Below are 72,089 nucleotides of genomic sequence, written 5' to 3'. Positions count from 1 at the left end.
TTTCTTTCAAATCACTCAGCGTGAAAAATTTGCTCTGAGCATGACCCTCAGTAACTTTGTTCAGTGCTCAGTGAGTCCCCAAGATCTGCCTCAGTCCTGAGACCTCTGTGGGGGTCTCCAGAGAAAACCAAGCAAAATTAAGCCAAAGGGAGAAATGGATCACGCTTAACAACTTCTGGTGTCCAGATCCCATGAGACTGGCACGCTCCAGGTGTGGGGACAGAAAATACAGTCTGAAACTCACTTTTGTCAAAAGTGGGGGGTTTTGCCTTTGGATAAGTTGCTTGATCCCTCTGAGACTCAGTTTACCTATCTGTGAAGTCAGATAACGATGTCATCACCAAACAGACACACACACACACACACACACATACACATGCTCACACAGGGTTGTTTTGATGATTAAATGAGAAGATATTTGTGATCATACCGGAGAGCAAAAAAAATGCAATCACATGTCATTCTTTACTATTATACAGACGGGTTGTCTTCGGGGTCTGTCTAAATGGACAGGGCCTGGACAGCAGTGACCCACATGGCCTTGAACTCCAGCTGTCAGACGCTCTCCGAGTCCTGCCACTTTAGGATTTCTGAACATCAAACCATCTCCTGGAATAACATTTTGATGTTTTTAGTATCCACAGATGAGGAACAAGTGGATTCAACGTCATTGCCTCTAGGGCTGCAAAAAATGTCCTGGTGGGGCAGAATGTGATGCTGGGGAGAACCCTACAATAATTCAGAAGAAAGGAAAACTAGTATTAATGAGTGCACGGTCTGACTAGACATCTATACTCATCACCCCCGACCCTCAACACCCCCACAGAACACGGACTGCTTGCCCTGTTTATAGAGAAGGCAATGGCGCTCAGAGAGGGCGAGTTACTTGCAGGAAGTCACAGAGTGCACCCAAGCTCAGACTCAGATGAGCCCCAGTCTGACTGATGCCTCTGGATTCTCCTTCACCACGTCTCTCTCTGCCACAACTCTCAGCTCAGAAAGCGGTCACCACAGCCTCTTGGCACACAAAACGTCACCTTTCTCGGGAAACGCAGACTGTCCTCCACAGGCTCTGTGGACCTTAAAAAATCTGTAGGTTGATAAACTTCCTCAGGCCCTGCTGGGAAGAATCCAGAAAATGGCCTTCCTCTGAGAGTTAACGCCCACAGCTGCTGCGCTGGTGCTACTTCAGAAACACGTCCCCAAATGTATTTGCTTATTTGGTAAACATTTACATGCTCAGCCACTTGGCCACATTCCATCCTGGCTCGTGAAAATACCATATTTGGGAGCTTTACACTGAAGCAGAGAATCTTTGATAAACGGTGTGGAAATGACCATGAAATCAACTAGGACTTCTTGGCTTTCCTGGAGGAATCTGGCAAATTCTCCCAGTCTGTTTCCAGGAGGGCTCGGCCTGGACGTCTTCCCATGGGAGCCAGAGACACCGGTCCCTGGTCCAGTCAAACAGGACAACACCCCCGGCAGGGTCAGAGAGGCGCACGGCGAAGGCTGCCCACAGCCTGTCCCCCGGCCACTCGACTCGTCAGGTCCACAGCCAGAGCGGACGCCCGACCTCTCAGAGTCCCCAGCAGACTTTCAGAGTCCCCAGCAGACTGAGCAGGGGAAGTCAGGCCCGGTATCATTGCTAGCACTCGTAGGGATGTTCTCTTTTATCTCTTTCCCACTTATAACATCTCTTACCCTCTGGGCTTCCAGGAAACCAAGCAAAACGTCTTCAGTGCCTTGAGCATCCTGGGTTCCCGAACCATGTTTACATGCTACCTACATATAAATGTCCTGCTCTTAATAAACACTTGTTGAATTCGACCAAGGAGGACTACACCCAGCACAGAGAATGTGCTTTTGCATGGACCCTAACAACTAAACCATTCGAAATTAAAATATTTTGAATTTAAAATGTTTTAATGCTTTTTTTTTTCCTAGTTCAATTAATTAAAACACACAGGTTTGGTTTCAAACTGATACACTGGGGTTTAGAATTAGAGATTTTGTTCTCCTCCTTGGTAGGATTTTTTTTTTTTAATGACATTGGTTCCATTCATGGTTGGGGAAACAATGAATATTTAATTTCAATAAAATGTTCAATAAATGAGCACAGCCCACTCCCATTCTCACTGCCCAACCCTTTACATGCCTGGATCCTGAGAAAAATCGTGATTCCCAGGCCAGGAACTGGATACCTTGGAGCGTCACAGCCCTTTTAGGGAAAACCACCAGCCAAGATGGAGCTCATACTCCTGGCAAACTTCATTTCTATGTCATCTTTTCCCATCGTGTATTAGCATATTTAATGGATGTTCATTGAGCACCAACCATGTACTAGGCACTATGCTAAGCACCATGGGGGTACGAAGGTGAAATAAAACGTGGATCGTCCTAAAGCTCCTGCAGGACAACTATGCATAAAAGGGAACTGTTACAGTCACAGGATTGACATGGGAAGTATATATATATTTTAATATTAACAAGGATGAAGACAGAACCTTGAGAAAGACCTGTGTGTGGAGGGAGGAGGAGGAAAAAGAGGAAGAGGTAATGGGGAGACCGCTCTCCACCCCCGGGTGCAGACTTCTTCCTACCCACATAGTACGGGCCTCTCACTCAAGGCTCGGGAACACCCACAGATGAAGCAGGGCCGGGGCAAGGACCAGTGCCCAGCTTGGCACCCAACAGTCAGTGTGGGAAAGAGGAGCCAGGTCAACAGGGAAGCCGCTGCCCAGGACTGGCCCCGAGGGGACAAACCGAGGTCAGAAACCTGCCTGGCGTCAGGTGGCTGGAGCTGGCTGGCTTGGAAACGGCAGTCCAGGTTAGCCACTCGGTCAAGCGGTTGACCCTATGATAGCTGAAGGCCAGGCTATGTTCAATATGTGTCCGATTTGTAACCCTGGACTCTAAGGTGTGGATCATAGCTGACAAAATCCTCAGCAGCCCCGAATGTGCTTTCCAAGCAGCTTCTTCTGACTCTCAAGCTTCAGTGGAAAGAAAGGTCAGCCCCTCCTTCCCAATGACAAGCACGGGTCTAGACTGATCGAGCACGCAGGGCAGATGGCGCAGGAGGTGCGGCTTGTCCATGGCCTGGCCCAGCCCACAGCCACTCCCACCCTTTCTAGGATGGCTTCCTGCCCGGGTGTCGCCATTCAGTGAGAAGTGAAAGAGTGAATGAGACCAGCGAGATGTGACGACAGAGGCTGGAACTGCGGTGGCATCGTCAAGAGAGAAGTCAGAACCTACCGTCCTGAAACACCGCCAAATGGCCATGAACCTCCCTCCCAGTGATCATGAGCCTTCATGCCAAGCGTTTTTGCTCATTTCTAAACCATGGGCAGGAATTTTAACAAGGACTGTCCACCCTGTTTAACTGCCTTCCAGGGAAGCGGCTGGAGGCTTCCTGGTGGCTCACTCCTGGGTTTCACATGTTTAAAGCACATCATGTGTTTAAAGCACGTCACATGTGTTCATACATTACATGTGCTCATTCATCACGTATGTTCATCTCAGGCGGGAATTCTCAGCAGGACTTTCTTCACTTTACATCATGTCAAAATGTAAACATTTATAGGGAAAGGAAAACTCACTGAAGACCAACAAATGCTGGTGACACTGCAGGTCAGGAGGCGACTGGCAGGGAGAGGATCAAAGTTCCCGTGGGTGACCTGAGAGTCAAATCACATGCCCTGGGCACTGAGTGGACCCCAGGGTCCCTGGGCGCTGGGAGGCTCCAGCCAAGAGCCCCGTGAGTCACCGCAGGCCCTCGGGATTCCTAAAGGCGGGCAAATAGAGGAATATTCTTCCGCCTGTTTTTGTTGGACACTCAAGTGTCTCCGAAAACGGACACGTATCTCAGAGCAGATTAACGCGAAGAAAAAGTCGGGATTGGGGAGAAAAAACAGAGAGGCTGTGTAGCTGATGCACTGCGGCCACTCCAGGGCTCAGCCTGACAAGCTCCCGGGAACCCAGGATTCCAAGGCCAAGGTTGCCAGGCTCTGGAGGGAGCGGAGGGGGACCCAAGGAGACCCCAGGACAGCCAGCACAGCTGCCAAAGCCACATGGAGGCCTGGGACCCAGTGCTGACCGCCCAGCCCTGCCCCTCCCAGCGCTGCTCCGCCGTCCAGCCTGTTCCAGTTTCTTCTCTGAAGGAGGCTCTTTGATGGAGCCTCATTCTGTGCTCAGTGACATGAAAGAGATGCTGGAGCTGATTATCAAAGGCTCCACACGCCGGCGGTGGGGCCTGGGGCGTGTAACCTTATCTCTTCCTCCACGTCTGCATCCTCCCGCCAGGCCAGCAGACGCACAGCTTTTCCCTCCTGAGTCCCCATCAGATGTTCCTCTGAGTGGGGACGTGAATTCATACTTTAAGCTTGTAGGGCACGTTCAGGTGAACAAGCCCCACAGAGCTAAAGGCACGGAGCTGAGCGGAAGCTTACCATGACCCCAGGTCTGGCTGTAGGATCCTCTCTGCCTATGGTGGCCACGTGGCGTCCAGACCTCCTTCTCTGCCAGCCCCTCCCCCAGAAAAAGCCCCTACCTGGTCTCCAGGAAACCCAGTCCCCGGGAAACCCGCTCCATCCAGACACCGGAGAAGGCAGGGTATAGCAGCAAGGGGTGACACAAACCAGCACAGTGACAGTGCAATTGGGTGCAGCCGTGAAAGTCATCTTCGGTGTCACTTCCGTGGAAACAGTGCAATTGGGTGCAGCCGTGAAAGTCATCTTCGGTGTCACTTCCGTGGAAAACGCTCATCCCGTAGTCCTGAGGAAACGCCGGGGAGCTTAACAGCACGGGTGGAGTGACTGAAGTTTTGTAAAAATAAAACAAGTTGAGTCCACAGAGGAAGTCTGAGACTAGTGATTCCAGCCACAGCTGTGGTCATGACGAGAAAAGGGCCTGGATGGACTTTCCTTCCGTCTTCCTTTGCTTATGCGTATCCCCTAACTTGTCCATAAAATGCATCATTTCCTAAAGTTATCAAAGTTCAGGATTCAACCCTATAAACCTGCCGAGTCCAGGACCGCCCTCTCCCCTCTCCCCCCTCTCCTTCCCCTGCATGGGGCCACCCCTGCCCCCCTCACACATACCATCCAGGTTCCCCAGAGGCCCCCCTGGGCCCGTAGCATCCACTGGACACTGGGTAGCACTGTCCGGCTCCTCTGCGCCAAGGGGGTCAGGTCAAAGCAGAGATGCCCCCATCGTGGGCCCAGGGCTCTGCATTCGTCCACTAGACCCCCCCAGCTCTCTGAGTCCTTCAGAGGCTCACAGGCCTGCCCTGCTGCCTGGAACCATCCAGGCACCCATGGGGTCAGGGTGGGGACACCCCACCCCTCACTCAGAGGCCTGAGGGCACCCCACCTCTCACTCAGAGGCCAGGCATCCGTTGCTCTCTGCTGCCCCCAGGCGGCCGACAGCAGAGCCCTGGAGTGCAGGCCCCCACCTGCCCCTGAGCTGTCCACATCCCTTTAGATGGTCAGCCATGCCTGGATAGGCCACAGGCCTAGCTCACAACCGCACACCATGCAGCCAAGGCTTGGTCCTTTGATTGCTTCTCCCCAGGAAGCTCCCCGTGAAGGAGAGCAGGAGGCCGGGACTGGTGCTGCCCTCCCACGGTGGGCAGGCCCTGCCAGGAACTGAGCTTCATGAGGAAGACAGAGATACACACGGTCCTACCTGCCAGGGTGTGGCGAGAGATGTGCCTGGCAGTGTGGGGCTCTTTCACAGACCGAGTCTGCCCTGCTCCCCACCAAACAGGGCCACCAGATGGGATGCAGACACCCACAGGAGTGGAGCTCAGGTTCACAACCAACAATGCTTTGGTTTAAGCACATCTCAAATGTTTCATGGGATATACTTATCCTAAAAACTTCTCATCATTCATCTGAAATCAATGTATCTGGGCATTTGGTCTGGGAGAGTTTTGTTTGTCTTTATTGGTTTGGGGAGTTTGTTTCTTTGTTTCTAAATCTGGTAGCCCTCTCCCCACGCCAGCATCCCCACCTTAACAGGACTCACGCCCTGAAATGCCCGCCCCTGAGTCTGTCCCCCAGCAGCACGATCATGTAGTGACGCGTGACGGGCCTGTCCTGACAAGGGAAGCCAAGCGAGTTCAGAACCTCCGGCTGGAGGTGGCCGCTCCCAGGGCTCCTTCTGCTCAAGCGGTCACCTTAGGACAAGGGCACTAGCTGCCTTGGGAGTGGCCACTTCTCTCATCCCAGCTGATAATTTTTTCAAAGTCAGAGATGAAAAGCACTTTTAAGGCCTCAGCATCTCCCGAATGTCTGTTACTCATTCTCTTTGACCTTGATTTGTCTTAATCTCGTAGAAGGGCTCAGGCATGCCTGTGACTATCTGATTTGTATTCTAAGCTGATTACACTGTGGAGCTGGCATTTCCCTCTAGATAAGAGCGAGAACACCCACATTTGTTTCCAAAGGCCTCTGCCATGCATCCCGTCATGTTATCTTTCTTCACTGGAAGACAAACAAAGCAGCAGCCCCCATGCCCCAGGGAGACCTGTTGGAATTACCTGGAGGTGCTGGCGTGGATAGGGCTTCCCAGGTGGTGCTGGTGGTAAAGAAGCTGGCTGCCAATGCAGGAGGTGTAAGAGACGTAGGTTCGATTCCTGGGTTGGGAAGATCCCCTGGAGGAGGGCATGGCAACCCACTCCAGTATTCTTGCCTGGAGAATCCCATGGACAGAGCCTGGTGGGCTACAGTCTGTAGGGTCGCAAAGAGTCAGACACGACTGAAACAAGTGAGCACAGCACCGCACAGCAATCTCATCATGTTCTTCCTTTAATTCAACTAAGCACCTCTGGGGTACCATATACATGGTTAGGAAGACAGTGAGTAGGTGAATAAGAAGATAGGTAGGTAAATAAGTAGGTTGGCAGGTAGTTAAGTAGGAAGGCAGGTGGGTAGGTAAGTAGGAAAAAGAACACATGCACACAAAGCCATGAACATTTGAGACAACTTAGAAAATTAACCACAATATGTTGTTTGTCGTTTAGTCATTAAGACATGTTGTTGAGTTATGTCCGACTCTTTGCAACTCCGTGGACTATAGCCCACCAGGCTCCTCTGTCCATGGGATTCTCCAGGCAATCTGAGACAGGAAATCAAGCCAGTCAGCAAACCCATCTGCCTCTCTGCACTGAGGTTCTGCGACAGAGGAGTGACTGGAAAGGCTCGCTGGCTGCAGAGGAGGAGTAATGATGCAGAAGGACGGGACTGCCCACCCCAGCGTCCCACACTTCAGTTCCCGGCTGAGTTAGTCTTCTGTGTATTTATAGGAATTCATATTCTACAAAAGGTTACTTCACTCAGTACACTGAAACATGTGATCAGCCTGAACTTCCCTTCTGGTCTCTAGGTTGAGCATTAGGCTGATTGAAGCATCTTATGATCGCATCAACTGTATAATATCACCCTTTCCCATCTTTTCATTCCACACTGCAAAAGTCTTAATGGCCTTATTTGCTCATCTTGGGCCCTTTGCCCATCCAAAAGTCTAAAATACATCATAAACACTGTGAGACATCTTAAATATTTTAAGTCATAGTTGATATTTTCAAGATGACTCGGCCTTTAGATACTTTTATTTCAGGGACTTTTTTCATCTTTGGCCACATCCTCTTGAGATGCAAGCATGTAACTAACTATAGCTCATTATCATAAGAAGGGCAAGCTTCAAAGAAACATCTAATCATTCACATCAAGTTCTCAGTTTTTCCTTGACAGACTTATCTATCGATGCCAGACTTAACTAAGCCCTAGTGTCTCCCAAGCTCAAGGAGATCTTGCCTGGAGGAATCTCCCAGAACACAGCCACTTTCAAGTATTTCTGGGATGTTTTAGAGGTGAAGACAGTCTTGCATTAAATCAGCAGCAGGCAAACTTTTTATCACAGCCAGGCAAAAGCTTCTGACTCCACAGCCAGACGGATGTTTCTGACTGCTGTTTCATAGCATAATCTCTGTTTCTGTAGCTCTTCCCAGAGATCAGAAACCAAAAACCGTACCATGCTTTTGTTACTGTCACCTCTGCAGAAGTTCTTTGCGTCTTTCTCCTGCAGAGGCCCTGACCTACCAGGTGAGAAGTTCCAGGGTCTCTCTTCATCGCTGGGCCGAGCGCTCGCATCTTCGCACGCAGTGATCCGACTGTCTTCCTGGCAATCAGGAATGGGTCTACCTCGGCTACCCCAGCCTTCTTCATCAGGGAGCATTTATGGAGGAATTCCCACAGACAAAGCTGCACTGATCCCGGTGTACATGTTGGTCAAAGCAAACCCTAGAACAAGACACACAGAGGGTGGCAGTAGCCCATGGGCTCAGTGACCACCAGGGGCCAGATGCCAGGACACCGAGGAGGCGGCGACCACTCTATCCTGAGGACTTGGCAGGAGCCTCAGAGATGGTGACCTTTGAACAGGACTTAAAAGGTCAATAGTCATTCCCCAAACAGAAGAGAAAGGGCCTGAGGCGTTCCAGATGGGAAATGTCATGTGTTCATGTGCCAGCTAGAAAAATACAGATGGAGAAACACGATCCTTTCTGTTGTAGACGTAATAAGGATGAGCGTGTGCAGGGCCTGGAGGTGGGAGCATCCAGAGAGGAGTCTGAAACTGGAGGCCGGAGCTCAGGAAAGGTGCTGAAGCCACGGCGAGGCTGCTCTCAGCCAGGTCGGGGGAGTAGACAAAGAAAAGGAGGTGGCTCGAGGCAATAAGCATAGAGCCGGGGGTATTTCTCTTTTCTGAAAAAACTACAGAGAGCTGGACAAGAGCCTCGCCAGCAGAGCCCAGAACACAATGCCACCCTCCCGTTGTCCATGCCCGCCGAGGGCTGCTGCCTCGGACTCTCCCATCAAGGGGACAGATGTGGACCCTTTCCTGGCTTCAGTAGCCCGAACTCCATCCTCTATTTTCCATTCATTCTGCCTCCCTCGACTGCTTTTTCTTCTGCACTGTCCCATGTTTATAAATGGATGCAAAATAATTTGCAGAATAAGAAAGTTTATAAATAAAACCCCTCTATAGCCTCCCAATAAATTCTTTTTTTTTTTTTTTTTTTTTGGCTGAAGTTAGCCAAAACTGGTTTGTGTTGCTTGCTACCAAAGAACACTTAATCACCCTGCATCTGATCACACTGTCCTGGCCACCCCACAGATTGTCCTGAGGACAAATAGACCACCGAGTGTAAGAGTGTTTTGCTGGCCATAAAGCTCTGGAGGGGGTTTGGCATCTTCACCACGTGGATTCAAAGTCACAGAGAGAACAGGCCAGGAACACAAGTCCTAGAGGCTGGGAAATTCCCACTGCATTGGTCTCATGGAGTTTAGAATCCATCATGCCAAGGTAGCCCAACGCCCAGAGAGAATGATGTGCATGGTGCACTGCAGAGTGTTTTCCACGGGCCTCGAGCACCTGGCCAGCAGCACCAGCCCTGCCCACTGCAAGCAGGCATCACAGGCTGGGCTTGTGGTTCACAGATTCGGTGGGATAAATCCTCCGTGCCTCAGAAACCAGCTAAACAAACAAGGGAGCGCATGACGTCAGTGCCTGCTTTGCCTTCTGAAGACCAGGAATGGGCAGAATGATGCTGGGGTTATAATTAGCTCCATTGAGATGCTTTGTAAAATGCCCAGCGGTTTTGATGCAAACCATCCAGCCTGCCGTTTCCTTGGTTTCCTATTGTGGCTCTTTCCAGCCATAACACATGAGCCCAGAACACTGTTTGTTCTCTTAAAAGAAAGGGCTTGCCTTTAGAGTAGGGCTTCCCTCGTAGCTCCAGTCGGTAAAAAATCTGCTTGCAGTGCAGGAAACCAGGATTCCTGGGTCAGAAAGATCCCCTGGATCCTGGAAATGGCGATACATCCATCAAGGAAATGGGAACCCACTCCAGTATTCTTGCCTGGAGAATCCCATTGACAGAGGAGCCTGGCAGGCTACAGTCCATGGTGTCTCAAAGAGAGTCGGACACGACTTAGTGACTAAACCACCACCATGGTGAGAGCTCAGGGTGGGCTCTGTCTGCTCAGCCAGTTGATGACTTCTAAATACCCAGTCAGGAGGTAAGTGCTTATCCCACTGGTCTCTGTTGTACACTGTCAAGAGGAATTTTAAATCCTAAAGCGAACAGAAATGAAATACACAAGCCAGCCTCGCCCCTCAGTTTTCAGTGCAGAAGAAGCACAGCTTTCCTTGACTTGGTGTCCAGTGTGTGCAAGATACTATGCACGGACCTCCCTGGTACCTCAGTGGTTAAGAATCCACCTGCCAATGCAGGAGATGCAGGTGTGATCCCTGGTTCGGGAAGATCCCACATACTGTGGAGTAACTAAGCCCTCAAGCTGCAACTACTGAGCCTGTGCTCTGGAACCCGGGAGCCGTAACCACTGCGCCCACGTGCCACAACTTCCAAAGGGTTGTCCATGGAAACCAAGGCCTCCCTGCAGAGTTTGGGAGGAAGAGCTATGGTGACTATGGAGCGCCAGGCACTGGAAGCTGCAGCCTAGCCCTGGAGATGGTCCTTGTGCGGCCTCTACCCAGGGAAACCTCAGGGAGGGCACTGCACACGGGGTCATGTGGCAGTAGGGGTTTGCCGGCCCCCCGAGGGGCAGTCATCATTCACCCAGGACGGGTCTGCTCTGCACCTGCCATCCTGCTGCTGGTGGGGGGGAGGTGAGAACCCTGGGTGCACCCCGCCATCCGAGAGCAGTGCCCAGGAGACAGGCAAATGTGGTCTGAGCTGCAGAGCAGCACAAAGGGGACCCCGGGCCCTCAGACCTCCGGGGTTAGCAGACCCACTCGTATGGTGCTGGTGAAACTCATTTTAATCTCCGCAGCGTGATCACTGCAGTGCCTTAGATGCAATGACACATCTCAGAACCTCACTCAGAAGAGTCTCAGAGCCTCTCCCTCCATTTGCCTGCTACACCTTAACAGATGGTCGATTAGGTATCCACCCAGGTCAACTTTACTCTAACCTGGGCAGGACGTGCGGGAGGCTCTGAGCTGCACCCTCCATGGGCTGAGACATCACAGAACCTCCCCAAAGAAAGCTCCGGATGACACAGAGCAGCCATAGAGCAGCCAAGGGGCAGAAGGAAAAAGACACCACTCAAGAAAGAACCTTTCTTGTTGACTCAGGACCAGAGCAATTCGTTTGTTCGAGGACTTCATTTTTCATGAGTTAAATCAGTCACGATTTCCGAGCACACAGTGTGTGCCCACGCGTGTCAGAACCACGATGTGCTTGCAGATGGGACCAGAGAGAGCACTATGTGGGCTTTGGACACCCCAGTTTTGAGGAACAGTGGCCATACTGATGCTCCAACCCAGGGAACAGCCCCAGGCCCCAATTCCTTTTAATTCCCTTTTCAGTCCAGTGTTCAAGGCCCTGTGGTCACCAGTGCTCTTGGAAGTTCTGCCTTGGAGGCTCTGGGAGCAAGAGCCAAAGCCCATCCAGCCCCCACTCCCCCAAGCTGGCAGGATCACCCGCTGTGGTCTCAAACCACATTTGCATAAACCATCATTTTCTTGGATTTCTAGGTTCTGTTCTCATGCACAGGCCAGGCTTGGGAAGTTGTGCAAAGCTCAGGAAGTGAATTCCTCATAAGAAAATGATTTATAACATGACCGCTCTAGGGCTACACGCGGTCAGAATAAGTCCAGCTCAACTTCTCCCCAAGTTCATCAATTATTTCTCCCTCAGCCCCTCCTTGTCTGCCCCACCACACACATGCGCACATTCATGCACACACAGCACACACACTGCCCTCAGCTCACTTGGGTCATGCCCCTGTTTTCACGTCTGTGTCTCCCTCACCGGCCAGCCATGCCCCGGGACAGTGACCCAGCTGGGAACCCTGGTCTCAAATGTCAGCCTGGAGAGTGACCCCCACTGAGAGTCTTCAGACACCTGTTGTCCCTTAGTTGGCAGCTCATCCACACCAGCCAGAGTCTCAGAGCCTTTCTAGAAGGTCCTGCCCACCCCAAGGGGATGGTGAACGATAAGAAAGGCAAGTACCAAGCAGGCTCATATGTCGTCTTCACCCTCAGACCAGAACAGCATCCTTTGGGCGTCCCAGTGCCCACCAAGAGCCCAGTGGGACCCAGTGAGGCAGCTGACATCCAGCCTCAGGAGTGTGGGCGCCATGATCCTCAGAGCAGCTGCGGGGTGGTGTGAGGAGGCCCCTGGGTGTCTGATACTCTTTCCCTCCAAGCGGCCCGGAGACCTGTTTTAAGCAGGTGGGGGAAGGTGGGGTGGGGGTGGTGATCTATAGTTTCCCTGTCACCCCTTCTTCTCTGGGGACCTTCAGAAACATGGCCTTAACACACGGCCTTCAGGGACATTTCTAACTGGTTGCCCTGGGGCCCACCAGGGTGACTGGCACTGACCCTCCGTTTCTCTTGAAGAAGCAAAAGCAGGAGGACTTGCCTTCAGGGTTTGAAAGCCTGAGTTCTGGCCCCAGATCGGAAACTTGGAATGACTGGGCTGTCACTTTGCTCCTGTGTGTTGGGTTCCTTGGAGGTGGCCTGGACCTGTCTCCTCGTTGTCAGCCCGGACAGAGGGCTGGCTCAGCCTCTCCCAGAACACGCATGGGTTTGCACGGCAGCATCAGAGGAGGGAAACGAATCCTGTGTTCTGTGGTCCCTGCCAACTTCTTGATGATCAGCAAAAGTCATGGACAATTAACCATCCGCTCCCAGGGACACGCTTGACATGGACAGGGGCGTGGACAGGGTCGCCAAGGCAGGCATGCCTCCAGGGCATCAAACCACAGGGAGAATCCAGGGTCATACAGGGTGTGGGCTCTGGGCACAGATGGAGCCAAGTCCTGCTCCAGTTGTTCCCAGTGGCTCTTACGGGTCACCCAGGAGCTTGACTCCTCCTGACACACTTACCAAATTTCACTCAAACTCATGAAGAATACAGATTTGTCCATTTGAAAATCATAAAAGTCTCCCAGCTGGAGAAGACTTTAAAGTCACTTATTTCAACCTTTTTTGTGACCCTCGCACCACAGGTAGGTATGCAATCTCCCCATCAGGGGGCCCTCGCCCCCTAGGGGCTCGACTGGAGGGTCCCTTCATGCTGAGCCCCGCTCCCCCACAGCGTGTCCTGGCCCAGCCTCATGGGAACAGCGCCTACGCCGTCCAGGGGCTCGTCAGCTCTCTTAGTCAGGTGTGTGTCCCCTCCCCCATTTCTCATACAGCATGGGTGCGGGCCCACGAGGCCCCAGCTCTCCTCTTGGCAAAGCTCCCCATCCGATGTGCCCCTGATGTGGAGAGAGGCGCCCCTTGCAGGACCAGTCGCACTGCTCGGTGGCCCAGCAAAGCCTGAGTGGGATGAGCCCTCGTGCCTTCAACATTGCCCTTCTATTAGCGCAGTGGCAGCTCAGATTCCCTGCAGGCACGACCTTCCAGGACTGAGGATTAGCTTCATCCTCAACCAGCTTGCAGCCCGTCCCAGCCCATCTCAGCCCGTCTCAGCCTGTGCGCACTGGCTCCCATCACCCCTCCCCAAGCTTCTACAATTCACTTCCTGGACCCAAGAGCCAGGCCTTTTGTTTGCTGGGCATTTTAATTTAGAAGTAGACAGCTAAACCACAAATCAAAATTAGGGCACACCCACCCACATCCTTCGAAAGTTGCCAGAGAACATCCAACAAACAAGATCCAACAGGAGAGCAAGAATGTTTGAGCTGACCTGAAGCCCAGCCCTCATCTCCTCTGGACACTTGATGCCCTATCCATTTTAGCCGGTGATTCATTCGAGCCCTGCAGGGTCCAGTGGCCTCAAGGGATGAAGGCATCTATTAAAGCAAATGTTCTGATGTCGAGAGCCACAGGGCCTTTCCCTCTCTTCGGCCCGTGGAACACAGCCGGGGGCTGGGGCCAGCAGAGGGGCCCAGCGAAGTTGAGCCTCCTGGTCCCAGAAGGGCTGCCAGAGAGCCAAGCAAACCAGTGCTCTCCCACCTGGCCCGCCATGCCGCCTACCTGGCACCCAGGGCTGGGTGCCCCCAGCAGACTCCGCCCACAGCAAGCACCAGTGCCACCTCTGGGGCCCCACCACAGTAGTGGGGTGTGCCAGCTTCCTTCTTGTTTTCCTTGAGTCTCAGTCTCTGAACAGCACTGGTAGAAGGAAAGGAAGAGAAGGGAGGATGAAGAAGGCAAAGATGGAGAGACACAAGATGAGTCCTGGGCCTCTTTGAAAACCTGGACAGAACTCTGCACTCTGATGTTTTGCAGGAAAGCAGACTCTAAGAGGAACAGCGTGCACTGACCTCCGTGCTTGGAGAGAAAAGAAATTTGTCCTTCCAGCCTGCATGGAGAAAGGGGGCTTCCCCAGTGCACCCAAGCCACCAGCCAGGGTCACACCCTGGACACAGAGTCCAGCAGGAGGGCTGGCCTCGAATTCCCTAACAGCAGTGACCCTGGGCGAAGGCCCTTCCCGCTGGGGATGTGGGGTCTTGTCCACTGAGGGGTGACCCCGAGCGCTCGCCGGCTACCCCAGGGCCTAGAGACTGAGCACAGAGGATCACCCTCCACGCAGGCGGTCTTTGCTCCTCCTGGCTCATAAATCACGTTTCGTTACCAGCCCACGAGTTCTCCTGGGGACCGACTTCTTTGACTCCGCTTTTGGTTGAAAGGAAAACAGAGTGCAGCAAGAAGCACGACTCAAGCTTTTCCCCAAATGTTTCCAAGATGCTGTTGGTGTGGTTCCTCTTATGTGGGGGCTGTGCTGGCCAGAGGCACCCACTCCGCTCACACGCAGCTAGGGAGCAGAAACACTACTGGAGCATCTCTGTTATTCGGCAGGCCTTTCTGTGGTGTCTCAGTTTTTAACTGCAGTTTCCTTTGGAAATGCTCAGAGCAAAGACATCTGTTTCCTTTCATTGGGATTTTTATGTTCTTCCAGCCAAAAAAGGAGAGGACAGAGTTCATTAATTCAGCCTAGTAATAATTACAGTGTCCACATAAATTCTGTTGAGTTTGGTGCTTTCAAATATTGAAGCCTCCACCCCCTCCTCCCCTCCTGCTTTCTCAGTTGAGAGGTGAAGATGACAAGAAAACCAGGACGACCCTGGAGGTCTTGCCAACCATAAGGAACTTGCCACCAGCTCTCCAGGAGAACGGTGACATCCCCAAGACCCCCAGACAGCACAAGGACACGGTGGGCCCAATTCCGTGGACACAGGGAGATTCAGACCGCCCCACATTTTATTTGTTGAAAAAGTAAAAATCTGCCCCAGAGAAGAGAGGGCAGAAGGAGGCGGGGCCGGGACGTGAAAGCCCACATAAGAAACTTGGACTTCTTCCTTAAAGCATGGGCTCTCAACTCCTCAGAGGTCAGGACTGTGTCATACATAGCTCCTGTTGTCCAGGTTCTAAGCCTGGTGTGGAGCCCACAGTCTAAGCTCTGCACATCCCGATGAGTTGAGGTGATTGATGGATTTTAATTCAGCACCACTGCCCCTCAGGAAAAAATGAAAACTGATGGTGCTCGATAATGACACCAGGAAGCCTGATTCTCTGGGACCTCAGAAGCTTCACAAACTCTTGACATGTGCAGCTTTTGTACCAAACAACCTAATTAGTTTTTTCACAAAATCATCTGGGTATGTATTCTGCATGCTTCTTAGGAGAGCTCCTGCAGACTCTATAGGAGGCAGGTTCATTGACCATCATGGTTAGGCAAAGCCAGCAGCAGTCTGGCCCTTGAGGTCAGCAGGCAGGCATCAGCTGCAGCCTCCCTGCCTGCCCTCCTCCAGCAGCCACGGCGGAGCCAGAACAAGGTTCCTTATTTCGTTCCTGTCGCTCATGACGTCCAAGCTCCTATGTTCATGTGCTGTGCCCCCACCTAACTGGATGCGTGCAGAGGGCAGTCTGCACACCCAACTGCCGAGCTCCCCTGTTAACCAACTGACTGCGAGAGCCCCTGTGCTCATCTAAAACACGCAAAAATGATCACGTGGGGTCAAACTAAAAAGCTTCTGCACAGCAAAGAAAGCCATCAACAAAAAGAAAAGGCAACCTATGGAATAAGAGAAAATGTCTGCACATCATATATATGATAAGGGGTTAATATCCAAAAAATATTTAAAAACTCAAACAACTGGAAAGCGAACAAACAGGGAGCTCCCTGGCGGCCTAGTGGCCAGGATTCAGAGCCTTCACTGCTGCAGGCCGGGCTCAACCAGGGTTAGGGAACCGAGATCCCACAGGCCACGAGGTGTGGCCAAATATATGTGCATGGACATATGTATCTCTATATATGCATATATATTTTCATATTGTTGTTCAGTCACTCAGCCGTATCTGACTCTTTGTAACTCCATGGACTGCAACATGCCAGCTTCCCTGTCCTTCATCAGCTCCCAGAGTTTGCTCAAACTTTTTTCCATTGAGTCGATGAAAAGAGCAAACAATTCAATTTTCAAATGAGCAGAAGAATAGACATTTCCCCAAAGAAGACATACAAAAAATGGTCAACAGGCTTGTGAAATGAAAATCAAAACCACAATGATATATCACCTCATACCTGTCAGGAGACTACCACCAAAGAGACAGTAATAAACTCTGGCGAGGGTGTGGCGAAAAGGGAACCCTGACACAGCGGTGGTGGGAATGTAAATTGATGCAGCCACTGTGGAAAACGGTATGGAGGTTCCTCAAAACATTAAAAACAGAACGAGCATATGACCTACAATTCCACTCCTGGGTTTGTATTCAAAGAAAATGAAAACACTAACCAGAAAAGGTGCCTGCACTCCAACGCTCACAGCAGCATTATTGACAATAGCCAATAACCTCAGTGTCCACCAACCGATAACTGGGTGTGTGAATACAAACACACACACGCGCTGGACTACTCTCAGCCACGGAGAAGAGAGAAACGTTGCCATTTGCAGCAACACGGAAGGACCAGGAGGGTCTTCTGTGAGTAAAGTCAGACCCAGAAAGAAAGGCTGAATGTTTTATGTTTCAACTGCTGCCTTCTTTCATAAATTAAGTTTTACTGGAACAGGGCATGCTCCCTCAACTACGTATTATCTGTGGTGGCTCTTTGCTACAACGGATGTGTTGAGTAGTTGTGACAGAGACCACACGTGTCCTGTAATATCTGAAATATTTACTATCTGGGCCCTTTGCAGGCAAACTTTTCCCAAAACCTCTGGTCAAAAGAGGTTATCTTCTCTGTGGTAACAAACAACTCCAAAATCTCAGTGGATTCACACACTGGGTCTGGATAAACCCCAGGCACCCTGTTCCCCATGGAAAAACATGTCTCGATCCCATGACTCTGCCACCACAACACAAAGCTTCCTGGATCACTGAGTAAGGAAGAACACACAGGCTTCTCACCTCCCCACCCGCACCACGACTCCACCCATAGAGCTTCAAGGCGCCCGACCAGGATGGCTGGAAGCAGACAGAAACCAGGTATTGGTAGGAAGTATAATATCTACCAAACAGATTTTATTACATCTCAGTAATTTCTTTCCATTCGTATTAAAAAGTTTTTATTTGGTTGTTAAATTTTCAACATGTATTGAAAGATTCTTATGGGTTTTCTCCATAGGAAATGCAAAGTAATAAATTATGCTCATAACTTTTCTGTGGGGGACTCATTCATGTGTTGCTGCAATAAAGTCTATTTAGTGAAATTTTTATGATGGTTGACTTTTATATATTAATATTTTATTATTGCAGCTATATCCACGTGTGAGATTAGGCTGTTGTTTTCCCTTTTAGTATTACCTTTATCATATTTTATGCTGGGAAAATCTCAATCTCAGTATTCATTAAAATCACAAGGAGCTTTTGCAAAACACCAATGTCCATATGTTTTGGACAGTTAGGCACAATGAGGAGACAAGGGAATATGTCCCAAACAAAAGAACAAGACAAAACTTCAGGAAAAGAACAAAACAGAAATAAGCAATCTTCCAGGTAAAGGGTCAAGAGTAGGGACTTCCCTGGTGGTTGAGAGGCTGGGACTCCACGCTCCCAATGTGGGGGGCCAGGTTTCAGTCCCTGGTCAGGTAACTAAATCCCACAAGCTGTGATTAAGATCCAGTGCAGTCAAATAAATAAAAATAAATATTAAAAAGTAACAGCAATAAAATTACTCACTGAACTCAGAAGAATGGAGGAACACATTGAGAACTTCAACAAAGAGATAAAATATTAAAAAGAACTGAATCAGAGCTGAAGAATACAATAACTAAAATTTTAAAAATATACTAGAGGAAATCAGGAGCAAATTAGATGATACAGAAGAATAGACTGGGGATCTGGAAGACAGTCTGGTAGAAATCACTCCCATCAGAACCAGCAAAAAAAAAGAAGACAGTTTAAGAGACAACATCAGGCTTACAAACATTGCCATATAAGGGTCCCAGAGGGAGAAGAGAAAGATAAAGGAAAAGAAAACCCAGTGGGAGAAATAATAGCTGAAAACATTCCTAACCTACTGAAGAAAAGAGACATGCACGTCCAGGAAGCACAGAGAGTCCCAAACAACCTGAACCAGAAGGCAAATTCCTTTAAAGGAGTAATAAATAGACTGATAAGCTGACTTCTTACAGGACCAGTGGGAGCCAACGACAATGGAAGCATGTTTTTAAAGGACTGAAAGAAAATAACTGCAAACCTAGATGGTACACCCAGCAAAAATATCGTCCCAGGATACAGATGAAATGATGACATTTTCAGATAAATTATTTAAAAGACAGGCTGTAGCAAGGGCAGGCTAGGACACATCAGCGCTCAGGAACACCATTCCAACACAGCAGAATCTACTGGGAAGCAGCAGACCCTGCCAGTGGCAGTTAGGTTTCCCAGTTCCTCTCTGCCTGGTTTTGGAAGTAGAATGGACACCTTTGGTCAATTGTGAGGGGTGGGAAGGCTGGCAGGAGAAAAGGTCTATGATCCTCAGTCTTTACTTCATGGTCCCAAGACGACCACTTTGGTCCCAAAGCCAACCAAGTTCACGTTTCAATCTGGAGAACAGTATCAAGGAAACAATGACATAAGCAAAAATAAGAAAATGAAATGTCCTAGTAGCTTCCAGCAGTCTCCCACTTGCTTCTGACTGCTCATATCACGGGATCTCCCCCCAACAAGCAGTGTCAATGTTTTTACCTGGCAAATGCCACCCCAAACAATGGCAGGGTCTGTGGATGCAGAAGGAAGGGAGTGATGTGGAGAAAAGGCAGGTGGGCCTTTACAGCTAAGCCAGTTTCACAGGAAGTACACCATCCAAACTACATCAAAACTCAATGGAATGCCTGCTTTGCAGTCGACATTTTCTTTAAGGTTACATTCTAGTCTCTGAAAGTCTGTGTGGCATCTTTTGGTTGGTTTGTTTCCTTTTTACAGATGCTTCCAGGCTGAATTTGTGGAACATGGTTTGGACACCACAAAGATTGTTTTATTCTTTACGGTCAATCAAAAATGTCTTCTTAGAAGTCAAAGAACATCATTAGAAATGGTATGCAAAGGAATAAATCTAAAACTGTTCCCCAAAAGTTAAAATCAGATTTTTTTTAATTGATAAGTGTCCTGAGGCATCATTCCTTTCCATTGAGGTAGGTCGAGGAAGTGTATTTATTCATCCTTAGGATAAACCATATACTGGCGATAATGAACTCCACCCATGCCTCACTCTCTGCATAGCCTAACGAGAAGCAGACGGTCCCAGCGGCCCCCGCCCTCTCCTTTCGCTTCAAGGCTGGCAGCTTCAGAAGGAGCTGCTCGTGGAGCAGGCCAATCATTCCCTTCGTCCTCGTGCACTGTGCCAGGCAGAGGGGAAGATGCCCCCTTCATCGCAGGGGAGACACTGCCATTCACTTCCAGACTGGCCATGGGACCAGAGCTCCTCACCCAGAGGCATCGTCCCCTCTGCGCATCTGCCCAGGTGGAGGGTTTGCACAGATGAGGTCAGGATCCTGGCAGCTCCCCCGCCAGGACAGTAAGTTCCTGACCATCAGCTTGTGACTGTGGAGGCACCCTCTTCAAAGACAACAGCTACACAACTCGGTGAGGAGCCGGCCACCCAGGAAGGTCCCCTTTCAGAAGGCCCTGGGTGACCCAGATAGCTGACCCGTCGAGTGACCCACTCCTCTCTGCCTGCACCCCAGTTCCTACCCTTATGCTTTCAATTTGCCAATAATTGAAATAACCTACAAAACACAGAGCACCCCACCCAGGACCCTAATAAAGGGCGAGCCCCTGGTCCTCACTCCTTCCCTCCTTCAACCTTGACCACAGTATGTGGTCAGGGTGTGCTGCACGTCCGCCAGGACTGCTGAGTCATAAATCTTCTTTTTTCCAAACTTTCCTGGTGCTTGTTGCTGAGGTGCATTCTGCAGTCATAAGACCCACAAGGCCTGATCCAGCCACATCCTTGGACCCTGGTCAGGGAGATGTCTGTAGGGGCTGCTGCAGGTGGGATGATCGATGTGAGCACCACAGGCATCTCTAGCCAGGAGCATCACTGTCATAGACTGAGACTTTCAGGAAACACTCTGCTGTGAAGATGTGTGTGCAAACTAAGTCACTTCAGTTGTGTCTGACTCCTTGCGAACCCATGGACTGCAACACAGGCTTCCCTGTCCTTCACCATCTCAGAGCTTATTCAAACTCATGTCTATTGAGTCAGTGATGCCATCCAACCATCTCATCCTCTGTCACCCCCTTCTCCTCCTACATTCAATTTTTCCTAGAATCAGAGTCTTTTCCAATGAGTCGGTTCTTTCCATCAGGTGACAAAGCATTAGAGCTTCAGCTTTAGCATCAGTCCTTCCAATGAATATTCAGGTTGATTTCCTTTAGGATTGACTGGTTTGATCTTCTTGTAGTCCAAGGGACTCTCAAGAGTCTCTCCAGTACCACAGTTCAAAAGCATCAGTTCTTAAGCACTCAGCCTCCTTTATGGTCCAGCTGTCACATTCTACATGACTACTGGAAAAACCATAGCTTTGACTATACAGACCTTTGTCAGCAAAGTGATGTCTCTGCTTAGGAGATTTACTTTTTAAATTTCTGTTGCTTTCAAGCCCGTGTTGAAGCTTTCCTCTTCCCTCTCCAAGGTTCAACCTGAAAGTCAGTACACAGGCCTCTTACACATTAGCCAGGTGGGCAGGGTGTGCACATGCAACCCAGAATTCAACCACTTCAATTGTTAACTTAAAAAGCTGCTCATCAAGAATCAGATAGAAAAGCACATAACGCCTTACGCAATTATCAGATATTGTAAAAAGTTAAAGCTTACAATGTAAGTCAGTAATGAAATTAAAGGTATATTCTATAGCATCTTTTCATTAAAGACATCACTAGCATTTACCCACATTATTGCTATAATTATCCCAATTTTATAATGGAAAAACAAACTTTACATCAGCTATGTTATCTTCTGAAGGAGAGGGGAGAAGTTTCGTATCTATCCTTAGAATCAAGACAAACGCTTCCTTCATTTGGTAATGACACTTTGCATAATAAACATAAAATTCTGGTTTGAGATGATAAACCAGCTCGCCTGGGTTGCCCGTCCCCCTCAAGACTTGAGACTGCACTGCCACCTGGTGGAATTAAGTTTGACAACAATTCATTTGTGAGCTTGCCAGCCTTTGGGAAAGACCAACATCCTGGTAAAGATTGAAGGCAAAAGGAGAAGAGGGCAACAGAGGATGAGATGGTTGGATGGCATCGCTGACTCAATGGACATCAATCTGAGCAAACTCTGGAAGATGATGAAGGACAGGGAAGCCTGGTGTGCTTCAGTCCATGGGGTCTCAAAGAGTTGGACATGGACACAATTTAGTGACTGAACACACACACACACCCACACACACACACACCCCCCTAAAACACACACACACACACCAAACACACACACAGCCTTTGGTTTACTATTTTTAAAAATAAAAAGGTGGTTATCATTTAACTTAAAAAAAAAATGGAAGGGTCTGAGGGACACAGGATTGAAGGTGCCAAATTAAAACAAAATTTCCAAATCTTCTTGGAAAGCCGTTAGCCCCATCTATCCCCTGGAACAAAGCCCAACCCCACGGACACCTAGAACTCAGTGAGTATCCCCCAGGTACCCCATGGAGGTCACACTACACTTCCAATATCCCTGTTTGCTTTAAAACCCAGTCGTGCCTCTCGGCCAAAGCCAAATGACAAGGCTCTGGAGGTTAGGAAACCTACTAGTTAGTGACCTAGTTTTAGAAAACCTCAAAGAACCTACGAGCACAGGTGTTACTTGAAACCAATGAATTCTGGTGATTCTCATTTCAAACATCTCACAGCACTTACAATATTAAGGCTGAGATTTTAAGGAGAATTTTCTAAGACCAAGTGGTTTAGCACAATAGCTAATGAGCTGTGGACAGGAAGAGGATGCGTTGCTGCCTCTCAGGGAAAGGGCTTTGGGGGTGCCCTCAGCAGGACCCAAAACTCTCCCCAGGATGACCCCAATGCAGCCCAGTACAACCACACAGAACTAGACTTGTATGTGTTGTTGTTCAGTCGCTCAATTGTGTCTGACTCTGCAACCCCATGGGCTCAATGGACATCACACTTCCCTGTCCTTCACGGTCTCCTCGAGTTTCCTCAAACCCACATCCACTGAGTCTGTGATGCCATACAACCATCTCATCCTCTGTCCTCCCCTTCTCCTTCTGCCTTCAATCCTTCTAGGCATCAGGGTCTTTTCCAATGAGTTGGTTCTTCACATCAGGTGGCCAAAGTATTGGACTTCAGTAATTAATGCATATTTACGTCAAATATTATACTAACTCTACGTACTTGATACTTAGCTCAGCATTCAAGAAGCTGCTGATTAGCCATCTCTGGGGAGAAGTATCAGAATTCTTTTCTACTATATGCATCTCTATAATTTCTAAGCTTCTAAAGTCAGCGTCACCTTCATATTCAGAAAAAAAAAAAGGAAATAAAAAACCAAAATGCATCATGTGTAACACTGTGAGAACAACCCTAAATGTTAAGGTATCTTTACATTTTCTAACTCAAGGTCCTCACTTTCATTACACAGCTGTTAGAAACGTCTAAATACTTATTGTATCTTTCTGATACATGATCAAAGGACAGAGTACAAACGCCAATTTTAATATGCTTATTATGTACCCCAAACTATGCTGGGTTCTTTAAAGTGCCCTGCAGTCCTCACCACACCCACCCTGGATTGCACGGGAAGTGTGACCAGCAGGCGTGTGGCTGCTAAGGGGGCCTTGCGGAGGTCGCGCCATGTGCAAGAGTGGAGCTGAAACCCGAACCCAGGCTCATCTCTTCTCCAAAGCCAGGTCAGTTAAAGGTGTTTGCATTCGACCAGGCACTGCATTCAGCAGATCTGGTTCACGACTTCAAAATGTCAAGCCAGTCCCCTCTCTGAATATTGCACTTTAATTCTTGACCCGAATAATCAGACAACGGCCCACTTTCTGCCTCCCTTGTAGGTGGACAACACCTGCTTCCATCTGCTGAGCGTCCGCTTGGCACCAGGCTCTGCTTTCCCACCCCCTTCATGTTCAGTGAAGCAGGCATGGATAGGATGCCCTCTTATGAGCAGAAAAATTGGGGCACAGAGAAAAAACACCCCAGGTCATAACCAGGGATGTGACCAAACTCAGAACATAAACCCGCCACGTCAGCCCAGGCCCCAGACTAGTAAACCCTTTGACATGCTCCCTTCCCAACCAGCTCATGCTTCATACTCGAAACTGTAACACTAAACACCACATATATAGCCAGTCATCTGAGTTAACTGCTTGAAAGGCCAGCTGTAAAGAGCCTGGGTTGCAAAATGCTTAAACTCTGAAACCATATCGTGGCCACAAGCTTCTAGCCACTAATGCAGTGTGTAATAAGTGTAGAATATTGTCTTGACACCAAGATTTTCAAAAGCAGAAAATTACTTAATACATCCAGTACTGAGAGACTAAGACCAAAGCATGCTCTCATTTGTACTGAATTGAACATCAGTAAAGCAAGAAGAGATAAGAAAGCCTTCCTCAGCGATCAATGCAAAGAAATAGAGGAAAACAACAGAATGGGAAAGACTAGAGATCTCCTCAAGAAAATTAGAGATACCAAGGGAACATTTCATGCAAAGATGGGCTCGATAAAGGACAGAAATGGTATGGACCTAACAGAAGCAGAAGATATTAAGAAGAGATGGCAAGAATACACAGAAGAACTGTACAAAAAAGATCTTCACAACCCAGATAATCACGATGGTGTGATCACTGACCTAGAGCCAGACATCCTGGAATGTGAAGTCAAGTGGGCCTTAGAAAGCATCACTACGAACAAAGCTAGTGGAGGTGATAGAATTCCAGTTGAGCTACTCCAAATCCTGAAAGATGATGCTGTGAAAGTGCTGCACTCAATATGCCAGAAAATTTGGAAAACTCAGCAGTGGCCACAGGACTGGAAAAGGTCAGTTTTCATTCCAATCCCAAAGAAAGGCAATGCCAAAGAATGCTCAAACTACCGCACAATTGCACTCATCTCACATGCTAGTAAAGTAATGCTGAAAATTCTCCAAACCAGGCTTCAGCAACACGTGAACCATGAACTTCTGATGTTCAAGCTGGTTTTAGAAAAGGAAGAGGAACCAGAGATCAAATTGCCAACATCTGCTGGATCATGGAAAAAGCAAAAGAGTTCCAGAAAAACATCTATTTCTGTTTTATTGACTATGCCAAAGCCTTTAACTGTGTGGATCACAATAAACTGTGGAAAATTCTGAAAGAGATGGGAATACCAGACCACCTGACTTGCCTCTTGAGAAATCTGTATGCAGGTCAGAAAGCAACAGTTAGAACTGGACATGGAACAACAGACTGGTTCCAAATAGGAAAAGGAGTACGTCAAGGCTGTATATTGTCACCCTGCTTATTTAACTTATATGCAGAGTACATCATGAGAAACGCTGGACTGGAAGAAACACAAGCTGGAATCAAGATTGCCAGGAGAAATATCAATAACCTCAGATATGCAGATGACACCACCCTTATGGCAGAAAGTGAAGAGGAACTAAAAAGCCTCTTGATGAAAGTGAAAGTGGACAGTGAAAAAGTTGGCTTAAAGCTCAACATTCAGAAAACGAAGATCATGGCATCTGGTCCCACCACTTCATGGGAAATAGATGGGGAAACAGTGGAAACAGTGTCAGACTTTATTTTGGGGGGCTCCAAAATCACTGCAGATGGTGATTGAAGCCATGAAATTAAAAGACTCTTACTCCTTGGAAGGAAAGTTATGACCAACCTAGATAGCATATTCAAAAGCAGAGACATTACTTTGCCAACAAAGGTCCATCTAGTCAAGGCTATGGTTTTTCCTGTGGTCATGTATGGATGTGAGAGTTGGGACTGTGAAGAAGGCTGAGCGCCGAAGAATTGATGCTTTTGAACTGTAGTGTTGGAGAAGACTCTTGAGAGTCCCTTGGACTGCAAGGAGATCCAACCAGTCCATTCTCAAGGAGATCAGCCCTGGGATTTCTTTGGAAGGAATGATGCTGAAGCTGAAACTCCAGTACTTTGGCCACCTCATGCGAAGAGTTGACTCACTGAAAAAGACTCTGATGCTGGGAGGGATTGGGGGCAGGAGGAGAAGAGGACGACAGAGGCTGAGATGGCTGGATGGCATCACCGACTCGATGGACGTGAGTCTGAGTGAACTCCGGGAGTTGGTGATGGACAGGGAGGCCTGGCGTGCTGCGATTCATGGGGTTGCAGAGAGTTGGACACGACTGAGCGACTGAACTGAACTGAAGCCAATATGGGGGACTCCCTGGTGACTCAGCGGTAAAGAACTCACCTGCCCATGCAGGAGACCTGGGTTCGATCCCTGGGTCAGGAAGATCTCCTGGAGGCCGGAACGGCAACCCACTGCAGTCTTCTTGCCTGGGAAATCCCATGGACAAAGCAGCCTGGCGGACTACACCCCTTGGGGCCACAAAGAGTTGGACACAACTTAGTGACTAAACAACAACAAAAGCCAATTTTGCAGCTTCATCCATCTTCTTCTCAAAGACAGTGGGGCCCGTGGAGACCCACGCCTTGGACCAGGACTTGGCTCATTACAGTAGCCTGGAAAGGCCAGTCCTCCCAGTTCTCCTCTGTTAAAAGGTGCTCCAGAGAGAAGTTATGTAAGCTCTGATCTACAACGGTTCCTCCTAGAAGTGGCTTCCATTGCTCCTCAGACTTTAAGGGTGTTTCAGCTGACGATGCTTTGGACCGTCTGGGCCCAACCACCTGTTGAAAAAGGTCAAGTGTCTTCAGGGATCTTTTGTCCCCTGAGAATAAGATTCCCGTGGATCCCACCGCCCACAACTCAATCCCAACCTGGTGTCATCGTACCTTGGCCCACGCCCGCCAGTGCCCAGCTCAGGGGAGGAGTCACCGCCAGTCCCACGAGATGAGGACCTGAGCCGGCTCCAGCTCAGGTGAGTCCAGGACTCGTCCCACCAACCCAGAAGCAAGACAGAGCCTTCCTAACAGGAAGTGAATCACATGTGGGAACCAAGTCCATGCCTCGCGTTTCCCCAAAGTGAGAAGCCCCAGTGTTTACATTCCTCCATTTTCAAAACATGCAAGAAAAACCACCTCCATCCAACACACGTATGAACACACAGTCCGCAGCACATGCGTTAAGCAGACAGCAAGGCGGTGTGGCCACGTGAGGGTCCCACATGTGGACCTGCGTTCTCGCCTCCCTCCCCGTAGACTCACTGTCCTTACAGCTCAAGTTCTGTGCGGCTGTGTACACACATCACACAGGCGGCTTGTAGGGCAGCGTTTGCCCACCTTCCTATCTCCCTCCTACAACGAAACCGTGAGAGACGCGGCTTTAGCAGAAGGGCCGGGACCTTCAGGGTCTTGCTGTCACAATTTCAGTGCCAGCCTTGGCAGCAAAACATCCCTGTAACGAGTGCAAGCTGGCAGGGAAGAGGAGCACGTGGTGTGTCAGGTCCTGGAACTCGTACGAGACATGCCAAGGAGATTCCCGGACGTGTGCACGCCTCCAAGAACTTCTAGCGGAGGGAGAACTCGACACAGCCCGCTGAGTAAAGGATGGCATTTATGTCACAGATTGTAACCGGCAAATACACTACGTGCTGATGGTGACGTACTAGAGGGGTGACATCTTGACGCAAGGACGAGGAGGACCCCCGGACTCCGCGGGCCAGCGGTCTGCCTGACGGAAGCGTCCTCAGGAGAGGGCATAGAGGGGGCGTCAGTCCTTCTCTCTGATGAGCTCCTTTGCTCTTTTCCTTTTCTGTTGGAGTACAGCTGCTTTACCACTAACCTTGTGCTAGTTTCTGCAGTAGATGATTTACTTTTTAAAAGAAGCCAAGAAATCAAAGGCAAATATGGAAAAATGAAATGCCAAAGCTGAGGAAAAGTTCATGGTGAAAACAAAGCCCCAGGGGGAAGGCGACCCCATCCTGCAGGCACGCCCATCTCAGCCCTGCGACCCTGGGGTGGGGACACAGGCAAACGGAAACCTTGTCTCCTACTGGCCTCTGTTGTTGCTCAGTCACTCAGGCGTGCCTGACTGTGACCCCACGGACTGCAGCGTGCCAGGCTTCCCTGTCCTTGGCTAACTCCCAGTTTGCTCAAATTCATGTCCATTGAGTCAGCGGTGCAATCTAACCAGGCCTCTCTCTGCAAGGTACTTTTCTAGAGTTAAGGGATCTAAGTATTGGATGGAAAGAAATGTTTATTTACATTTGAAACCTACTTCTTGGAAACATTTGTACCGTTAATGCCTCAACCAGATACAGCAATGTTACAATGTTACATTGTTAAAAACTTGGAACAGCATGTGCCCTTGTATGGCCTCTCCGTGCAAACACTATAAGGACAAACACACAAATTTTGAGCACTTTATAAAGTTCACCGTCAAGAACCTAAGCACATATTCCGATGTACTTACCTCCCTAAAATTCCACCGACCACTTGTCTGACAAAGGAACACTTTACCCAATTAAAAATTAAGATTCTTAAGCCATTTCCTCATTGTAGAATGTAGGATCTTGGTAAGAAACTGATTTCTTAAAACGTGTAAGGAAATTCCCCAGTTAACAAATTCCATGGGGGTGGCAGGGGGTGCTCACGGTCTAAGAGCATTTTCCCCTTAAGAAGATGAGAATTCAACTTGATAAACATGATCATTAAACTTTTACAAGAAATTCTGATTTTTATTTCAGTTATTTCACAAAACTTAATTGATGGCAAAGTACAGAAGGGCATTCGAAGAAATACTTTGCAACAAAGCTTCCCTTTGCTTCTCTAAAGTTAAATTTGGATTTTTCAAATCAATTATTTACCTAAATTTAAATCAAAGCAGCTTGCTACACACCCTTGTATATTTATCTACATACTGCACATTTAAGGATACACACTTAGGATTAAAACAGCACACGATGAAAAAGCAAGCTTGCCCCCAAAACTACATTAAATTCTTTATGTAACTCCCAACAAACCTTTACTTCTTAAAACAAGGAATTCACTAAAATGAGGAATTCTGCTAGAAATGTCAAATGGACAAGTACCTGCAATTCTTCATAACTTTTTTTATAACTCCGTTGTCAGTTATTTCTTTCCCCTCCAAAATCTACATTTTTCCTCAAACTCCATAAACGTGTACAACACTTGATCTCTTTTGTTCTTTGTAGGATTATAAAGTGAAAGTGAAAGTGAAGTCGCTCAGTCATGTCCAACTCTTTGCGACTCCATGGTCTGTAGCCTATCAGGCTCCTCTGTCCATGGGATTCTCTAGGCAAGAATACTGGAGTGGGTTGCCATTTCCTTCTCCACGATTATAAACAGTATCACAGTTTTAGACTATGAATGATCAAAATCCATACACTTGGTTTAATCATTAAATATTTAAGGACCCTGTAGATTAAAGACTGAGGTCACACTCTGTTCCTCCAGCTGTGAAGGTCACACAGAAGCCAGTTTCTGAATTCCACTGTCTCCTGCTTATGTGACATTGATAAACGTGTTTGGCTATGCTCATCCTGGCTTTATTTAAGAGCTGAGATTGCTAGTGGCCAGTTATTTCAATTCTACGGGAAATAAAGGCAAGAAAAAAGGTCTTAGAAAATTCAGGACCACAAGGTTCCAAGGTTCCAGTCCACCCTCTGGATGTGTGGGCTGGGCATCATGGATACAAGACAGCTGACGGGACTCAGTCACTTCACACAACTGACTGTCGGACACCCCTGGGTTATGGTTTCCTGGCGGAATCTTGGAACCCATCCATCCTCGGGCACAGGAGGGCTGCATCATTTGTGCAGTCGGCCACAGGCATCACAGGACCATGCCAGCGACGGCCCTGACTAGGACAGGACATGAGGCACCCCCTCCACGAGATGGACCTCAGTGGGCCAGAGCCTGGGCTCTAGGACCACATCATCAGGACCCAACGCCTGACCTGTTACCTAGATCCCCTAAGCCTGAGCATCCTTCACTTCCCTAAGCCTGTCTGGCCCTCCCCGACAAAGGTGCTAAGAACAGCACCTGTATCCCAGGACGGGGGTGAGGACTACCAGTTGACCTAAAAGTAACACTGGCACACTGCGATCAAGATCTTGAAAACCATTCCGTGCTTTGAGAAACATGACGGGTGAAACACGTTCCTCAGGTGGGTAATCACTTTGGGTGTCTGCTAGCAAAGCAGTTATTAAAGCTGAACTTCAAAACATTTGTCAAATCATTCATTTTTGGACAGATGATTAGATCCTTTTGCAAGCTAAAAAACTTTACTGGTGTTCTAACCAACCTAACTTCACAAAGACAGCTCATGCAGTAGTAATCCCTAAAGGTGATGCCTGCAAGTTAATAAAGGTTAACATACTAAGAATTCTGAAAATGCAGGTTACTTATATTGTTAAGACTTCAGTCTTACTTAAAACTGATTTTGTACCTTGCTTTGGCATTTTAAAGCCTCTAAAGCAGTTTTCTGGCTGCAGATTTAAATGACTGGAGCTTAAAATAAAAGACCATGCCAGGTCTCCACTCTCCACCAATTAAGGGGTATCTCCACAGGTACCAGTCAAGGGTCAGGACACTTTCTGAACTGCATCACACCCGCTAATGCATGGGTCTGGTCACCCACCACTGAAATCTAACATAATGAATAACTATCTTCGTAGTTTCCTACACCTTTTCCAAGGTGGGTGTTATTGATACACACCGGAACAACTGGAAAACAAGAAAACCAGTTTTAAAACAAGAGCAATGTGGTAACAGGGAACGTATGAATAATTAGAAAGGGAATTTACCTGGCCAGTCGAGCTTTACACTGTAATTATAATGCTCAAAACCTTACAATCAAGAATGTGATCACAAAGATACTTTAGGATCACAAAAACCATTTTTGCAGTCACTTATACTTGGTTTTCAATAAACCTGAGAAAGCATATTAAGTTAAAAAAAGATGCAAAGTTGTATGCAATTTATGGTTATGCTTGATCAGTACTATTATAGGGAAATATTCGCAGAAACTGATGCTGGATGGCAGAACTTAGCTTTAGTTTTTTAATATATTTTCCAAATTGCCTAAAATGCACACCTCATGATTTCTACAATCAGAAATGCAGGAAAACTGAACTCTCTCTCCCTTCAAGGGTGATGTTCTCACTTCTCTGCGCCCACCCCACAGGCGGGGAGTTCCCAAGAGGCCACGGGTGCCCAGGGCTCTCCAGAAGCTTGGCTCTCAGGGCGGGAGAGTGCAGCTGTCCCCATCTCCTACCCAAAAGCCCTTGACCTCCAGGTCAAGGTCACTAAGAGAAGACCACCTGCCAGCAGACTGGAGTCCCAGTCAGTGACAGGCCATCACTCCCTGACGCAACATGAGCACAGGCATGGCCGTACTCCATGGAGATCAAATCCCCTCTTGCTGCTTTTTAGAAAGGAAAATGACACTTCACCACGTTTTTGAACAGTTTATTTATTCACACAATAGTTTATCTCCCTTTGAAAGCTAGCATATGAAGATCACTTATTTACCTTGTTTTGTTGTTTTTCCACATGGTAAAACCTTGATCGTCCCCTAATTCTCATAAAGGTCAATGTTTTAAAATTTATGCACATACCAGAATCACCGAAAGCAATGTGCAAAGCTCTGGGAAAACTAGTGCTTGAATGTTTTTAAAGTGGCAGAAGATTACAATTCAGGGATAAACCCTGTAAGGAACTGTATTTTTTACCTTATGGGTAAAACTTGTTTTCAAAGTGGTATATTTCGGATGATTACAATCCAGAACTAAATCCCATGGCAGACAACATCCGTTTTAGGGGAACTTCTGAGCTAAGATAATAGAAAGAAAAATTAAGAATATTACTTTTCCCTGATGAGAATTTCTGACTTTGATACATACTTTTTTCCAAATGTCATTTAAGGTGACATACGACACACTCAGAATATAACTCTTAAATCTGTCTCTTGTAAATACAAGAATGGGCAAAATTACGTACATTAGTTACAGGAAGAACATAGGAAGGCGGTGCACTTAGCATCACATAAGAACGTTAAGGCCTTAGATACCTGGCTGTGGCTTCAGTGACGTCAACAGCGCGTTCCCCTCATGCTTACATTCCAAGTAAGCAGGCAGGCAAAGCAAAGATTTCTAAACATGTAAGTGTTAAAGATAGTTTAACCTCTATATTACCAGTCAATTAATACAGTTGGGACTCTTCTCAAGTAACTGTCATAAAGCGGCCAAATCACACTTCATATGGAAATAAGGCGCCTCCCATACAGTCAGAGCGCTTCCTGGAATGTAAAGCAGAGGAGCAGCCCACGTGGACTTTTTATGTTGTACACGGTTCCCAGCTAAGACCAACCACTGCGTCACGCAGTCTGTGAAATGCCTACCGGAAAATGCATTTACTTCTTACCAGTTGGGAGGGGGTAATCCTAGCCTAAACATTAAAGCCAGACATGTAGGTGAGACTATTCCATGGCGGCCTGTGATTTCATCTTAGGACAGGAAGTTTCACACTGTTATTAAACAGCATATTAATGTCCACTATTCCTGTCATGTCAAAGTTATCAGAAACAGACAGGAAGCTGGAGTCCGGAGAGCAGGCTTCCTGGTCCGGCCCTGCCTCCACCTCCCATGAGACATGAGCGAAGTTGTCAGCTCCCCAAAAGGCCTCAGAGCCCTCAACCAGAAAACACAGGAGCTGAACAAACTGAACCCTAACTACACAGGATTCCCATCAAATGGGATTCTGCTAAATTTAGCTTGAAAACTGACAGCTCTAAAACAACTGGCCTGATGCTCATCAGGGAGAGATTCAGGCCAGGGAGCACCTGCTTCTGCACTGACGGGGTGGGATGGCAAGGCTGCTGCCAGCGTGTGTTTCCAGGTTCCAAGTAGAAGGAGCATCCACCCTGGGCTCCACGCAGGCGGGTGGCTCCAGAGACATGCGTATGTTCTTGTAACTTGTGCACACAGGCCAGGGGTTTTCTAGAAGACACCACACAGCACATGGATCTGACAAGCCCAAAACACATCTGAAATGCAAATGCAACCAAATACTTCAGACTGTTTCTCTCCTTCATAAAATGCACACACAGATGTGGGGCCAACACCCTTCACTGCACGCCAGGTCTCCAAGTCCAACTTCCCTTTCAGATATGAGTGCTTCTTTTACAAAACCAACACCTATTTTCAAAAATCAAAATTTGCTTGGATTAGATTGTACTTAGTACAAAAAGTGAATCTATTTTTTCTAGTTTCAAGATTTTCTATGCCAACACAGAAGTAACTAAGTGAGACATAAGACTTAAGTGCAGGGAAGTACACCAGACCCCGCCACGCAGTTACACCGAAAACCCACTTCACGTGGCTGACACAGAGACTTGCAAAGAAGGTCATTTTTCACAAAGGAATTCCCCAGGCTTACTCAGTAATACCAAAATTCCATAATGGAAGTTACCTCACATGTCAAATTGGACCGGGGTGGGGGCGAACTGCGGGGGTACATTTAAGTGTTATTCCGAGATGCTACAAAATCACTAGGCTGGTCAAAAAGCAGTGATTAGAACCAAGGAAAATTAGTCTTTCTCGAGAAGATAGACACTCAAAGAACCTGAGAACAGGGTAAATTAAACAGAATCGCACCACAGGGCAGACACGTAAACTGACTGACATCACAGCACTTTTTTTTAATTCTCACGATATTTGCTTATTTTGTATTATCTTGAAGACAAACGGATTATGACCTTCTAAAATACCACAAGTGTCCTGAAATCTTACCAATTCCTTTCCTTAAAGGAACGAGGCCTTTGAACCACAAACACCATGACACCTGCAAGGGTTTCCGTGAGATGAGTCATGCGTTTCATAACCCAGATCGCCACACAGCGCGCTCCCTGACACCCGCCTCAGGACACAACAGACACAAGCTATCGAGCAAGAATCTGTTAACAGTTTTATTATTTTTGTGTTAAATACCATGGGACAGGATTGGAAGGATGAAAAACTCAGTCAACAACTGCCTCACAAGGGATAAGAAAGATTCTGCCATGATATTAGCAAAGGTGAAGGAGAAAATTTACACTGTACGAGGCACCATTTCCCCACAGAATACCTCTTGGCATTTCCTGAATGAGTGGGATTAGCAATCTAAATAAATCATATTTCAAGAGGTAACAGCAACAGATAAAATTTAAAGGGATTATTAAAATAACATTTACAAGACTCTGAACAATTCTTGAACTCTTATTAAAACCACAAAGAAAGAACAATTCTTTATTTATGAATTTCATAAAGGACTGAATGTGCAATGACGCCTGCTAGGGACGGTCTGGTGGCGGTGGCGCTGTCCGGAGCCCAGCACTCTGCTCTTACGCGTTTCTTTCTAACCGTGAGACCGTTACGGGCGAGGCCTACATGACGCTGTACACACAAAGCATGGTCACCGTGGGCCACATGGTCACCGTGGGCCACACTACCAGTGAGATGGCAGGTAAACGAATCTTTTCTGGTCAAGAGGAAAAAAAGAAAGAGCACTCTGCATGCTTCACTCTACAAGATGAATTTCCCTAGAAAGAATCCAATGAAAATGGCTGCAATGACAACAAGAAGTGAAGGAAGAGGACTGGTGACGTTCTCTCTGAAGGACACAGCTGAGGTGGATCCAGGTTTTTCCGAATGTGCTACCTTCCTGAGCCGTAAGCCTTCATCCTAGGAAAAAACACAGGCACAAAAAGAGATTTCAAAAACAAATGGCATCAGACCACAAGCTACAAACCCAGAGACAGACAACAGAGCCGTACGCAGGTGACCCGGGGGCCACAGTGTCCTCACAAACGGCCCTTCAGCCACAGACGACCAGAAACAGCCAGTGCTAGTCAGAGTCCGGCTTACACACACGTGGCAAGCCAGCCCCACACAGGGAGAGCCGGGACCTCGCGGGACTGGGGGAGAGGGAGGGTGTGAGTAAAGGGCTAGCACCTGGCCTGGACCACGGAGGAGACACAGGACCCTGTTTTGTAAGAAAGAAGGGACACAAAAGAGGGGGAGAGCTGCTCGCAGGACCCAGGCCCAAGGCTCTGCACCTGGACTGGAGACCACTTTTCTGCAAGGTGATCTCCACTTCCAGACCAGAGCGGCTGCTCCATCCTGACTGATGCTGTCTCACACAGCAGTTTCTGACAGTCAGCCTGGGATTTTAGGGGACAAGGTTCTCAGTAACACGACAACAGTCACTCAAAGTAGGAGGCTGTTACGACACTTCACCAGCTGCAGAATGACACTGGAAAACACCCACACCTCTGCACTAAGGCAGTTGGCTTCACCTGGCCTACCACTGTGACCAGAGAGGGGGCAACGCTTCACATCCTCAGCACATGCTGGTCTCACTTCTCGCACTCCCCCCGCCCCGCCGCCGTGCATTCATCAGTAACACCACATGCCCTTGGCGTCATGCTGTCTGCCTGTATGCCCGGCTGCTCGGAGGGGCTGTGGGTTTGGGTCTTGTTCCGGTTAGTCCTATGTGGACACCAAAATGACTCTCAGTCCCAGAGAGAACTTTAAAAGGCACTCCAGATGACTCTGCCTCCCTGGGTTTGGGGTGCGGCCCGGACATGAGGTAAGAGCTCACAGGAGACTCCAATGAACAGGCTGGATGAGGAAGAGGGGGTGGGGAGGTGAAGGGCAGTGGGAGATCCTGCCCAGGGAGGCTGCCGCAATGCCAGCCTCGATGTGAGCTGTTAAAGGGCCAGAGGTCAACTCAGTGCACCAGTGGCCTTCAAGGTTCTTTTATCTTTTAAAAAGCAGGATGCTTCTTCAAACAGCATCTCCTAGAGAACATCAGTCAATTCCACCACCTGTCTCCCAGCGTGCTCAGCCTGGCAGTTCTTGGCATTCAGGCCTCAGCTCTCTGAACACCTGGGCTCAGCACGCTGGGGAGCACACCGTCCACCAAACACAGAACTGAGGTCACGGCAGGTAAAGGCAAAGTGCAAACAGCAGCCCCCTTACAAGTGCATGGGGCTGTGCGTGGTTGTGAAACAGAGACCATCTCTCCACCCTCCAGGTAGGTGCTCGAGGCAGGGGCCTTGGAGAGGGGCTTGGGAGAGGGAGAAACAGCCAGAAAAACCATCTCAGCACAGGTCAAGCCACCTCACAGGAGCCTTCAATGGGAGTCATGCATGAAATTTAAAATTTTCTAAGCCCATTAAAAAGGTACCAAAATTGATAAAATTAGCTTTAATAATATATCTTTTACTGAATCCAACAGAATTCAATATTATTTCAACATAACAATACAAAACAGGGATTCTTCTTGCACTATGTGATCACAGCACATCTTAATTCCAACGAAGCACACCCTGGTGGCCCGCCCTGGACGACAGGGGCTCCTCGCGGGGACGGCACTGCTGCCGCAACCGACGAGGCCAGGCCCGGGCACGGAGGCTGCTCCAGCGAGCGAGAAAGCGGCAAGGCCAGGCCGGCCCCCAGCGCCCAGGCCGCCGCCGAGCGGGGCCGGGCGGGCACTCACCCTCAGGAGCCGGTTCTCTTCCGACAGCTTCATCATCTCCCCCTGCAGCCGCTTGCACTCCTCCACGAGCTTCCTCGTCTCGGTGTCACTGAGGGAAACGCTGTGCGGCTTTGGCACGGGCCCGTCCTGCTTCGCAGCGTTCAGGGGAACGGCTTTGCTGGGTTCCATGTCGTTCTGCATCACAAAGATAGCAGGCGGGGAGTTTGTCAACTGACAACTCTCCTTACTGGTTTTAAACAAAACTTAAACTCCACATCCTTGTCCAAGAAATTATTTACACAGCAAGTTCTGACAGGTTTCAATTTCATTATTAACGGTTTTAAAATGTCCAACATCTGGTCCCCTGTGACCAGCTCTACAGGACAACAGTGAGCACGAGTGGTCACCAAGGTCCGAGCACGTGGCTCCCTGCTCTGCACCCACCTCCCACCCCAGAGCAGCGAGCATGCAGCTCACATCGTCCTCCAAGATTCTTTCCTACCACACCTCAAAGTCTGGGAGAGCAAGAGTCACTCGTCTGTGCGTTCACCCCTAAACCCAGCACCCCAGCCAGTGGTCACTCAACAAGGACACTGAGGGATGCCTGCCCGGATCCACACACAAAGTTCACGGTCAGTGCTGATTCTGCAGCCCGAGTGAGGTGCCGGAGGGCAGGGGGATGCAGTCGCAACCACTCAAATGAAATCAGACCACCTAAGAGAAATGCGTGAGAGAAAACCCAAGTTCTGTTCACAGAAAAAAGTCACTGGAGGACCTGGAGCCTGAAGAGGAGATAATGAGCACAAACACGTGTCATGGGGAAAAAGCAGGCAGGGAGAGTCCGCCTGACAACTGCGCTCAAACATGAGTGGCCCCCACGTTTATGAAGTAACACTCCCTGCTGTAAGTCATCAGATTCAGTACAGGGCCAAAGTGGTGCTCTGGCACTCTAAATTACAACCCCCGCGTCTTAAGTCAGGCCAGCACTGACCCATGTGACCCGGCGGGCCCCCAGGTGCCCTGAGCCTCAACTGGACACCTGTCCACCTGAACCTCCTCTCCACCTTCAAGCACCCCAACAGGACTAGCACAGCAAGTCTTGTCTTCAATTAAAATTTTACTTGCTAAAAATTTAACTTTTCAGATAGCAAGGTATAAACTGCTTTATTCAGATATAAAATTCTACCAAAAACATTTTCAAAGTCAACTTTACGGCAGGTTCCACAGTACTCACCAGAGGATTTAATTACAGTCAACAACTGCCACAGCATCCCAGTTCTGGAATTCACACTGAGTACAAGTGGGGACAAGGCATACTTCCTATGAAGGGGTTGTGCTCTGATTGCTATGTCTAGATCCATGTAAAAATGAACACCACTGATTATACTGAGGTCCCAGTCAACACTCAGATCCCCCTCTCTCTCCGAAGCATCCCCGCCGGGCCGGGTACAAGAAGCTTGCTTCATGATCCTCTCTGCTTCTGTGCGAGCCTCCTCCTCCCTCTCTCCCTTTCCAGCCAAGCCCCTCAGGTCTGCTAAAAATCCCGTTTCAGACGATGGTACCCTCCACCAATAGCTTCTCTCTTCCTTTCCTTCATAGTCACTAGAGTTCACTTCAAAATGGCTTCCCAAGACTTCTCACTTTCCACCTGAAAGCAGCCCAGCGACTGGGAACCAGGATGGCACACGGCCTTCCTTCCTCCATGAAGACCAACGGTCCACGATACCACAACTCGGGGAAAGAGTATCACCCTCATGCCAGAAAACTAAGAAATTAACAGGAGATACAAAAGGTCAACCAAGCAAAGACAAAATTAGAATGAGGACTCATCAAATTCTTCCCAAATGGCTTTTTATTTTTGAACAAATTTTTGAAATTCTAGAAAATTGAGAATATAAGAGAGGAAATTACCTCCCATTCTCTCATCAATTCAACATAACTATTATTCCTGTATTATCTTCCAATATTCTTTCATATGCATGTTTTATAAACTCAGCATACATTTAACTTTTAAATCTTTCTTTATTCATTTATACGTACATCTTTTAAGTGTCATTCTAAATGACATGATGTCACTAAATACTATTCTGTGCCTTACCAAAGTTACTTAAACATTTCACTCTTATTAACATCTGATGGGAAGCTCCCACTCTGGGATTTTAAATACCACCTCAACTGACAGCATCTCACAGTGACAGAATGAGATCTTTTAATTGAAAATTTTCCTTAATGTAGTTATATTGCCTTTATAAGGAAAAGGAAAAGAAATGTCATGACCAATCTGTGGTGCATACATGTTAAAGAGTAGAATGCATGGGATAATAGTGAAGCCTAAACACTTGTCAGAAGTGAGCCCAACAGGTCATGAGATAGTCACACTGAGTACGTGCACACACACCCTGTGATCACAAGATTCAGGTCCCTACAAACCAGTCAGCACACACAGCAGGGGAAAGGAAATCCAATTTACTGATTAACTACTTTACAGTGGAAGCATACAGAAGCTAACTCGGGGTGGCTAAAGAAGGGTTGAGTGGGGGGCGTCACTGGTGTGGGACAAGCTGGAGACACCAGGGCTGCTGGGACCTAACTACAGGCTCCACTGCATGGTCCCTCCTCCAGAGTTGCTTCAGACGCTCCCCCAAAGAGGAGATGGGTTCTTCTGAACCCGTCTGGACACCAACTGGAGGCATTCAACAAGCTGTGACGCCGAGCAGCCAAGGAGCAGTGACGCTGCGCACATCTAACACTGCAACTCGGAAGAGACTCAGCAGTCAAGGCCATGGTACCACGAAGAGCATGCTGCCCTGTTTCACATGACTCAGCCTATCAGCAGTAAGCCCCTCCACCTAGGAGATGAATTTACCGCTGTACTTTTTAGAAAGCCTCCTTTAGAATCTCAGTTCCAATAATACTCTGAATTATTCCCTTTAGGGATAATTAGAAAAAGTGAGGGCTTAGGGGCTGCCAGAAAAGGAAAGGTGCGATAAAAGGCAAATATGGTTTCTGCACTGAAGCCCTGGGATGGACAGAGGAGGGAAAGAACGCACACCAGGGCAACACTCGTGGCTCCTGGGGGAGTGAGGGGTCCAGGGCATGTGCAGGGGGTAAAGAGCAAAGCCCAGAGCTGCAGCAGGAAACCGCAGGAGGCTCAAATAAGACCTCAGCTGAGAGGAGGCAGTGTTGAATATAAAGTTACCAAAATATCAATACATCTGCAGTCTAAACTAAAATCACAAAACTGTTAGAAAGTATTAGGCCTTTAGAGAAAGGAGTAGGTTTTGAAGCCTTAGTGTACGTGTTCTCTGAAAGCCAGAGCTCCCCAGAAGCAGGAAATGCGAGAGAGAGGCAGCCTATGGCACCAGGGACACCCCCAGGAGGTCAAGGTCGACAGGTGTGCCAGTGTCGTACTCAACTGGATGTTAGGTGCACACAAGCATACACAAAGGCGCACACACGGAGACACTAAAACTCAAATGTGACCTCAGATCTGTAGGGCTCCTGCCACCATTCTCCCCCGGGGGCACCAACAGTTAAAGACAGTGACCGTCAGCTGCATGGGACAGATGTGAGGCAGAAATCTCACTGATCTTTCTTATGTATAAACATAAAACACCTGCCTGGAGAGTGACATCCACCAGCTCCTCCCCCTTGACTGACACCTGCTGCCCCCATCAGATTTTTCCCAGAAGATGCTCCCCAAACCTCAGCGACAGTGAAAAAGCATGCCCACTTCATAATAATGCTCCCATTTACACTGTTCTGCTCACGACTGGGATGTTAAAAGAGAAGAATTTGCATGCGTAGTTTTTAAGTGACTGTGGTTCTGCTGTCATTTTAAACATAGCTGAAATTTTCAGTTCTAGTTACTGCACATAAAACACTCACAATAAATACCTCGCACGTGCTCAGTGACTACGTCACCGTGATCAGTGACACTGGCAGACTCGTCTATCTGTCAGCTCCCTGAAACAAACCTTCTGCTTCTCCTGTTTGAACACACTGAAGGCCCTGGGCTCATTCTTCGCACTATAAGTGGTAGGTGCTGTGCCTGTGCTGTTGATGCTGCTCAGCGGAGCGACGGCCACGGCGGGCCCTGGAGGAGCGAGACCCTGAGGTGCAGGGGAAACACAGTCTCAGATTCACACCGAGCTCTGACCACTCCTGCGAGGGACTGGGGATGACTAACACAGAGATCATTAGGCTCTCAACATTCAACTTATTCTATAAAGACGTGTCAAACATAAGAAATAGTAATAAATAATAGTTATGTTAAAGCAAAAAGTACCTTTTTGAAGTTTTTCTATGAATTAGCTACAATCAACTTGCATTACGTTCACTAAACTAAATGCATAAACCTTATTAACCTTAGGCCAGCCTCATGTTGTCCTAGAATGAGGACCTTCTACCTGCGTGGCTTCTAATTTTTGTTACTAATGAATACTTGTCAATACCTGAAGAACAAGCACTTCAGTTTTCTTACCTTTGAAAACACTCAACTTGAATAATGTTTAAATTAAATAAATTTTTCCAAGGGTTCAAAAATTACAATATATTTATACACTTCTGTTTTCAGCACAGACACCCCTCCCACAAACACAAACATGCGCGTGCACACACCCCTACCTGCCTCCCAGGATCAAGACACAAACACACACACAGCATTCTAGCACACCACTGTATCTCCACAGTTCTCTATCTTCTCAAATTCCTTTAACACACTTAAAGATAATACCATACAAAAAGGCTGTAGCAGACTCAAATAATACTTACTAATATCCAGGTCACTATACATAACTATGATAAGACCTCTCCATCTTACTTGATAAGGCACTGTCGCCAATCTGTTCTTTATCTCAACAGAAAATAATGCACACTTAATCATAAAAAATCTTTATACACAGGACCCCTGAGGTTCCCTTTCTTGACTGCCCTTCACTCTTCATTATGATAAGTATTTTTTCCTTGAAAATAACATTGTATCATAAAGCAAATGTCATTAACAGATGTTAAATGGAGGGCTTATAAATGAAATGTAATACTTTTTTAAAATTTGGAAAATGTCAAGTAAAGTTGGTGGCCTAAAAAAAAAAATTTTATTTCAACAGAATTAAGTGATCAAATATCATTACTAACAAGTTAATTTAAAACCATGAACAGTAACTGGACGTCAGATTTCACAATACAGAGATAATCATAACTAACAAGCGTTAATAACTCAGACAACTGCGCTTGCCATGAACTTACTAAAACGCACCACCAACGTGCTCAGGACCCTGAGGACTGGGGGCCACAAGTCTCAGTGCCTAAAAGCAGAACTGGCCAGGAAGTGTTAGTAACAGGACCTCTTTTCATTCTAAAATGAAAGGTTTCTTGGACTCCTAGACCATTCTAGGTACGATCCAAATCAGAGACCTATTTCCCAAAAAGAAGCCCATATTCTAATGATGGTTCAAATACATTATGACTGTTTCATCACAAAAATGACCTCCCTAAACAATAGACAAAAAAATACATGGACTCAACCAGTATACTAGCACCCTTCCTACAAGATAACCAAAACCTTCATTTTCTTAGTTATATATTTGGCATCAAGGTTCTAAAAACCCTAAGGAAATCAACAACATAATAACATACTCTTTTCCAACTGCCTTTAGGAACAGCAAACGCCAAGAACTAACAGCACACCTGAACAGACACGGATCCTCACACAGGGTGCCGTACCTCATGTGCTTAACTGACTGTCTACTTCTTTGGGGTGGCTCAGGGAGGTGGGTGAGGGGCTGCGGGCAGGGGTGAGAGGGGATGGGGTACCAAACGTTAAGACACACTGAGTCAACATCACAACGCTGAGACTTGCTGCCTACACCAACTCTGAGAACAAAGTATAACAACTATGATAGCTACCGCACCATCTATCAGCTTTGGATATTAACTAAAGCTTTCTAAATGGATTACTAAAGGTCCTAAATTCAGATGGGCAACTCTTCAGAGTGAATGTGGAAGGGGCCGCTAACTGGCATGGGCTTCTCTTCAGGTCCACACTCTAAGCGCTGAACACAAGGCGAGTGCCATCTGGACAGAGTTGTGTATTAAACCACAGGCTGTCACCAGCAACTTGGTCAAGACTAAATTGAATTTTGTGGAAATTAACACACTTTTAAAAACATATAAACGAACAAACTAAATAAGAGGTGAAACCATGTCACCATAGGAATTTACTACACTATAATCGTACTACATACTAAAAAATGTTTCGTACTTTACTTCTAAAAATACATGCTACTGTTTTCAAGTGTGTTTTCCTTGAATAAGGGAGTGTCCTCCTTAATCAATTTGTGTAGACAGCATTCAGCTTCATATGGCACCTAACCAATTTATCTGTAGTAAACTGACAAACTTTATCTATGCAAACCACGACTCAATGATGCCCTAATTCCCTAATAAACAAAGTTCTTACTAAAGTGAAGATACATATACAGAAATGGGGTATGAAGTAATTTCATAACTGTACCTATGGCTGTTAGAAAGAAAGTAGTATGTCAAAGACACTATGATCTTAGAGCAGTTTCATTAACATCGTCTGTAGTTAACACTGAACTGGAGTGGCAAGATTCCATTAGGGTCTTACCAACAGGGTCTCATCAGTAGATGAATAAAGCATTAGAAAAGAGGTGTTTCAAATGTACTTTTACACACACGTGTGTGTATCCATACATATATATAAGGTTTCATCCTTAACCATTATAACAAACACACAAAAACTTTGTGTTTTTTATATTATAAACATTCCAGGTTTGGTTACTTTGATGCTTCACATTTTCTATAAAGATTTTGACACAAGGGAAAGCTGACACCTCAACAGGAAGTCACTAATCAACAATTCAGATGGCAGGTCTGGGGCAGGCTGCACCCACTTCAGTGATCCCTGTGTCACAGGGGTTTCTTATAGAACCTGCAGGTTAGCAGCACCACAAGAATGAGTTTAAGCAGGAACAGTTTTCCAAATGAGTATTTTACAGAACACCTGGTACCAACATGGAAACTCTAAGGGGCTGAAACACAAATGAGTTTAAGTCTGAGAGTCCACAGAACACAGCAAAGAGGAGAAAAGGAAGGAGGTGGCAAAGCTAATGGAACATATCGTCAGAAGGACACAGTGAGTGGAGGCCTCTAACCTAAGAAAGACTGAGAACTCCGCCCCTGACTGTACCAGCAAGCATCAGATGAGCGCCACGTACTTCTAACACAATGAGGCAGGAGTGACAGAACCACCACTACCCAACCTTCAGTGAATTAATGGACCTAAACCACGTCTTCTCACTTTCAACTTTACTGACGTTTAGGGCTAGAGAATCTTTGCTCTGGGAAAGGTCCTGTGAGTGTGTTCCTGGCCTCTACCCACTAGCTGTCTGTAGACACCGCCCCCCGCCCCCCCCCCCCCCCACCCCAATGGCTGTGACAACCAAAAATGCCTCCAGACATGGACAAATGTCCCCTGGCTGGGAACCACTGTCTACACACCAACAGCTGCTAGCTTCAAAACAAAAAAGACACTATGTGCCTCCCTGAAAGAACAGATAATCATCTATACAGCAGTCCTGCCCTCTCCCTCACCAGCAAAAAATAAGCCTCAATTTAATCCAGTCTCTAGATTCGATTACGGGAAATACCAAAAACAGCAGAAAAGTTAGATGACATCTGAAGGATGCAACCAACAAAAGCCAGGCTACAGGCAACTCTATAGGACAAACCTGATTCAATAAACAATGTTCAAGAGGAAAACAAGGGAATATACAGTTTAAGAGTCTTAAGAAACATATCATCCAAGAGCAGTATGTTTGATTTCAAATCCAACAAACTACAAACGTCCAGATGACACTTGTGACTCCGCCTGGCAGTGTGATGTTAATGACGCATTAAACTTTCAAAGACTAACGACAGTGGTGGCTTCACTCTTCTACTCTTCTTAATACCCTTCGCTTTGAACAATATATACGGAAATAATAACGGATTGAAATTAATTCATTAATTATGTCTGAGATGTGACTTCACACAGTATGTGAGATGGGAAGTGATGGAGATGAGAGAAAATCAAGCTGGTTCACAGGGGTTAACTTACTGTTCATTTTTCTAGGTATTTAAAGGTTTCATAGTCAATTGCTTTTAAAAACTCATTACCTTTAGCAAGTATCCCCTATAATTTAATTGGTCAGTAAAAACTATACTGCAAGTCCAAGTAGTTCAATAAGTGAACATCCTTCTGCAGCCAGTATATCAAGCTCAGGATCAGCCACTCTCTGGCGAACTTTGAAATTGCTGAACACACTCCAGGTTACTAACAACCTGCTCTGGAAAACTTTTAGGACCAAACTACTTTGGCTTTAGCTCCATGGTGCGGGGTTCTGAGCTCACCACGCAGTATCTGTTCAAGTCTTTAGCAGACCCAAAGCCACTCTAGCTGGATAATCTGGGCTACACCTCTGTCTGGTGCCCCTGCTACTTCCTTCCCTGTTTAAGGTGGAAGATGGCCGGGCCCATCTATCAGAGTCATGTCATTTCCCTCAATCTCTGGTTTGGTTTCCAATACTACCTGGGTCCCGGCCCTTTTCAGATTATAATCTCAAATGCTCTCCAATCCAGAGCATAAGAGAAGCCCAGTTGAAAGACAGCTCTGTGCTTATTTAACAACTGTAAAAATCATAAAGCTCATAAAAGTGAGAAAATACCCAAATGTGTTTTTAAAACAAGTCAGCCCTATTCCAATGAACGCTGCCTCCTGGAACACATCTGAAGGGAAGGACAGCCTGTGTGGAAGAGATACCTGCAGCTCCATGTTCACACAGCAGCAGCATCTACGACAGACAAGACATGGGGCAACCTAAGTGCCCATCAAGAGAATGGATGAAGCAGCTGTGGTGTATACGCACAGACTGGAATGCGTGTATACAATGGAATATTATCCAGCCATTAAAAAGGAAACCCTGCCATTTGTGACAACATGGATGAACTTTAGGGGCATTATACTAAGTGAAGTGAGAGAAAGACAAATACTGTATGATGAGCTCACTTACACATGGAATCTTAAAACAACAACAAAGTCCCAAACTCTCAGAAACAGATTAGGTCTGTGGCTATAAGAGTCGGGTATGGGGAGGAGCAACTGGATAAAGGTGGTCAGAAGATACACACCCCCAGATAAACAAGAACTGGGGATGTAACATATAGCATGGTGACTACAGTTAACACCGCTGTGTGGTACACTCAACACCTTTTAAGAGAGCAGATCCTAAGAGTTCTGATCACAGGGGAAAACTGTTTTTTTGGTAGTTGTATGAGACAATGGATGTTACCTAAACTTACTGCAGTAATCATTTCACAACGTATGGAAGACTAGTCTTTATGCTGACACCTTAAACTTACACAGCATGTCAACTACAGCTCAACAAAACTAGAAATAAAACAAGTCAACCCAGACAACGTGCTACTGTGCTTTCTTGGTTCCAGTAAGAACTACGCAAGCTATTAGCCTCCTGGCAGCCTCAGCGAAAAAAGAATGTGAACTCCATGTGGGAAGTGTCAAAACTTCAGTGCTGTTGCACCACCAGAACCTTGCTCTCCAGTAAGAACATGTGTTCACATTCTGTCTTTGGCAAATATTTTAAGATCCCCTTAAAAAGGCATTAAAAACACAATAAATGATTTGGTCAACACCTAATTACCACTCAGGCACTTTTTCATTTCAGCTTATCCTCAAAAAGCAGCACAATAATCGAGCCCATGTATTTAACCTCCAAGTTTACTTTTCAACAGGGCAAATGGCCTCCAGAGCAAAGACAACAGTCATGTAAGATTATAACCTAATTGTGCCAAACAATGCTATGTGTTCATATTACTTTATGTGTTAAATCACATGCACACAAATCTACCGACCCCTCAAGTCCCTCCTAAAAACCACAGAAAAAATTCAAATTTGCATTTCACAAAAGGAACAGAGAAAGCAACCACAACCCATTCTCTAAGGCTACTTTTTAAACTGTCTCTCAAATTTTATTTGCCTCACACTAATCAAAACACAACATAAAAATCATTTACTAAGGGATAAAATCAGAATTATTTTGACCAATAACAATAGTGAACAAAATACCTGGGAATAGCCAAATCTGGAATAAATGTTTGTCCATCTAAATTAAATCTTACCCCTAGGCTGCAGGTATAGCTGCCAAAAAGCAGTTTATGTCTGTAACTTAATTATATTTATGTATACACACATCTTATTCTAACAAAGAACTTGAAGTGGTTTAAGTGGTAAGATTTTGGTAGGAAGAGATGGTTCTTCTCCATCATGCAGCTTTTTTAATTATTTCTTTTTTAATCATACTTTTAATCAAAAGTATCTAAAAGTACTTTTCCTCTTAAACAAACAAAATGTTGTAACATGAAAAGAGCACGTCCACACCATGTTTTTAAAAAAAGCCTAGGCATCGAATCTAGAACAGCTATATCATGCATCACACACCCACCAAGGCCAAAACCAGCAGCAGAAGTTAAATCTCAGTGTAAGAGCTGAGCAGCTTCCAATTTTCTTAAATTTTTCTACTTACCAATTTATCATTTTCATTGGGCATTTCAAATACACATCTCAATTTAGAATCCATTAATTCATCGGGTTTCGCTTCTTTCCACTAAAAACAAAGGAAACCAAACAATGAGACAGAGGAAATACAATTGCGATAAGTAGGTTTCCTCTCAAGGGATAACCAAAGGGTTAGTGTAGCTGCCTGGAGGCTGGGAGGTTTCCAGGTGCCACAGAACTTTCTACAGAACCTTACAAGAGCTACTGTCACCACCATTAAAACCACACTAACATCCCTAGAAACGACCAGGCTTCACTGTTAGCAATGCACTTCTAAACTGTCTCTAACAAATACGACTTCAAAATTCCTTCATTCTTGATATGAGTTAGGATTATCCATAGAGAAGAGATGCACAGATCTTTTTAATTTTAAAAAGTAGGTTTCTCAATGAAGAACTAAACAAAACCCAAGTTTAAACAACATTCCCCCAAAAGATTTCTGTTCAATTTCTCTACTCACCACAGCTTCCATGTCTGAAATGTTTGGTGGAGCAAAGATGGTCTGTACCATGAACTTGTGTTTACTCTTCTCATTGGGGTCATAGTCAAAAGGCTGCAGCATTACTGCAGAAGAAAGGACACATCACTGACTTTTGACCGTTCCCAGCACTCACTCACTAATTTGAAAATTTAAAGAAAACCAGGAAAGTTGCAAGAAACACTGGATTATTAAAGTTGATTCAGAATCAGTTTTATGATTTTCAATTATTTTTACCTTGTCTACGTTTTTAATTTGCTACATCTTTAACAACCCACAAAATAAATGGCTATTTAAAAAAATAAGTATCTATAATTTCCCTCTCTAAACTTAAGTTTGGAAAATTTTCAAAACTTTGCTAACGTTAACTATTACAATGCCTATAAACTCAAAATCTAGTAAATTTGTATTTAAAACCACTTATAAATTTAGTTTTCACATTAGTATTTAGTGATAACAGCTCTTAAAATCAGACAACTAGAATATTTATAAGAGAAATTCTAGGTAACTTAAAACTCACTACCATTTATTAGTGCTTCAATATAACTAGCTTTTTCTAAAATAGATTTTAAATAAACACCTATTCAAGAGTTTATCAGTGTGTTTAAATGAGTCTAAGCCAACAAAGTGTAGAAGGAAACCATACAGCCTCATCATTTCTGAACTTTTCCCACTGTCCTACTAATTATATTTAAAATTTTTTCCCAAGCATTTATGGTTTTCAATGGCCTACAAGAGATTTTTTAGAGGCTCTGTATGGTTGAAATTATGTAATATAATCTAATAAGAGATTATAAAGAATGAATCAGCAATTCCACAAAATATGTACACAATACTGTGGAGTTAACTTCCCTGCTAATATTTAGATTATTTCTAAGATAGATGTCAACATTTTCAAAAACTCAGATGAAATTAAGCAAATCCAAGAAATAGCAATTATATAAGAACTTCTTTATAAGGTCCGTCTGAGAGATCCTTAACTCCCATTATGGTAAAAAAAAAATTTTAACGGCCAAATACACAGCAGTAGAAAATGCACAAGATAGGGGGAGTCCCTGGTGGCTCAGTGGCAAAGAATCTGCCTGCCAATGCAGGAGACACGGGTTCAATCCTTGATCCAGGAAGATCCCACAGGCCACAGGGCAACTAATAAGCCCTTGGTACACAACTACTGAGCCTGTGCTCTGGAGCCCAGGAACCACAACTACTGAGCCCGAGTACCTAAAGCCTGTGCTCTGCACAAGAGAAGCCACGGCAATGAGAAGTTTGCGCACCACAACTAGAGAATACCCATGCAGCAACAAAGAACCAGCAGCCATAAATAAGTAAATTTATCCAGATAATGCACAATCTATCTCCAGGAACACCTTTCACTGAACAACCACCCCAGGATATTCACTAGAAACTGAATAAAAAGAAAACTCCAAACAAAGATGTGATGGTGACTTGCTGACAGACCTCATAACAAGAGAAAGACAATCTTAATCCATAAAAGTGCGTGCTAAGTGAATATGCAGTCAATCAAGGAGGGCTGCTGGACGAAGTGTTAATGGAGAACCCCTCACCCACTGAGGTGCTGCACTAAGCTGGAGTGCCAAGCTCCAAGTGGAGAAAAGGCGTCAAGGATGCGTGTGGACACAGGAACCAGTGTGTCTGGAGGTCTTAGTAACTCAGATGCTCAATACAAGGTGGGGCTTATTGTGGGAGAAAGTGCTTTGAGAAATATATACATATTCTTAAAAAACACTAATACCGGAAAAGCTCCGTGAATTAGAACCCTCCAAGAAAGTCACTCTGAATAGTTCCATGGAATCCTAGGGGACAGATGCTTGCGCCAAAACCCATTTTTAACCATGTGGATAGAAATTATTTTATCTTCTTCCAATTGAGCTGTAGGCTTGTGGCCTTAGAGAGCAACTGCCAGAACACACGTGCCCACTGCATACTCTTCTCACTGCCCGCCACCTTTCCCATGAACCGACAGCTCGGACAAACACGACAGCAAGCCTGCCCGGCTGCCACACCATAAAACTCCTTCTCCGGGGCCTCCAGGCTCTGCGTCCGGGGCTAGGGACCGAGGGAGGATTCGGTGCCCCACAAACCCTGACTGCGATCTGGCCTCAACTGCCGCGCATCAGGTTCCACCGCAAAACGTCTCAAGGAGCCAGCCCCCAGCCGGCTCTGTGGGCCTGCAAACTGGAACACTGATACAGAACTGTGTGCTGTCTTAGTCACACCTGTCAGGATTACCCAGGATACTCTGTGTGCTTTGACACACACACATCTGGGCTGTATCCGCAGAGACTCTACTCTGGAGAAGCCCGTGCTGCTATGACAGGCCTTCACAAAGGTGAGAACCACGGCCGGAAAACAGGAGTAACTTGTCTTGGTGTGGGGCCTGAGAGGCGCTGCCATTAAGTAACCTGTACCCTCGACTACCTTCCTGCCTCCACTGTGAGACAGTGTCATGAGGGAAGAAGGAGCAGTCTGGGGGCACTGACTGTGCTCCACGGCAGGAGCAAGCAATCCATGTGAGGAAGGAGCCACCGTGGGCCCCGGACTTCAAGTAAACACAGAAGGGCCACAAAACTGACACGGCATTCACAGTAAAGACAGAAGCCTCATCAACTACTGTAAGTTACTGGCCAAAGATATACACTGTACATTCTTAAGCAAAAGACTGAGAATAATCCCTCAATAGCTGCATGTAAAGCGTACCAGCTAGTTATCTATGGGAGAGATGAGAAAAGCCAAAACTGATACAAAATTTCAAAGACCAAATAGTAAGGGCAAAGGACGTGGTGGTAGTAAGCTGCAGAAATAAAGAACAACATAACATTTTAGACGGACAGTGACTGCTTTCAGCCCACCCCACCCTCAAACACACCCCACTCCACTGTCTCTGCAGCAGTGTGCACACAGGGAGGGCAGCATGAACATGTGCTACCTGAAACGGTCACAGTCAAGCCGGGGTCAATGATCCCACTGTTGGGCCGCACACAGTACCGACGAGGCGCTGTCGTCTTCACTTTGAAACACACTTTTCGATCTGAAGGATTTCGCAACTTAAGGTTTGTAGTGACTACATCTGTGAAGGGGCCTGTAAGATTTAAGAAACAAAAACAGGGGGGGGAATGTAATTGGATTCACACCCACACAAAAACAGTATTCAAAACTGGACAAACAAAACCTTGACTTTATGAAGTCCACGTACAGGTGGGGACTCAAGGAGCCGTGCTCTCTCCTTCGTTGCTAACCAACCCATAAAATTCCTACTCGAACTTTTCTTGTTTTCATCAAGTAAAATGTGTTCTGAAAGTTTCACAACTTACGAAATAAGCCCCAAACTGTATTCTCCCAGTACATGCTTACCACATTACTGAAAAGATCGGTTCTCCAGTGCCCTGCAAACCAGAGCCCGTCTTCAGACTTACCTGACCGAGCCAAGGGCAAAGTCTCTCCACCTAAAGCCAGCAGGCCCAGAGACAGGTGGTCCCACCCCAGCTCCATCAGCTTTGATCCCCTCACTCGCTCCTTCTCTCACTCATGTTCATCACATGCTGACTAAGATAACTGTGTCAAATGCTCTACATACAAAGGTTTTTTAAACTTTGGTTCAACACCCAAACATAAAATTGCAAAACAAAGAAACCAAACGGTGATGCAGTCCTGCCTGAATTAAGTAAATCTAAGACCGTTTTTTGTTTTTAAAAAAGGGGGAGAGTGGGGTGCAGAGAAACAGTACAGTTCTCAGTTCAAGAAAAGCCTAAAGACATTTTATGCAGATTTAGACAATAAACTGAATACTGGTTAATAAGGAGACAGAAGATAGAACTTAAAAAATATGTCCCCATGAGAAGCAACAACCACACACTTCTCACTAACCCAAAAGCAATTTTAAGTGGTTTCTAAACGGAAAAAAAAAACCTTTAGAAGGCTGAAATCAAATTTCAAGGCTGAAATTAAATAAACGAGAATAAACATGTCTTTTAAAACTGTAAAATATTTCTAGTATGCTTTAAAATGTTTCTAGTAAGGATCCCAGACTGAGAAAATTCCCCAACTCTGCCAAACAAGTTTCCCACTTTGCTCAGTAGTGGGAAGTTATCTAAGACAAAGGCTTGAAGGGAACAACACACAAAAATGAAGGACAGTGTGAGGAGGGCGGGGTGGAAAGCAGACCAAACTGGTAAGAGGAGAGGAAAAGAGAGACTTCAAATCAAAGGCCAGGAAAAAGCACTTACTTCAAGCCCAAGGAAATAATTAATTCTAATCTGTGCTTAAAAGTTTTTTGAGTTATAAGATATTTTCTAACAAAGATTTGGAACTGGGATGAGAGGGAGGAGCTAGAAATAAGAGAACATTAGAAGAAAACACAAAGGCAGAGAACCAGTTATAGAAAAAATTTTAACATGAAACAGGTATTTAAATCAACAAGTAGGCTTTTTTTTTTAACATATACAATCTACACGAGAACTACAATCTCTTGGACAGCTCGCTTTCACTTCAGCTTTCACTTCACGGTCGAGTCACTCACTGTATCTGCACATTACTGCACATCCTTGCTGCTCCTCCCAGCACAACGACTGCTTGCACGTTTTGACAAGCAGCTGACACCCCATCCCCACACACCCATCCCGGGAGTAAGGGGAAGCCCCCAGCTACATTCTGCCACGTGAATCCACTGGTAAAACTATGAATCTTAGAGAGACAGATCCCATTTCCTAACATTCTCAAAATCCACAAGTTACTACAGGTAACTGAGAACGTGTCAATTTTTATGTTATTATTTCAACTAGGATTTTAACATTACCGCTAAGTATAATTTTTAAGTTTGTTTTCAGAAGTTTCTTAGTAAAACAGCTAACATTTTACGAATCTTAATTTAGAACAATCCTGCATTTTCATAACATAATTATATAACCTTGTCATTTTAAATTCAATTTCTAAAATCTCCCCTATTTTAGAGGAAAGTGCGAACTATTCAAAATAAGGTAAAATAACTGTTTTTTTAAACTGATTTTTTAAATGACCATGTGTCAATTTCATCAACATGAATTCTGAAACACTACTCACATTTTAGATTGCACATCAGGGAATATAAATCTTAAATTAACAGACTGTGATCTTTCTAGACATGAAAATGCAAACTATCTAAAGATGAAAATAATACGTCAAAAGAAAAAAAATTCACTAAAACCAAATTCTTAACTGAATATGTTAACCTCCTCAGTAAAATGTAAAATCACCTGTAACAAACCCACCTAACAAATGCATCTAAGGTTTTCTGCACCGCTTTGTCCCTCTAACCAAGTCTCTCAATAAGGGTTGCTTCCAGCAGACAGTTCAGAGTCCAAAGCCATTTTCCAGGTTAAAATGCAAAATCACCAAGTACTAATGACCACAAGCGTAAGAACCAGATTTATAGCTAGAAGCAGGTTCAGGTAGAGATATGTTACACTTTGTGGGTCACAGAAACTCTGAGAATCTCACGAAATTAAATGTAGGTATTCTGTCTGACGGGAGGAATGGAGGCGCTGCTGCTGGGGGAAGGAACAGGACAGCAGTGTTCTGTGACGCCCAGGCAGACCCGTGCAGTCAAGGGCCCACCAAACCTGCACACAGCCCTCCAGACAGCCACACTGCTAAAAAAAAAAAAAAAAAAACTCTTTTCCAGAAATACATCTATTGCAAAAACTCTGTTCTCTCTTTGTCCAAAAATCTAAAATGTGAGTTCACCAATACAGAAAATTATTCTACCAACAGCAATGCCACTCAGGACATGTGAATCCTGCAACAGGTCTGGGACAGTCAGCACACGTGTGTGGGTGACGGTCATGTGAGTGCACCCACATGCACAAAGATTCTCTCGCCCTGATTTCAAGACGTTAGAGAAAACCAGTCAGCCTCCACCAGACAACTCTTGCCTCACTTCCCTTAAAGCTCACTTGTTGAGGGAGGTCACAGGCATCCGGCTACTTCATTAGTCTTCCAGTACAGTCTATATAGATGTACTATCTATCTATCTATATACAGATACACTACATCTAGTACAGTCTACATAGGATAGATCTTCTACTAGTCTTCCAGTACAGTCATACCCAACACTTACACATCGAAATGCCTATTTTATTACAAATCCAGTTTCTTCTCCTGTATGCTATAGTCAGGGCATATATTAAGATTTTCACTATGTACATTGGTAGTTGTAATTCATACATGAATTTCATCTCAGAATACAATACTGGGCACTACAAAATATAAAATGTTAAAATGGGATACTGTGTCAAATAAGGTTAAAAACTACTGCATTCTATCAATACTCTCCAGCTTTACTAATATCCTGTGTTTTAAACACCTAATGCTTAGGTGTTTAAACTGTTTAGAAAAACATGCAGATGGTCACCGTAAAAAAGAGTAGTTAGCTGTGCAGGGAAAGGAGGAGGGCTCTGCTGAAGCCAAGTTCCATTTCTGAGCCTGGGCCGTGACTGCACGGCTACTGACTCTCTGATAATTCTATCAACTGCACGTGGTTTTTCTTTTATGAAAAACAGTACTTTTTTTTTTTTTAAGAAAAGATGACTCTTGGTATAACCTTAAAAAAAAACTGAAAAAAACCTGTGAAAAGCACTTCTGATGAAAAAGTGAAACATTTGAAGCAAACTACATAGGAAATAAACACCCATGTTTTGAGGATTTCTAAAACAATCCCTGTAATTGAGAGAAATCCAGCCATGTGTCCAACATAAATGCTTAGTTTAACATTTAGAAACACAATTACTACAACAGTCCATTTAAGATTATTTGGTAGTAAACTAATCACCAACCACAGATACCATCTGGTATTCCCTACTTGAGAGATGAAATTTCACTGTTTACACGTAAAAATATTCCACATAAAACAAAATTCCACACAATACAGATTACATTTAAACTCTCTTACGGAAAAGAAACAAAACAAAATTAATTTTATTAAAAGTCTACCTTTTCACCACACAGGCTGCCCTCCTCTCCTCCCCTCTCAAGCAGCCAGGCCACTTGGGGTTACCAAGTACTCCGCCCTAACTCTACCAGTTACCATTCCCCGTAAACCAGCACCCTAGCCTCAGCCCCAAACTGACAGAAATGTAACATACTTCACTGTGGGCTCAGTGTTAAAAAGCCTGGAAAAACCTGTACCCTCAGACTTCAGAAATGTAGGAAAAGCTTAGGGCCACTCACCTGGAAGGCTGTCCTTAGGGAGACCGGCCTGACTCCTTTACCTAAAAATGTATTCCAGGCACGAAACACTGGCTATCTAAAATTTAGACCAATGATTTCCTTTTAAATAGTTCTCCAAACCATCCAATCTTAAAAGGAACACAATTGAGCTAAAAACAACTAAAAGTAGAACCACTCTGACTAAACAATCTTTAAAATGGTTATCATCTGTCCATATTTTGATGTAAATTGCTGTTAAAAGTTTTCTTTAAATGCCAGGCTTTGTTTAGTTACAAAGAAAACTGACTGGGGGGGGGGGGGGGGGAATAGTTGCCTTTTCTCCCAGCGTTTTGAAGAATTTCAGAGATATCAAAATAACTCAACTGTGAATAGTCCTATATGCATCACCTAGACTCTACAACGGACACCTGCTGTTACTGTAAGACCTAGCAACCTACCTAGCCATCTGTGTCCATCCATCTTATCTTCCTACGTTCCAAGGTTCTGAAAACTCCTGAACACCTCATCATGTATACCAACTTGAGTTCAATAGTATCTGCTTACTGAGAACAGAATCAAATGTTATTTCAGGATACGTGGTCCTGAATACAGCATGAAGCATTACAGAAATAGAAAAGGTCTCTGGGATGCGGCTCCAGAATAAACGGCTGTGTGCAAGAATGGTACCCTGCAAAGGCTGTGGCATCCTTTAGACCAGGAACTCGGAGGCCTGCTGGCAGACCAGTCTCCATGGGTCCTGGTATTTCTGCAGCTTGGCCAGTGCAGGCCCTGGGGGCTTTCACACAGTCAGTCTTTCCAAGGATGTACAGCAGAGACAACAGCCCTGGAAGACAGTTCCTCCTCCTGGAGATAGCAGGCTTCTCTACTATCCAGCATGATAAAACTCAGGTCTTCCTCTGGAAAGAGGTCAGGCAGGTTTCTGTGCAGCCCATCCTGAAAGATTCAGGGCCCTAGGCTCAAAGTTTCCCAGCTATGACACAAAGCCACCACGTGGGCAGCACCCGCCTACACTGAAGCCCTGTGTGTCACCCCGTGGAATGAAGGGCAAAGGAAACCAACACAGCTATGAAGACGCTGCCTGTAGTGCCCTGACCATCACACACCATGGTCTCTAAACCCAGGGGTCCCATGCCTTCCACAGCACCCACAACACCGAAGCAGACTCAACGTCCTGAAGTGATCACAGCAGCTTTCACAATCTAGCCTTTACTGGACACTCACCAAGTATCAAGAACTCTGCATGAATTATGTCATCTAACCCTAATAACAAGCCATGAGGCTGATACTTTTATTACTTATTATTCTCACTTTACAGATGAGTCAACTGTGACTCAGTATAAGAACACTTGTCCAAGGTCAGACAAGCACAGAACCGTGCAAGTGGGAAGTCAAAGCAGGTTTGTCTCCAGGGCCTGAATTCTCATAAATTCTCTATAGATTCTATGTGAACTACCTGGCTGTATTTATTTCCTAATTCATAAGCCATTCTAGGTTGACTTCTGCAGCATTAAGGCATGAAACTGCAGTCAAATCAGTAATACAGGAAAAAGATTTTTAATGGTTACTGTATTTCCCTTGGTTCCACAGGAAAAACATTTCCAGAAATGTTTCCACCAAGAAAACAGTTTTTCTCTTTTATACCAAAGAATGCCCTAACACATAAAGCTACCTAACTTTATTTACCTTTACTCCATTTTCCCCCAAACATACTGAAATATCAGACCTGAGAGAATGTGAGCTCCGTGAAGACTGGTCTCATGTACAGCTTGCCCCCAGCTGCTAGGACAATCCCTGGCACAGCAGGTACTAAATAAATGTCATCATAGAAGCATTCGTGTAAAAACAAACAGAGGACCACTTCAGGAAACAAAATGAATCAATTCAAGATGGTTTATAGTTATTAAAATACTAAACATACCTTTTTATAAGGTTTCATTACTACAAAAGTATGGACGCGAGATTAATACAAAAGCCAAACTTCACTATTTTATTTAAACATACCACCCTTATGGCAGAAAGTGAAGAACTAAAGAGCCTCTTGATGAAAGTGAAAGAGGAGAGTGAAAAAGTTGGCTTAAAACTCAACATTCAGAAAAGTAAGATCATGGCATCTGGTCCCATCACTTCATGGCAAATAGATGGGGAAACAATGGAAACGGTGAGAGACTTTATTTTCTTGGGCTCCAAAATCACTGCAGATGGTGACTGCAGCCATGAAATTAAAAGACCCTTGCTCCTTGGAAGAAAAGCTATGACCAACCTAAACAGCATATTAAAAAGCAGAGACATTACTTTGCCAACAAAGGTCCGTCTAGGCAAAGCTATGGTTTTTCCAGCAGTCATGTATGCATATAAGTTGGACTATAAAGAAAGCTGAGGGCCGAAGAATTGATGCTTTTGAACTGTGGTGTTGGAGAAGACTCTTGAGAGTCCCCTGGATTGCAAGGAGATCCAACCAGTCAATCCCAAAGGAAATCAGTCCTGAATATTCACTGGAAGGACTGATGCTGAAGCTAAAACTCCAATACTTTGGGCCACCTGATGGGAAGAACCGACTCATTGGAAAAGACCCTGATGCTGGGAAAGACTGAAAGCAGGAGCAGAAGGGGACAACAGAGGATGAGATGGTTGGATAGAATCACCGACTCAACGGACATGAGTTTGAGTAAGCTCCAGGAGTTGGTGATGGACAGGGAGGCCTGGCGTGCTGCAGTCCCATGGGGTCACAAAGAGTCGGACACAATTGAGCGACTGAACTGAACTATTTCTTTGATTTGAACTATATCTTTGATTTCGTAAACTGTTTCACTGCCCTCGTTTATCCATATTACATAATCAGCAAAAAAACCTCAGAATTCATCATGAAAAATCTCCAAAATCCACTTAAGGTAGTAGTGTGTGGTCATTTCTAGGGGCTTGGAGTCAGGGTTACAAGTGACCAGCAGGCAGGAACCATGTCCTTTCCTTACCTGGCAGCGCTTTCAGTTAACTTAGCAGTGTTCTGAGCACACAGTCAAGTACTCACCCATCATCTGCCAGTGAAGAAGCATGGGCACCATGCAGTCAAAGCACTGACTCTCATCCTCCCTGTGGGAGGCGGGGCTGTGGGCGGTGTGCCCTTGAGCAAATCTTGTCACTTCTCCAGCACAGCCTAACCCCTACTCCAGCTTAGCAGGCAAAACCAGCTCCAATTCCTAAACTCCTCTCAGTCCTAAAACTACATGACATTTGGGAACAACTTTACTGCCTTAATTAGAAAACACCTACTACTCCAGGGAAGCAGGGCAGATAATCCAATCTCAGATGATCACGGCCTTACTGACATTCAGCATAAAGCTACTAAACATTTTAGGAGTACTCTTTCTGACCTTCTGATGCACAGACTGCTCACTCTGACCTAAACAATCTTTGTGACAGAGAATACACAACTGCACTGTATTCACCAAGAAATGAAACAATTTGATTTGTAACATTTTTATATAAATTTTATGTTCTTCCACTGTGCAACATTATAAAGAAAAATCGTATGTACACACACATAAAATTTAATGCTTGCAATTAAAATTAAACATTAAATGTGGAGGCTGCTTAAGTGAACACCTTCATTAAAAGAGAAATAAGTGCTTCATATCTGAAGAGTTTAGACTACTTTTTAAAACCTAGGTTGGCAGGATAGGAAAGAATAAAAGAGAAATGGATACTTTGGGGAGAACTTGAAATAAATGTTTGAGCACCACTTATAAATCTAAAGCTCTTGTTAGACTAGAAGCAAAATAGTTATGAAAAAATTATCAACAATACTATAAATTTTACGGAGAAGGCAATGGCACCCCACTCCAGTACTCTTGCCTGGAAAATCGCATGGACAGAGGAGCCTGGTAGGCTGCAGTCCATGGGGTCGCTAAGAGTCAGACATGACTCAGAGACTTCACCTTCATGCATTGGAGAAGGAAATGGCAACGCACTCCAGTGTTCTTGCCTGGAGAATCCCAGGGACGGGGGAGCCTGGTGGGCTGCCGTCTATGGATCACACAGAGTCGGACACGACTGAAGCGACTTAGCAGCAGCAGCAACAGGTGTTATAGGTGGTAGGATTGAGAATTTGCTTTATACTGTTCTATACTTTCTCAACTTTCGACATCAAGCACTGATTTTACAATCAGAAGGGATTTTTAAACATGGATTCATATTAGCTTAATTTATTCATAAAAGCTTTTATTTTTAAAGTCAGGGTGGGGGTACTGAGAAGATACAAAAAAGCTATCTTTGGAAGATGTGGTTATTGAGATGTGTGGCAGTGGGAACCATACTCAGAAAACAAAACCAAGGAATTCATCTTCCCCTATAAGCTATAAAAGTAAAATTTGTTCATAGAGAAAACAAACAGAAAACACACACTGTGATGCAAAGGTACTCTATCCCTTCAAAGGTGTACCAGTCACTCCAATTTATGTCAGATTATCCAAGCACCAAAATAAAATACATGTGTATAAATATATATATATATGGAAATATATAGCTACAAAATAAAAGGCTGTCAAAATGTAGCCCATAAGAAACCTGTCAAATTATACTGCAAACTAGTACTTTAAAGTCCTCTCATATTAACACTGCCTGGAAACTCCCATGGATGGAGGAGCCTGGTGGGCTGCAGTCCATGGGGTCACTAAGAGTCAGACACGACAGAGCAACTTCACTTTCACTTTTCACTTTCATGCATTGGAGAAGGAAATGGCAACCCACTCCAGTGTTCTTGCGTGGAGAATCCCAGGGACGGCAGAGCCTGGTGGGCTGCTCTCTATGGGGTAGCACAGAGTTGGACACGACTGATGTGACTTAGCAGCATATTAATAATTCTTTAACATATCTATTTTTTAAAATGGCAACTGAAATCAATCATATCCTTTAAAAGTTGAAATACAAATAACTAAACATCTCATTAATTTAAACATGAATTTTGAAAACAGTACCAAATGTTGGCAGTAACTCTACCACAGTTAACATCCCAAATGCCAGAGAAAAGCAGCTAAGCAAACTACAGCATATTAATAACACAGCATCAAAGATGGCAGCTATAAAAATTTAAGACGTTGGTGGAGATTATTTTTGTAAACTGAAACATGTCACAGTCATCAAGTTGAACATATTCTCTTAAGTTTTGTAGTCTAATTTTATTTAAGCAAGGAGTTTTACTAGGAAGAATACAATCACATTAAGAGTTGATTCTAAAGATCCACTCAATCTATGGCACAGGAAATGAAGTACAGCTGGCCTCACAAAAGGCTACTTTCAAGAGAAACTGCCACCTGGATCCACAAGCTCTCTGTCATCTGCTCTCCCCTTCCTCTCAGCTAGCTGCTTCTGCTTGCACAGGGCCCACTGCAGCCACTGTCTCCAACCCTCTGCGACCTCAAAAGTCTTTCAAGAGGAGACATCAAAACATTGACTGTCAGCCATCCATACATACACGGTCCAGCCTGGGGGAGATGCCCACCACAAGACCAATGAGTCCAGTAGTCTGGACACAGAGGGAGGGCTCCTGTGAGCGTCCACACTGCTCTTAAATACAGTCTGTGTGGGCAAGGCCGATTCTCTGAGTAACAAACACCCTCGACAATCTACCATGCTTCTCACCAGGGACCACCAACTGATGCTGACAGTAGGAGTTCAATTTGTCAGCTGTCACAGGACACTGTGATTTATAATCATAAGGACACTTATGATTTATAAATTAGATCCACTTTCAAACAAACATGGTTTTCTACTTGTCTTCATATGCCTTAATTTTAACTGTTACTGGATGGTTACAGATTTGTTTTCTACTGACCTTACATAGGCACCTCATTGTAGGACAATTGAAACTTTTGATACAATCTCCCAAAGTATCAAGTCTAATAACAAAATAATTTTTTCTCTTACTATGAAGAGCATTGAATGTTCATGCAGAAATCTTGAAAAACACAGAAAAGTAAAAACAAAAGCATCCTAAAGTAGACCTAAGGACTGCTGACGTCCTTTTCTTTCTGATCTTTTTCCTCACACATGTTACCATAAATACACTCATATTTACGAAACTTCTCATGGGCGGGATAAGGCTGTCATCACCAATCAACTTATCACTAGAAAGGGGACAAGCAGCCATTATCACCTGATGTGACACAATTCTATCTATGAAGTATCTGTACCAAAAAAATACTGAAACCTGAATCTTTAAGCCCTTAAATCCAACTCCAAACTTACACGAAATACATACCAGAAATATCACAAGTCTGGGACACTCCACTGGACAACGACGGGGTCTTTTCAACAAGTGAATGGTGCGATAAAAAGCAGGTGGACGAGGCATTGCCAAAGATTAGGACAACCTGACACCCAGCAACCAAAAATCAGCACTATGGGAAGATTTCAACAGACCAAACATCAGATTACTGAAAAATTACTTTTGGTTTTATGAAGTGACAATGGTGTCATGATTATGTAAAGAAAAAGCCTCTTTTTTCTTATTAGAAATGAAAGCTCAAATATTCAGGCTTGACATGTTATGATAGCCAGAATTTGTTTAAAATACTGCAGTAATCCTACTCTCCCCCAAACAGTAAAATACTAATAATCATTAAACTTACAATTATATGAAGCTATTAAAGAGTACAGAAGTTCATTAAGTTATAGAAAGTTTTTTATGAATGTTTTTAAAGTTTTCATAAGGAATTTTAGAGTAATCTGAGTCATATTTTAGGCATAATAAACCCAGTAAACAAGCATTTGCAAAAATAACTGACCCTCCCTTTACACTTAATTTTTTTTAATCAAGAAATTTTCTTTAGTGGTCACACAATATTACATTTTGTGGTCTGTAAAGTTTAATAAACTGGTGAATATTATGTTCTTTTAAACCAATTTTTTATTAAGGAAAGCAAGATCCACGCTATATTAACTACTATATCCTCTGAAAGACAGGAGTTCACTGCAGGGTCAGTAAAGATAACAGAAGCAGCAAGACAAAGAGTTAGCAAGCCCCTCTGAAAGCAATGATAAAGGGGTCCTTGCTACAAGACGTGCCTCACAGCTCATCTCCACATGGTTAAGGAACAGGTAATTATTACAATATAGAAAACAACAACAAAATTACCAATACTAACAATCACAAAATACCAAACTCAGAAGAACCTCATCAAGGTCTCCCAATTCTTATGTTCTTCCATTTCATAGAATTGTGTTTCCGTTTTGCACTCAACCATCCTATGCATTCACAAACCTTTACAGCCAGACCACCACCGAGAAATCACCCACCCCTGCTTCTCTGCTTCTCACTTCACAAATGAAAAAAGCGAAGCACAGTAGTCAGCTCTTAACAAAATACCCTCTTCTGGAACTACAAAGCTCTGAAAACACTACCTGCAAAGGCAGACGAAGCATCTACTGAAAGACGCAAGGCTAAAACCATGACAATTAGAGGACAGAGGGATGGTCTGAGTCTTATTAACGCGATCAACACTGACTGGGCAATCACCCAGGCCAGATCTTGTTATCACGGATATAAAAATAAATGGGCATATCCTCAAGCGCTTCACAAACAGCTTGTGAGAGAAAAGTATGTAAACATCAGTACTGTGCCATGTGGTGAGTGCGGTAATTGCCAGTGAGCAGCACCGAGGACAGGGTCAAGAAAACGGCAGTGGCCCGGGGCCTGGAGAGCCAGAGACAGCACCGGAGGTAGGGCTCCTGCAGGGGAGACAGCCCTCCGGACAGGAGGTGATGACATTCGGAATCGAGCATGCAGAGGCCTGCAGCACTGACGGCGTCTGGAGAAACCGCTGCATGCAAGCAAAGCTACAGCAGAGGTGAACTGAAGAGGCAGGCGCGGATCTGGGCTCCAGTAAGTGCGTAACAGGAAAATGCTACAGGTTCTTCAACCAGGGAGGCAATAGGATCTGGTGTGCGCTTTTCACAGGGTAGTTCTTTCAGCATCCGTGAGGACAACAGGCTGGAGGAAGTGGGACACAAGGAGAAAGGGACCAGCCTGCTGACCGGTAGAGGAAAGAGAATCACCTGAAGCAAAGAAACGAGCCAAGTCCAGATCCCTCCCGAGTCAGGCACGTGGACCCCAAATGCCCATGGGTTCCCTCCTTAAGTCCAGCTGGAGGACCTAAATGCAGCTACCCTATCTGAGGAGGTCAGGACCTTCCCGCAGGTGCTCTCCCAGGCCCCTGAATGCTGCCAGCATCTGCCAGCTCCCCTCTCCAGCTGTGCAGCCAGAGACCGCAGCGCTGTCCGGACACTCTCCCGCCGTGCACACACCCAACAGACTCCCTCAAACGTCTCACCATCCCCACCACTGCCCCTCCAGCAGTCAGCACCTGCATGGACGGCAGCCACAGCATGGGTCATCTCTCGCTCCCTCCAACACAAGTCCACACTATGACCAGATTACAACACTCCTGTCAACACAAACGTGGTGTCAGCCCACTACCTCCACACCTCTGCCTTCTCCCCACTGAAGATCAACAGTGGGTCAAGATAAAAACAGAACTGCTAAGCCAACACCCATGCATCCTGGCTGACCCAGCGACTGGGGTACTGACCCCGCAGCCTTGTAAACACAGGAGAGGTTATTTAACACATCGAACACCACACCCTCCTGCCTCAGAACCCTTGCACCTGCCGCTCCAGGAGTGTACTCCTTTCCTCTTCACCCAGATAACTTCCACTCACTCTTGGAATCTTAGTCAACCTGTAGCAGCCTTCCTCGACCACATCAAAAACCCCTATTTCACGTTCTCACAGCACCACAGACTCTTCAAAGCTAATTTGTCTTCTGATGATCTGATTAGCTTCTACCGCTCCCATGACCATCACCTCATAAAAATAAAGATTCTTTTACTCAAAACTGTAGTTCCAACACTTATTCAGTGTGCATCACATATAGTAGAAACTCAATTCTTTCTTATATAGCTGAATGAATTAAAGCAAATGAATTGAGAAACTGAGCTGCATTTAAAAGGAGAGATTCAAAAGTTATCTCTGGGATGCAAAAATACAGACTTTAATTTTTAGATGTGCACAGCATTTCTGGAATGAGTAATCAAGATGCCACAAAAAAGAAATTAACAACATAGGAAAAGGAGTAGGCGTGCACATAAAAAGCCCAGTTCAGGATACGCAGAGTTTGAGATATCTGTGCATGTGTGCTGAGTCGAGGCCTACTCATTGTGACCCCATGGACTGCAGCCCGCCAGGCTCCTCTGTCCATGAATTTCCCAGGAAAGAATACTGGAGTGGTTGCCATTTCCTTTTCCAGGGAACCTGCGACCCAGGGATCGAACCCAGGTCTCCCTCATTGCAGGCGAATTTTTTATCACTGAGCCACCACCTGTACTGTGCTTAGTCACTCAGTCGTGTCTGACTCTTTGTGACCTCATGGGCTGTAGCCTGCCAAGTTCCTCTATCCATGGGGATTCTCCAGGCAAGAACACTGGAGTGGGTACCCTATCCCTTCTCCAGGGGACCGTCCCAAACCAGGAATCGAACCAAAGTCTCCTGCATTGCAGGCAGTTTCTTTACCAGGTGAACTACCAAGGAGCCACCTGCTGCTGCTAAGTCACTTCAGTCATGTCCGACTCTGTGTGACCCCATAGACAGCAGCCCACCAGGCTCCCCTGTCCCTGGGATTCTCCACACAGGAACACTGGAGTGGGTTGCCATTTCCTTCTCCAATGCATGAAAGTGAAAAGTGAAAGTGAAGTCACTCAGTCGTGTCCAACTCTTCACGACCCCATGGACTGCAGCCTACCAGGCTCCTCCATCCATGGGATTTGCCACGCAAGAGGACTGGAGTGGGGTGCCATTGCCTTCTCCAAGGGAACCACCTGCTGCTGCTGCTGCTGCTGTCGCTTCAGTCGTGTCCGACTCTGTGCGACCCCATAGACGGCAGCCCATCAGGGTCCCCCGTCCCTGGGATTCTCCAGGCAAGAACACTGGAGGGGGTTGCCATTTCCTTCTCCAATGCATGAAAGTGAAAAGTGAAAGTGAAGTCACTCAGTCGTGTCCGACTCTTCACGACCCCATGGACTGCAGCCTACCAGGCTCCTCCATCCATGGGATTTTCCAGGCAAGAAAGAGGACTGGAGTGGGGTGCCACTGCCTTCTCCAGGGAGCCACCTGAGCAACATTCAAATCCAGGATAGTCAAGAAGTAATCAGTATGTGGTAAAGAACCCATCTGCCAACGCAGGAGACAGAAAAGAGGCAGAGGCTCAACCCCTGGGTTGGGGAGATCTCCTGGAGGGGAACATGGCGACCCACTCCAGCATTCTTGCCTAGACAATTCCATGGACAGAGGAGTGTGGTGGGCTACAGTCCATAAGGTCGCAAAGAGTCAGACATGACTGAGGCAACTTAGCATGCATGCACCCCATCAGTATGGACTCCAAAGCGGATGGCGACATGAGGAACTTCCCAACCTAGGATCAAACCCATGCCCCCTGCAGTCAAAGCACAGTCTTAACCACTGTACCACTGAGCAATCCCCCAAAGCTGATTTTAACTCTGAACTCAACACAGATTTGGGTGTACAGCAATGTGTGAAAAGAGCATGGAGGAGACAGAGAAGCCCTCAAAACAAGGGAGACTGAACAAGGGAAGTTCAGAGATAAAATTGAAACCAAATCAGAATCTCAAAAACACGAGCATTTAAGAAAAAGGAGGTAACAAATCAGACAGCAAAGATGAAGGCTGGAGAACAACTGTGTCACAGGAGTCAGAAGAATCGAGTTATTAAAAAGCGAGCTGTCAACACTGGGAAGTGCCAAAGACACGTCCAGGGAGACAGAAAGCACCGTGGTCACCACAGTGGCCATCAGAAGAGACCCGGAACTCCTACTGCTTTTCCAAGAAGCCTGACCACAAAGGAAACAAAGCCCAGGAGACATGAGAGCCTCAGGGAGCTGGGAGTCAAGGAAGTACAATATCTTGCTGGTTTGTTTGTTTTTAAAAGGGAAGACTTAGGTTTATGTGTTCTTATGTTTAAAGGAAACGTTGACAGAGAAAATACCTGCTGAAACAGGGTCTGAGTCATAAGCCATCTCTACCTTAACCAGCAAAACCAGCAGAACCAACAAGCTTGGACATGAGAAGGGCTCTGCCTTCTCAGGGAAGTGTGGACGTGTGCCGACGAACAGGTGCTACAAGAGGGGACAGCACATCCCAGAGGGCGTGTATGCCGCACTTAAAAGAGTTACGCTCTCACCCAGAGGGCAGTCAAGAGCTCCCTGAAAACGGTTAAGGAAGATATGACACCCATGTCCAGGGTGTGGGGAAACAGGCCAGGGGTCTGATGTAGCCGCTGTGAAACGAGAGTGAGTGGAGACGCCTGCAACGGTGCCACACACCCTCCAGGAGGAGGCTTGTTCCCCATCCTCCCTTGGGTCTCTTCTTCCTGATGTGCTGCTATCCAAAGATGCTTTGTCTGAACATCACTGGTCCCTGGTCGCTCAGAGCGCTTAGTTTTCTTTACTGATGCTATTACTACGGGCCACCTTCAACACAATGATTTTGGTCTATTTTCCTTTCTCCGATCATGGCCAGTAAGAATATATTCACAACTTATTTCAGCACTTTCTAAACTTTCTTCTCCAAACTTCCCTCCAAAATGAACAGGCTGGAAAAATAAAATGTTGTATAATACAAAGGAAAAAATTTTACAAGAGTAAATAAACACTTTAAAGACCCCCCCAAAAAAAGTCTCACATGTAATGCAAAATTTCACACCTGAATTCTATGTCAAATTACTGCCAAAGCTTAAAAAACAGAATTTTAAAATACCTACATCTTTTTCTTTACTAATGCAACAAAAAAACTACTTCAGAGTTCATGACATTATAAAAGTACTTTCATATAAACAATTGTATAAAACAAACTAGAATAAAATATTAATGTAGGAAATGTATTAAACTGTTATTTGCTTCTCCAAAATTGTGCAAAGTGCCAATAATTCATAGCAAGATGACTTTATTATGCATGTAACAGAAAAATGCACCATACAATCTCAAAATGATTAAATGATTCATTCTTGGAGAAACTATCTTAATCAAATGTAAAGTTAAAATAATTCAAATAAATCTACCAGAAGATGACATTTTGCAAAAATATCCTTAAACAGACTTCAACTAAAAACTGCAGATGATTTAAAGTAGAGTTGAAAGATTTTTTTCACACCATCATCAAAATTAGCATGAAGAGAATTGCTGATTTCAAATGAGTCTCCTCACTTAATGCTGAACTGGTCTTTGGAATACCGAGGTTTCCATCAACAACTTATTTACCTCTGACTAAAAGAGTAACTTTTAAGAAGGAAGGAATCAAATGACACCAAATGTAGCCTCCCAATTCGTCCTACCCGCTCTACTTTCCCAATCCTCCCCATTCCGTACTCTTAAACAGAAGCACACAGCACACCCTGGGTACCTAAGCACAAGCCAAACTTTTCTCACATCAGGAAAGGAGCAAAGCATTCCCACGACCTGCGCTCCCGCTTCCCCAATTGAAAGCAAGCCAATAAAAGTGTCGGAGAAGACTCTTCAGAGTCCCTTGGACTTCAAGCAGATCAAACCAGTCAATCCTAAAGAAAATCAACCCTGAATATCCATTGGAAGGACTGATGTTGATGCTGAAGCTCCAACACTTTGGCCACCTGATGCGAAGAGCCAACTCACTGGAAAAGATTCTGATGTTGGGAAAAACTGAAGGCAAAAAGAAGGGGATGGCAGAGGATGAGATGGTTAAATAGCATCACCCAACAATGGACATGAATCTGAGCAAATTCTGGGAGACAGTGCAGGACACTGGAGCCTGATGTGCTACAGTACAGTCCATGGGGGTCACAGTCATACAGGACTTGGCGACTGAACAACTCCTCCTAAAACAAGTGGGGAGGAAGGAAGAAGGGGCTTCTTTCCTCATACTTGCTTTGCCTCTGTTACAGCATCTGCAGGCCTCTTCCATCTGGGAGTTCAAGCACTAAGAAAAACATGTTTTACTCCTTAAACTACAAACTGTGGTTCTTTTCTCCACCTTGCTTAGCACTGAATCCCCAAATACAAGCTGATGTTTGCTGAGTAAATTACTCATTGTTGAATACTCTTCATCAAATATAGAGATGGTACAAAGCTTTCAATAGTGTTTGCTAAGTAAATGGCCCAGTTGAATATGTGTCCCTAATAAACTTTTCCATGAAATCCTTTTTTTAAAAATGTCAACTAATGTCCAAACTTTAATAGGCCTTGTGAATTACTTTCATCCATAACACAAGAATCTGTTCTGTAATCATAGCTAGTTAATTCTTCAATACCTAAAATAAGCATCTGGCAAGTCTTTGGGTTGGGGTTTTGGTTGTTCCTTTAACTTGCCTCTTTGCTATTATTAGCCTCTTACTACTCAAACGGTAAAGAATCCAAAGAAGATTTCGCCGGTAAAAAATCCACCTGCAATTCAAGAGACTTAAGAAACGGAGATTTGATTCCTGGGTGGGGAAGATCCCCTGGAGAAGGAAATGACAACCCACGCCAGTATTCCTGCCTGGAGAATCCCATGGACAGACGAGCCTGGCAGGCAACAGTCCATGGAGTCAGCAAAGAGACGGAGACGACTGAGCCAGTAAGCATGTCATTGAAACGTACCGACTTCTCTAAGTTTCTTCTTAGAAACTTAGAGATCTCTGTGAACACTTCTTGACCTAAAACTAGTTTTAACGGCGTCCAGGTCCCTAATGGCAACACACACAGATTAACGAGAAAACTTCCTCTGTAAAATCAGCCTCCCCTAAAATAAGTGCAAAACACCTAAACTCTCAGAAGAACTACCTACCATAAAGGTTTACATTAAATTCTTCTATTCTCAGATAAGAGCTACAGAGTTAGGTAGTACCTGAACTTTGGTATTCATGATTCCCCTAGGTGTTTTATTAACCCCCCTTTCAGCGAAAACTATGTAAACTCACGTTACGCCCATAAACTTGCTACAATAAAATGCACTTAAGAAGCCTCGCTAAATATTTCATGGAGTCGTCTTAAAACCGAATTCTCACCTAACACGCGGCTCACTGACATTTCCATTCAAAGAAACTCGCAAATGCACTGAAGAGCCTGCAAAATACAGGTTTTATACACAACTCCTCTCATAGCGGCAGAATACATCTTAAAGCTCTTAAACTATTTAAAACGTGTCCTACGGAAACCAAAGTGTTTTCTTTCGCACTCCATTTCTTTCGGTTTGATTCTCTAAAGCACTGGAGCGGCCTCACAGTCCCAAGCCCGTGTGCTCGTGGGGCCCCCGGAATGAAGGACGAGTCACGGGCTCCGCAAGCTCCCCGCGCCCGCAGCATCCCCAGCAAGAACCGCCTGAGTCGCTCCCGCGGCCCCCGGGTCCCCGCGCAGGTGACGCCCCGCGCAGGTGTCGCCCGGCGCGGAGGACGTCCAGCCGCCTCCGGCCCGCTGACGCAAAGCCCGGCCCGCGCCCGCGCCAGACCGACGACCGCCCTGCCTGCCCTGCCTGCCCCGCGTCCCCGGCAAGCCGCCCACGCCCGGACCCCGCCCCGGCCCGCGGGCCAAGGACAAGGCCGCCGCCGCAGCGAGGCGCCCGCGGGCCGCAAGATGGCGGCGGGAGGCGGGAGGGGCGCGCGCGCCCGCGCGGGCGGGGCCGGACCGGGCGCGGGCGGCGGGGGAGGGGGCCCACCGGGCGCGGCCGCCACCCACTGCCCGCCGCTCCCGCAGGCCGCCCTTGCCAACCTTTGAATTTGAGGTCTGTGGGCGGGTCGAGGACTAGGATCTGCTCGTGCTTCGCCATGGTCCCGGAGGCGGACGCCATCGGAGACAGCGCAGAGCGGGGGCGCGCCCGCGGCGGGTCGCTAGCTGCGGGCGGGGGGCGGCGACGGCGCGGGTCGGCCCGGCTCGACGCAGGGCCAGCGCTCGGCTCCCGAACCCGACACCCGCCGCTCTGTCGGCGACTCGCTGGGCCGCTCGCCGGTCCGCAGCTCCGGGTCTCACAACTGACTCAACCCCACACCAGCCGCCGCGGCCACGCGCACTGCGATCCTCGGCGCCCCACGTGACGCTTCTGCGTGCCTACGTGCGCGCCCCGGCGGCCGCGAGGCCTCGCGCCCGGCCCGCCCTCCACGCCGTCAGGCGCGACCGGCTGCTGCGCCTGCGTGTCCCTGGCCCGCCGCGCTCTGAGCCTAGCCCAGCTGTCAAGGGAGCGGGCGTGGACGGGGCGGAGCTCAGCTCCCTGGCACTGACGCGGCGCGCACCGCAGAGCGGGAGGGCGCAGTCCTCGGTCATGTTCAGCTGCAGTTACGAGACTGGACTGGAAAACCCGCTAAGGTAGCCCATCGCCGTCTCCCAAGCGGGAATGCCAAATAGCCGAAGTAGGAGCGAACAGGCTCGTGGACTACAACTCCCAACATGCTCCGCGCGGGGCGGGGTCTCCAGCCGGACCGGTTCTCTTGCGGCGCTGCGTGGTGCTTGCTGGGAGTTGTAGTAGCGGCTGAGCGCGGGCGGGAAGAAGGGGCGGTTGGAGGCTGGGGTGAGGCTTGCCAACTCTCATTTCGGTTCCCAAAGGATGTCTCATATGCCCTGAAAAAAGAAAAACAACTTTTGGAGACTGCCCCGAGGTTCCCCGGTTAGAAGTATAGAGGCTTCCCAGAGGAGAACATGCCAGGATCTGTTAGTATGCTCCCTCCTTAATTCTATCCATCCCTCCGTCGGTACAGCTGTGGTTCTCCAGTCCAAGCTCTCCAGCTTCCCGAATTCTCTTCTGGGATGCAAAAGCCCTTGAGGAAACACACCTCCTCTGTCGAGGACGCGTCGTTGGGGACCTGATGAGGCAAGCGTTATCAAACTGGAAATAAAAGTCAGAGTCTACAGCGTTTGTTCCTCTGTCTCTTGCTCAGTTTTGATTGATAACGATGAGCCCAAACCAAAACAGTTGTCACGTTCACATGTTGGCAGCGAATTCCATCTGCAGTATTAAGAGAGCCTGTAGTAAACTAAGCTGAAGGAGAAAAAATGCCAACAGCAGAGTTGCTGACCAGTCTTTAACGGATCTCCAGGGTAGTCGGGGACAGGAACATGTAACAAACGAGTGTGCTGTAAATCAGCCGTCATGGTGCTGCTGGAATTCAAATCCCTGGGAAGCACCGCGTAACAACGCTCAAATTGATGCTGCCGCGGTGGAGGAGGAGCCCAGTTGCTCTAGAAAACAAACCAGACAAATGGGACAGTGGCCTAGCCGTGGACACAGAGTCCACGTCCTCACTGCAGTACAGGCATCGGAACCCACTTGGGAACAGCTCTCCGGAGTAGCTAACCTAGCATGCGCACAAGGCTGTAGGCTGTGCCCAAGGAGAGCAGTGTAGCTTCAGCAGGATGCCAGAGCTTAATTTGTTGGAAATGCGTGCGTCCTCAGTCCTGTCGACTCCCTGCGACCCCATGGACTGTAGCCCGCCAAGCCGCTCTGTCCAGGGGATTCTCCAGGCAAGAATACTGGAGTGGGTTGTCATTTTCTTCTCCAGGGGGGTCTTCTGGACCCAGGGATGGAACCATGTCACCTGCCTTGGCAGGCAGATTCTTTACCACGGAGCCAATTGTTTGAAAAGCATCTTCTAAATTTACCTATCCTTTGATTTTCTGCTATTCACAAAATTATTTTGAAATTTCAATTCTCTTTAAAGGAAAATACAGAAAATCTGTTCAAGAGGCTTTAAGATTTAAAAACAAAATAGTTGAAGTTGACAATCTCCCCATGGTATGTGGTACCATATATGTTTAGTCGTGAACTGACGACCTTTAAGCTATCACAAAGTCAAGTTCCTTTTCAGCTTGTTGCAGAACTCTAATCCATGGGTAAGTTAGCCTGGCCAACTGGCCCCTCCATGACTAGGTGAACACTTGTCTCCCAGCAAGCTGACTGGGAACCCCCGGTAGCAGACCCAGCAGGCTGAGGGCTTTGCCTGTTTCCCTGCTGTGGGGCAGGTTGGCCTATTCACCACAAATTCAGGAGGAAGCCGGAAATGGATATATTGCAGTTTCCACATCTGTATCATTCAGAAACTTCTGCCTATTTGAGTTATCACCTCTGCAATCAACTGATTTTCTCTTTGCAGTATAGCTTCAAAAATGGAATAGAGTCTAAACCCATAAGAATCTACATATCTGGTGGTCTAAGAATACATGAAACTTCTTTGGAAGAATTCTTCTATTACTATTTTAGAGCACTGCACTGTGAATGACTCAGAGTCCCCCTGAATCACCTACCCCTCATTCAACAGTGCACTGTTTAAGTGCTTTGTGCTTTGTTTTCATTTTTTAGTTTTTTTATGCCACATGGTGTGTGGGATCTTAGTTCCCTGACCAGAGATTGAACCACACCGCCTGCATTGGAAGCACACAGTCTTAACCACTGGACCACCAGAGAAGTCTTGTTTGTGCTTTGGTGTTTTTAAATACCTTTCTTCTTACACTTCGAAGAACTTTACAAACATCACTCGCTACTCAGAACAACCTCATAACAGTTGGCAAGTGTTACTTTTGTTGTTAAATATGGAAATGAAAACATAGGTGAGAGCATCTCATGTCAGTTAATAGACCCACACTGGAGGGGAGGAATTGCCCAGTTTTCTCTTCTGTGCATTTTCGCTCTTCGCAAAG

At 46.1% G+C, this 72,089-nt stretch overlaps 1 protein-coding gene across 3 annotated transcripts; it reads right to left on the bottom strand.

Moving 5' to 3' along the window:
* Positions 1-30,994: 30,994 nt before the first annotated feature.
* VAPA (VAMP associated protein A) lies at positions 30,995-69,547 on the bottom strand. Of its 3 annotated transcripts, none has more exons than XM_027526208.1 (7): positions 69,174-69,502; positions 50,121-50,273; positions 47,156-47,259; positions 46,664-46,744; positions 40,037-40,171; positions 36,081-36,254; positions 30,995-34,261 (listed from the first exon to the last, which is right to left on the bottom strand). In XM_027526208.1, exons 1-7 carry the CDS (start codon positions 69,250-69,252, stop codon positions 34,103-34,105), a joined length of 885 nt encoding a protein of 294 aa, XP_027382009.1. In that variant the 5' UTR covers positions 69,253-69,502; the 3' UTR covers positions 30,995-34,102. The 3 variants fall into 3 exon arrangements, with proteins under 3 accessions (XP_027382009.1, XP_027382010.1, XP_027382011.1); XM_027526209.1 differs by lacking the exon at positions 69,174-69,502 and adding an exon at positions 68,474-68,510; XM_027526210.1 differs by lacking the exon at positions 40,037-40,171 and having other exon boundaries at positions 69,174-69,547.
* Positions 69,548-72,089: the final 2,542 nt, after the last annotated feature.

This window comes from Bos indicus x Bos taurus, chromosome 24, assembly GCF_003369695.1.
Source record: "Bos indicus x Bos taurus breed Angus x Brahman F1 hybrid chromosome 24, Bos_hybrid_MaternalHap_v2.0, whole genome shotgun sequence".
In the NCBI taxonomy this organism is placed as follows: Eukaryota; Metazoa; Chordata; class Mammalia; order Artiodactyla; family Bovidae; genus Bos; species Bos indicus x Bos taurus.
This window is presented reverse-complemented; position numbering and strand designations above follow the sequence as displayed.

Coding starts and splice junctions, on each gene's coding strand:
- VAPA (XM_027526208.1), bottom strand. CDS start 69,252: ATGGCGTCCGCCTCCGGGACCATGGCGAAGCACGAGCAGATCCTAGTC. Junction 46,745..47,155: donor TTTCAGACATGGAAGCTGTG/GTGAGTAGAGAA, acceptor CTTTGTTTTTAG/TGGAAAGAAGCGAAACCCGA. Junction 40,172..46,663: donor CCAATGAAAATGATAAATTG/GTAAGTAGAAAA, acceptor CCTGCACCTCAG/GGTCTCGCTCCTCCAGGGCC.